Source organism: Phragmites australis, chromosome 5, assembly GCF_958298935.1.
Source record: "Phragmites australis chromosome 5, lpPhrAust1.1, whole genome shotgun sequence".
In the NCBI taxonomy this organism is placed as follows: Eukaryota; Viridiplantae; Streptophyta; class Magnoliopsida; order Poales; family Poaceae; genus Phragmites; species Phragmites australis.
In genome coordinates this window covers 42459701-42520648 of record NC_084925.1, presented here as the reverse complement: position 1 = coordinate 42520648, position 60948 = coordinate 42459701, and the positions used below count along the sequence as shown (strand labels likewise).

The 60948-nt window shown below is 45.9% G+C and overlaps 3 protein-coding genes across 4 annotated transcripts; 1 reads left to right on the top strand and 2 right to left on the bottom strand.

The window, feature by feature from the left end:
- Positions 1-21500: 21500 nt before the first annotated feature.
- On the top strand, positions 21501-25179 carry LOC133919795 (AP2-like ethylene-responsive transcription factor AIL1). Of its 2 annotated transcripts, XM_062364301.1 has the most exons (9): positions 21501-21917; positions 22050-22689; positions 22836-22918; positions 23917-23925; positions 24009-24097; positions 24183-24256; positions 24330-24380; positions 24491-24567; positions 24658-25179. In XM_062364301.1, exons 2-9 carry the CDS (start codon positions 22118-22120, stop codon positions 24813-24815), a joined length of 1113 nt encoding a protein of 370 aa, XP_062220285.1. In that variant the 5' UTR covers positions 21501-21917; positions 22050-22117; the 3' UTR covers positions 24816-25179. The 2 variants fall into 2 exon arrangements, with proteins under 2 accessions (XP_062220285.1, XP_062220286.1); XM_062364302.1 differs by lacking the exon at positions 23917-23925.
- A 912-nt stretch (positions 25180-26091) lies between these two features.
- On the bottom strand, positions 26092-29254 carry LOC133919796 (HVA22-like protein a). Its single transcript, XM_062364303.1, has 6 exons — positions 29012-29254; positions 28169-28195; positions 27947-28069; positions 27423-27663; positions 26472-26623; positions 26092-26338 (listed from the first exon to the last, which is right to left on the bottom strand). The coding sequence occupies exons 1-5, from the start codon at positions 29071-29073 to the stop codon at positions 26498-26500; spliced, it is 579 nt and encodes a 192-aa protein (XP_062220287.1). The 5' UTR covers positions 29074-29254; the 3' UTR covers positions 26092-26338; positions 26472-26497.
- A 7322-nt stretch (positions 29255-36576) lies between these two features.
- LOC133919794 (transcription factor TCP14-like) lies at positions 36577-38769 on the bottom strand. The gene has a single exon (XM_062364300.1). The coding sequence runs from the start codon at positions 38154-38156 to the stop codon at positions 36975-36977; it is 1182 nt and encodes a 393-aa protein (XP_062220284.1). The 5' UTR covers positions 38157-38769; the 3' UTR covers positions 36577-36974.
- Positions 38770-60948: the final 22179 nt, after the last annotated feature.

Below are 60948 nucleotides of genomic sequence, written 5' to 3'. Positions count from 1 at the left end.
CGAAGGCCAACGGCAAGCTCCGCATGTGCGTGGACTACACCGACCTAAATAAGGCTTGCCCTAAAGATCCTTTCCCCTTACCTCGCATTGATCAAATTATACATTCAACTGCGGGATGCGATCTTTTATGCTTTCTAGATGCAAACTCTGGGTATCACAGATTCGCATGGCTGTAGGGGACGAGGAAAAAACTGCTTTTACCACCCCGGTGGGGACTTATTGCTACATGTCAATGCCTTTCGGCCTGCGCAACGCTGGATCATCCTTCCAGCACGCTATTCGTATTACTCTTGACTCGCAGGTTGGCCGCAACGTCAAGGCTTACATCGACGATCTTGTGGTCAAAACCCGAGACCGCGCCACCCTGCTCGAGGACCTTGCCGAGACTTTCAACAGTCTCCGTTCTACCCGCCTCAAGCTCAACCCGGAGAAGTGTGTCTTCGGGGTGCCGGCGGGCAAGCTCCTTGGTTTCTTGGTCTCTGGCCGAGGGATCGAGGTCAATCCAGAGAAGATTCGGGCCATCGAGCAGATGCGACCCCCGGTTCAACTCAAAGAGGTCCAGCGCCTCGCCGGCTGCATGGCAGCCCTCGGGCGCTTCATCTCCAAGCTCGGGGAGCGAGGGCTCCCCCTCTTCAAGCTTCTGAAGAAATCCGGTCATTTTGACTGGACGCCGGAGGCCGAGCAGGCCTTCCGCGACTTAAAGAAGTACCTTACTTCGCCACCCGTGTTGGTGGCTCCCTCTCAAGGTGAGCCCCTACTCGGCCATTCCTCAGGTCGTGAGCATAGTGCTGGTGGTAGAGCGCGACGAGTGTTTGGGGCCGGGTGCTGGGTCCCAGCTCCCAGAGGCCCCCGACCACTCACTTGTCCTCGCGGCTCCCCCTGGGCAAGGGGTCGAGCCCGAGCACACTGCTCTTCCCAACCAAGGAGTCGAGCCCGAGTGCCCGGCCAGCCCCGACCGTGCCGCCAACCCCGGGGGCTGCAGTAGCCCCCCGGGTGGAGCCGCCGTCCTAGGTCGCCGGGTACAGCGACCGGTGTACTTCGTCAGCGAAGTCCTCCGGGAAGCCAAGACAAGGTATCCCCAGGCGCAGAAGCTACTCTATGCCGTGCTCGTTGCCTCCCGGAAGCTGCACCATTACTTCCAGGCGCACAAGGTCTCTGTGGTTACCACTTATCCACTGGGACCCATTCTCCGGAACCGGGAAGGCACCGGGCGCGTTGTCAAATGGGCAGTAGAGCTGGAGGATTTCGACCTACACTTCGTCAGTCGCCAGGCAATCAAAAGCCAGGTGCTCTCTGACTTCTTGGCAGAGTGGACGCCCGTCCCCTGCGTCATCCCAGAAGAGATCTCTGCCTATCCCGGGCACGACGCGCCCGGGTACTGGGTCATGCACTTCGACGGCTCCCTCTCGCTGAAAGGCGCAGGGGCCGGAGTGGTTCTCACCTCCCCAACAGGTGAAGAGCTCCGGTACGTCGTGCAGTTGCAGTTCCGCGCATCCAACAACATGGCGGAGTATGAAGGTCTCATCGCCGGCCTCCGGGCTGCGGTGGGGCTCGGGATTCGTCGCCTCATGGTCAAAGGGGACTCCCAACTGGTCGTTAACCAGGTATCCAAGGAGTACCAGTGCACAGATCCTCAAATGGCGGCGTACGTGGCTGCAGTCAGGAAGCTCGAGAGACGCTTCGACGGCCTCGAATTGCGGCATATCCCTCGCCGCGACAACGCTCTGGCCGACGAGCTCTCCCGCCTGGCCTCCTCACGTGCACGCGTCCCTACCGGAGTCTTTGAAGAAAGACTCACACGGCCTTCCGTCCTGCCTGCCGAACAGGATGAAGGGGAAACCTCGAACTCAATTCAGGGGACCCCGGCGATGCCCTCAGTGGGAAGCCCCGTCAGGGCGCCGCCGTCCGACGAGTGCGCTGTGCTCGCCGAATGTTCTCAAGATGCCTCGTGGATGTCTGACATCCGAGGGTACTTGAAAGAAAAGTTCTTACCCGGGGATGAAGCGTCTGCCGAAAGAGTTGCTCGGCAGTCCAGATACTATGCTATAGTAGATGGGGATCTCTACCGGCGTAGCGCAGGAGGTGTCCTCCTGAAATGCATCTCCCGGGCAGAAGGCGGCGATCTTCTCGCTGAGATCCATGAGGGCGAGTGCGGTGGCCATTCATAGTTCCGCACGCTGGTCGGAAAGGCCTTCCGGCAAGGTTTCTACTGGCCTACAGCTCTGCAAGATGCTTCCGAGCTGGTTCGGCGCTGCAGGGCGTGCCAGTTCCATGCAAAGCAGATTCACCAGCCAGCTCAGGCTCTTCATACCATTCCCCTGTCATGGCCTTTTGTGGTCTGGGGTTTGGACATTCTGGGTCCATTCCCCCGAGCAATCGGGGGCTATGCATACCTATATGTCGCTATCGACAAGTTCACCAAGTGGCCGGAGGCGGTCCCAGTCATCAAGGTGAGCAAAAACACGGCGCTCCAGTTTATCCGCGGCATCACCAGCCGCTTTGGCGTCCCGAACCGGATCATCACCGACAATGGCACCCAGTTCACAAGTGCCTTGTTCGGGGACTATTGCGAAGACCTCGGCATCAAGCTCTGCTTCGCTTCCGTCGCTCATCCTCGGAGTAACGGACAGGTCGAGCGCGCCAACGCGGAGATACTGAAGGGCCTCAAAACCCGGACCTATAACGTGCTCGCTAAGCACGGGAAGGGATGGGTGGACGAGCTGCCAGCCATACTGTAGGCTAATCGGACTACGCCAAGCTGCGCCACCGGGGAGACTCCGTTCTTCCTCGTCTATGGCGCCGAAGCAGTCCTCCCCTCCGAGCTCACTCTGGGCTCCCCTCGAGTGCATGCATACTCTGAGGGTGAGCAGGAACGGCAAAGACGCGACGACGTGGACTACCTGGAAGAGCGCCGGCGGCGTGTCGCTGTCCGGGCGGCTCGGTACCAGCAGAGTCTACGGCGTTATCATCTGCGTCATGTCCGGGCCCGGTCTCTCGAGGTGGGAGACCTAGTTCTCCGACGCGTCCAGTCGCGCGAAGGAATGAATAAGCTATCCCCTGTGTGGGAAGGTCCCTTCACCGTGATCGCGGTCCCCCGGGCAGGTTCTTTCAGGTTAGCGACGGAAGAAGGACAGCCACTCCCAAATCCGTGGAATATCGAGCATCTCCGACGCTTCTACCCGTAGATGGTCGTGCTCGCAGCTCAGGTCGGCAAGGCCGGGGGCTTCTCCCCGTCCAAGTAGTCCAAGGGCTCCGACCCCTTGGGTAAGTCGCTATCACCCAACCTTGTAAATATTGTACATTCGGTATTTCAATAAGCAATCGATGTGTCGAAATATTTTTTCTGGATTCCGTATGTTTAATCTGTCTGGTGAGGTGCTCGGTTGTGCGAGAAAAAGTTCGCTCTCTCATTTTCCCCGCTGATAAAAGAATCCCAATCGGTATGCATGCGAGCAGTCGCCGCTGACTTACGTCCGGCATGGTAGGCTGTGGTGTTCGGTGTCGTGACAGGCTCCCGGGCACTACCAAGTTTCAGGGTGCTCTGGGTAATCCCATCGCTCGAGCTGCTCGAGTAGTCCGGAGCTCGGGCCCCCGGAGCGGGCTGTCGGTGCTCGGTCTGGTCTGTCATACCCGGGCGCCACCGAACCATAGGACCTCTGGGTTATGCCTCTGTCCGCTCTTGTCCGCCGGTTTGGGTATTCGAGAGGTCTCGGGTCGAAAACGAGAGCAGTCTATAGCAAGTACCGCACTAACAGAGCGCACCAGACAAAAAATTCTATATTCTCTCTTAAGTCACAGACTGGCAATCACGAACAGTTCGGCCGCGAGGGCTTCAATGCCCCGGTCTCTGGTCGGCCCCAAGGGTCCTCGGGTGGTCCTACCACTTAGGCATGGGTGGTCGAGATCACCCAATCCTAGGAGCCTCGTATGCCTCTGGGCACTCGGGCGCTCCGTTGAAAGAATCAAGTCCCCGGGCACCCGAGCTCGGAAGCACAACCCTCCTGGATCGGTTGGCCGGAAGACCGACAGCTGTCCGGTGAGTGGTTATATTCAGACAAGTCTGCTTTAAGTAAATTTATGTCCCCGAGTCGTTCTCGGGGGCTCTCGCGCTTTAATCTGTTTGGCGAGGTGGTCTCGTCGCACGCAAAAACCCTGCCGCGTGTCTACTTTTTCCCAGAGCTACAGAGCGGTTTGTAGAAAGGAGTAGCGCGCGTGCGGTAATGTCTGACCGAAGCCCTTCGTGGTGGTCGTGGTGTTCGGTCCGTTTTTAAGGACTCTGAGCACTACCGAGTCCTCGGGTACCCTGGGTAATCCTATCGCTCGAGCTACTCGGGTAGTCCGGAGCTCAGGTCTCGGGGGCGGGCTGTCAGTGCTCGGTCCGGCCCGTTTTAAGCCCGGGCACCACCGGACCACGAGGACTCTTGGTCACATTCTCGCCCGCACGCGTCTCCCTTCTACTAACTGAGTGGTCGCAAAGTGAAAAAGTGTTCACTAGGCACGACGTGTTTCGAGCGGGATCGATCTATCTCCCGAGCAAGGAAGTCTGTGTCTTTGTTTCTTAACTTAGGCAATGCGGACTCGCGAGAGCTCGAAGGCCGACTGCGCCAGCAATAGCGATCAGGACCACTTCATCCTCGGGGACGGGAAGGTCGGGAACGGCCCGACTCAGTACTCCCCGGGACTTCAAAGTAAAACACCAGAAGAAACATCAAACACTCAGAAAAACTGGAGTTGCGAGCCCAAGGAAAAACTGCCATTCATATTCACAGGATATATACAAGGCTTTTCTAAGGGTTCACTCCTACATCTACATTCATAAAGACAACAGAAGAAAAAAGACTACAAAAGATCTAGTCGGCAGCAGAGGCGTCGGCTGAATCCTCTGAGTCGTCCCCAGGGGCTGGCGGCGGCGGCACCTCTCGCCTGAAGCCGGCTACCACCACGGCGGCGGTACTCCGGACCGCTACCCGGGCGGCCTCTCCCTCAGCCTCGACCACTCCCTCCCGCGCCGGCTCCAGCGGGAAGTTTGGGTCCCTGCTTCGGTAGCAGGCCAGAACGTGCTCGGCTACTGCATGTGTCAAGCCACGTCCGTCCCGGGCGGCGAGTTCCTGGACTGCCCAAGGCAGGGCCTCGAGGCGCTCGCAGACCTGCTGCAGCCCCAACACTTGTCGTGCGGGGCCGTCGCCCTTCTCGCCTTCAACGAGCCGTCCGAGACCACCCTTCTCTACGGCCCGCCGCATCCGCCGGAGTACGTCTTCCAGCATATGCTCGAGGTTGACCCGCGAGACAAAGGCGGTCTCGAGCTTCTCCTTGGCGGCCCGCAGCTGTGCCTCAAGTCCCTGGTCCCCGACCGGACCGGAAGAACCGCCAACTGCTGCGGGGGCGGCAGCCTGCTTCGCCTTGGCCACCATCTCGGATAAAGCACGTTCACGGGCGGTCAGTTCCGCCTCGTGCTTCGCGTTCTGCTCCGCCCTGGTCGCCATGGCCGCCGTCGCCGCGTCAGCCTCGCCCTCTCGACGACTCAGTTCGCCTTCTCGGCGACTCAGCTCGCCCTCCCGTCGGGCCAGCACATCCTCCTGCTGAGTCACTAAATCCTCCCGAACATCGAGCTCCAACGCTAATAGTTCGTTGTTCACCTCCCGCAAGGAAACGTCCTCCTCCCAACGGTGGATCTCTTCCCTGATCTTCCGAAGGTCGTCTTCCCTGCGCTGGAGGTCGGCGCCCGTCTTCTCGGCCGCGCCCTCCCGGCGGGTCAGCTCAGCTTGCCGCTCCTCCGCTGCCTGCTCCCGGGCTGCGACTGCTACCTCCCTCTCCTGCGCCTGCCCCATCCTGGCAAGGGCCTCGGCAGCTCGCTGCCTCGACGCCTCAGCCAGGCGGGCGGCGTCTTCTCGCTCCCGCGCGGCTTCTGCCCGCGCGGTCTTCAAAACTTCTTGTTCCCGCGCGGCTTCCGCGCGAATATCTTCTAGGAGCTTCTGCTCCCGCGCGGCCGCCGCGCGGGCCTCCTCCTGGGCGCCCGCCAGCTGCGCCTTCTCCAACGCCAGGCGGGCGCGCTCGGCTTCAAGCTCCCCCTCCTTGGTGTTCACCGCCGCGCCCAGCCGCCCAACCGCTACTTGGATGCCTTCGATGGCGGCCAGGAAAGGGTCAGCGGGCTGGCCGGGCGCCGGTGGGGCCCAGGCTTCTCCGCGTTGTGCCTCCAGGGGGGCCGAGCTCTCTGCAGGGCCCTGCACTGTTATTCGCCCCGGGCTCTGCCTGCCCGGGGTAGACTCCGCCGGCGCCGAAGACTCGGACAGCGGCCGCATTCCCGCATCGGCCACCCTGTCCGCCGGCCCCGGCAAGGCATCCACCTCCACCATCATCCGCCCCGGGCTCTCCGCGCCTGGGGTAGGTTCCGCCGGCGCCAAGGATCCGGACGGCTACTCCGTCCTCCTCTCGGCCGTCGCCTCCGCCTCTCTCCCGCTGGCCGCCACGACGATTGGCGCCTCCGCCGTTCCGGTGCCCGCCTCCGTCGGAGCTGCAGACGGGCTCGGTTCTGGTCTCGGCGCCCGCGCCTCCTCCGTCGCAGTAGTGCCTGCGGTCGGCCTATGGGAGACAGATGAAAAACGCCAAAGTTTAGTGCGGGCCAAAAATATACAAAAAAAAAACACTCACCGATACCGCCATTTGGCCGCTGGGAGCCTGATGTCCGGGTCCGGCGCCGTCGGTCCGGACTCCTCCCGCCGCCTTTTCCGCTGGGGGCTCGGCTGAACCGCTGCGCGGGCCTCGGGCGCCACCGTGCGGGTCTCGGGTGCCGCCGCGCGGGTCCCGATTTCCGCCATGCGGGTCGCGGGCACCGGCGCAGGCCCCATCCGCACCAGCCGCGGCGCCAGCACCGGGAATGCCGCCGCTGCCGTTGGCGACGGCGGAGAGTCTGGCACTAGGATCAAGGCCCGGGGACGTTTTCCCCGATCTCCCGGCGCCACCTCTTCGACGACTTCAGTCGCGCCCTCCTCCCTGGCACGGCGGCTGCTGCCTGCGGCAACCCCTTCGCCAGCCCGTGCCGAGCTGCCAGCGACCTCCTCGCCAAGTAGCTCCTCCAGCTCGGGGAGTTCGGAGGCCTCGGGACTCCGGCTTCTTGGCCGGTCCACAGGCCCCTGGACGTCGAACTCCGGCAGCCCCGCCATAATGGCCACCCGGTTGGGGTTGGCGCAGAGCGCCATCTCCGGCCACGGGAGCTCCGTCCGGCCCATGTCCTCTGTTCCGGTGATCACCCTTGTCATCCCCCGCAGTTCCGCCTTCCCCAGATCCCAGCTCGCGCCGATCTGGGTCCTGGTGATGTCCTCCGGCCCGGTATAGAACCAACTCGGCCATGCCCGCTCTCGCAAAGGCGCCAGCCGACGGTGCAGGAAGTCCACGACCACCATGACGGAGGTCAGCCCGGACTCGCGCAGCTCCAGGATGCGCTCCAGCACCGGCTTCAGCCTCGCATCTTCTGGTGGTGGCGCCTCCCACGTCGATCGCCGAGGTTCCGCCGCCACCTCCGGCAGCTCGAGGCGCTCGTGGGGGTCGACGTCGACGAAGAACCAGTCCCGTCGCCACTCCTCCCACTTGCTGTGCAGCACCTGGGGAATGTAATGATCCCCCAGGCCATCCCGGAGCTGAAGGTTGCAGCACCCCGCGACGTCCGCCGTGGAGTGCCCCCTCTTCTTCCCCACCGCCCGAAGGACGAAGAAATGGCGAAGCAGCGTCGCCGACGGCATCACCCCCACAAACATTTCACAGAAATGCACGAAAGTCGCCAGCGCCACCACAGAGTTGGGGCTTAGGTGCACCAACTGAATGCCGTATGTCTCCAACACTTGCAAGAAGAAGGTGGAGAACGGCGGCACCAACCCCGCTGCCACAAAAGAAGTGAAGAGGACGATCCGCCCAGGGACGGTCGTCGCCGGTGTTAGAGTCACCGGCCTCACCACCACAGCACCTTCTTGCCCCTCCGGCACCAGCAGCTTCCTGATTTTGTCCGCCGCCTCCTCGTTCCTCAGACGAGACTCCGGCAAGATGCTGACCGAAGCCTTGTCCCGGCGTCCTCCTCCAACCCTCGTCATCTCGGCAAGGCTGGAAGGTATTTTGGTGGTGGAAAGAGAGAGAGAAGGAAGAATGCTCCGGTCGCCTGAGAATTTCCTAAGGGCTTCGGAGCACAAAAAAGCCAAGAGCACAAGTGCAAGAGAGCGTAAAGAGGGGAACGGACCGATCCATTCCCCCTTTTATATCTCAAAGTTCAAAAACTGACCACCCAAACGTTTCGCTCGGTGAGGCGTCGCCTCGATCGACGCAACTGCCAGGCGAATCTCCCGCCGATCGCGCGATGTCAGCGGCTGCCTGGCGCATTTTCCTCGATCTTCGCGGCGATCGCGCGTGCCTCCCGTATGGTCAATACCCTTCGGAAGTTGTGTGGACACGCGTCCACTCATTTTCCCGTTGGGGCGTACTTGAGGTCTGGGTCCGCAAGGGCCACCTCTCGAAAGTTTGCCACATGACGTCTGCACCAGCCTCGACCTTGGCCGCGACGAAGGGCCCATTCGCAGTCTCCGTCCCGTCGCCTACCAATGGACCCGGGGGCTACTGTCGGTGTATTAGGAACCAGGGGTCCCTGAGTCCCGAGACCGGACCGGCCATCCGCCACATGTCACCATCCCGCGGGGTCCACCCTGCCGGGTAAGAAGAAACTAAGTCCCGGGGGAAGGTGCTCGGGGCCGTAGCCTCTAAGATTCCTGAGCACCCCAGTTCCCCGATGATCCGCAGAGTCCAAGTACCGGGAAGGAAGTGCTCGGAAGGGTTCTCACTTACCCCCGAGTACTGTAGTCCCCCGATGATCCAAACACCGAAGTGCTCGGGAGAGAGTGCTCGGGGCTGCACGTGGCAGCCCCCGAGGACTCGGTTCCCCGAAGGTCTCACCGAAGTGCTCGGGAGAGAGTGCTCGGGGCTGCACGTGGCAGCCCCCGAGGACTCGGTTCCCCGAAGGTCTCACCGAAGTGCTCGGGAGAGAGTGCTCGGGGCTGCACGTGGTAGCCCCCGAGGACTCGGTTCCCCGAAGGTCTCACCGAAGTGCTCGGGAGAGAGTGCTCGGGGCTGCGCGTGGCGGCCCCCGAGGACTCGGTTCCCCGAAGGTTCGCGCAAGATCATTCGACGACCCGAAAGGTCCCATCGTCGGGGTGTCAGCCAGTCAAAGGCCCAATGCCGCATTTAATAGGTACGCGCGGCCTGACATCCTGACATCCTGACATTTTCGGCTGCCCACGCCCCAGTGTCAGACCCTGCCATGCCCTGGCAGGGGGGCGTGGGTCCATTAAATGCACGGGTCCCGTCCCGTTTCATCCAAGTGCCTCGGGATAACGTTGCCAGAATCGAAGCGCTCCGCCCGCCACCCTACCCTGGCAGAAAGACAAGACAGGGTGGGCGCACCGGGCACCTCTGAGGCTACCCGGTGGGCCCCCTTTATGGCGCCCGAGGGCTTCCACAGTGGCGGGTGGTCGGATGCGCGCCGCATTTCTCCACCGCCCCTGTCACTTCGCCAAGACGAAATGATGACGCCTTTCTCCGTGGCACCTTGGCACTCGCACCCCCTCTTTCCCATTCAGGATATGTCGAGGTCGGCGCGCCTATAAAAGGAAAGGATGAAGAACACGTAAGAAAAAGAAGAAGCTCTCGGGAGACAGACCGAAAGTGTGTGGAAAAAGAAAGAGGACGCAGACGCTCGAACCCATTCAAGCCAAGCTAGAACACGAGAGCCTCAAGCTCTCTGTAAGCTGCTCTCTCTTGTAACCAGATACATCCTTGAAGAATTCCCTTCGAGGATAGATATAGCACTCACACAGGAGTAGGGTGTTACGCCCCCGTGCGGCCCGAACCTGTCTAAACCCCGGTGCACCCATCTTTCTCGCACTAGGACGATCATCTCCCACCAGCCACCGCATTTATTTCCGTTTCCCGCTTATTTCCCAAACAAGCTCGCTCAGGATCATCCCCCCGGCCGAATCTCTAAAAAGGGGGTCTCTCGGGATCCCTGCGACAGGAGTTCATCCTCCGACAAACATCCTTGCTTTGCGTGTGGTGAGATTGGACACTGGGCCAAGAACTGCAAGAATCGCAAAGGCAGGACATGATTCTAAATATGTCAACAAGGACAAGATTCTAAAATGGCACTTGAATGCGTAACTAAGAACCCTAGCCGGAGTACAACTCAGAGGATCCGGACAACTACCAGAACCCGAAGTCTCCGGGTCAACCCGGAGTATCCAGGTGAAACACTTAGGCCCTAACAGACCACTGGCTCAGAACTAAACCTGGAGACTTCGACGACCACGGAGTATCCATGTGAGCCCAGAGTGTCCAAGTTCAGCACAGCTGACCATCTGAAAACAACAATAGCTTTTGATCGCAAAGTCCGATTTTGACGTTTTTGGACTCTAGGAAGAGCTTATTCAGAGGGCTACACATCCCAACTGAATTCATAATCTCAAACATATTGGATCAAACTAGGAACACTCTGAAACCCAATTCGGGCACTTTCACACTTTCCGCACCGGATTCCTAAAGCGAACTCTCACTTTGGGTTGATTAGAAACTCTTGAGCACTGAGACACGACAAATAGCCCATGTTGCATCCCTCTTAATAATGCGGTATACCTATACTCAAATTCAAATGTAAAACTCGTTTGAACCAATTTGAGCATTTGAATACCATCATGTACCGCTTCTTTCATTCAAACCTTGAGGGTTGCCAACTTCTATATCATATTCACTCTATCTCTTCTTGATTCTTCATGTGATTGATATGAATCACCTATAGCTTCCCATGGCCTCATACGGTATTAGCGCAAACCCTTGACTTGCTCTTCACCACCACCTTGGTCCTTTAGTGCTAAGCCATTCGCTTGCCCTTCACCACCGATGGTCCATCGCAGTCGAGTCTTGCTTGCCCTTCACCGTCTTGTCATAGAAAACCATTTTGTATCCGACATCTTCAATAAATTTACTTTATCATATATGGAGTCTAATCTTGTTCTTCACTCCTGGCATATTGGATTTCAATTCAACTTTTGCCTTCTTATGTATTCTAACCCCAACTCACTCTTAAGCATAAAGCACACTGGTTAGTTCATAAAACTCTATTGATAATGGCACACATTTAGTTACTTGATCTCCACAAGTAACTTAGCATTCACGCTTATCACCAATCTTATATGGGATTTTCTTTCTTCTTATGAGCATCACTAAGATCTAATTCATCTTGATGCATATGTCTCCTCCATACATCACCTATGGAACAACTTACTAAAAAACTCAATAACATTGTTAGTCTATAGATATTGTCATTAATTATCAAAACCACACATAAAGACTATGATGCAATATTGAAACTTGTGTAGATTGCATAGATTTAGAGTAAGTTACTTGACCTTGGTGACTTGTTCATCTCGGTAACTTGTCCAATTGAAGTTGAAGAAGATGATCTTTTTTATAAATATCAATTGAAATAGTGACCTTCTTCATGAAAATCCAATTAAAATGATCTTCTATTTGGAAGAACCTTCATTATGATTAACCCAAGATTCCAATGCATCTCCATTATACATAAAACTCATTTAAGTACGATTTGGTCCTAAAATTCATTGGGTCCAAAAAGGTGAGCAAAACTGACCATATAGAGTAAACTTTTCAAATAACGGTGCATATGAAATAGATACCAATTGAAGATACATACCAAACGAAGGATTAAAAGCATATATCCCAATTGAAAGTCAAGTGAAACTCTATGCAACTTTTATCCAATAAAAGCTCTTGAGAGGGGCTTACTCTATATGTTGGATCAAAGAAAGCAAACATGCTATAGATTTTAACATTTAAGTCAAACATGCATGCTCGTTATTTTCAAGATCCAAAAAGATATAATTTGAACAAAATATCATATAAGACTTGAAGATATCAAATAAAAGACAAAATATCAATAATGATATCAAAATTACATCTAAGATCAAAAGATAAACAAATGATTATTCACAAAGTTCAACAAATTAACTAAGTGAAAAGTTAGCATATAGAGACATGAAGAAGTTCTAAACATTCTAAAAACTTATCTCAAGCAAGTATATGGTTAATAATTCAAGCATTGAGATAGCAAACTTTCAAAAACTCTAAAAGAAAATTTTCTTTGAAGAAACCAATATTCCTAGCATAGGAGTTAAATGAAATATTTCACAAAGAAAGATATCACTTGAAAGTGAAAATTGAAACAAAAATGATCAATAAAGGTTACCACTTGTATTACTACCGATTGTAAGAAAATAAACAAGGTATAGATCAACTTTCTTTCAAAAAGCATGAGGAGAAGTATTTTAGAAATTAAACATCATACTTCAAAAATATTCTTCACAAAATCAACTATTACAAGTAAACACATAAAATTCACTGTTAATTTGATCTGAATGCGAGAAAGATTTAAATTAAAATATTGAGATTAAGAGATCACTAGAGAAGTACCAAGAATCTTAAGTTTCAATTTAAGATCAAATATGGATTAATTAATGTATTCTTGCAAAATTGAGCTTTATATGAGCTTGACATACCACATATATAGTAGATAAGCAATGATATCAATTTTAACTAGTATTTCTCAAATATTTACCCTTTATGGGTATTTAAGATGTGCAAAACATAATACTCCCCCATAATATAATATTCCATTAATTTCTCCAAAAGAGCCAAAATAGAATTCAATAAGACGGATAAAATCAAATAAAGCTCTAAAACCACACGATCAATAGATGAGTGTGCAATGCAGCCTACACATCCTAGTTATATGACTTACACATACTAGTCAATAAGAGAAGCTAGAAGCGCCACAAACAAATTATAGCACATTTAGCAATCAATCAAGACATGTATATATATGAAATATAGACATGACAAGATTGCAATCATGTTTACACATGCTAGAATAAGCATAAACTCTAAAACAAATATAGATACAAAACCTACATATGCAAAGAGCTAGAAACTTCAAAATCCAATTTTTGGATACAACCTGGAACTTCTGAGTTCTAGTGCACTCGGATATTCCAGCTTGACACGAAACCTCTGAGTTCTGGAACTTTCCAGAAATATGTGTAGAACAAAATCTAACACAATGAATAAGAATATGACATTGAATAGATAATAAATATATTACCATATAACTCAACTCTTTAAACAATTAGATAGCTCTTCAAATAAATAGTCAAGTATCCAATGCCAATTCTCATTGATATCCTTGAGGATATTCATTTAACAAAGAGACTAAACATAAATTTTACTTGAAGAAATATTAGTCTCAAAGCACAAACATAGGATGAACTCCACCTAAATATGTGCATCCAAGTGCTTGAATTACTTGTAACATACACATAGTTCATTCAAGAATCGAGATGAGTTTAACCTATATTTTGATTTAAGGCATAAAATTAATTTATAAACGAAATACTTGTGCCAAGAATGATCTTACAACCATGAGATCATGTAGATTAAGTTCATCTTTCATAGGAATCACCAAGTCCAAATCCTCTAGTACTTCTTTTACCTTATATAGTTCACAAAGACACAAAAGGTAAAATATACTGGAAGATGTCCCCATATGGCAATACAAAAAGAAAGGGAGAGATGAGAGATATGACAGTTAGGGTCTACCTGTCGGTGGCACAAGAGAGTGAAGAGACTCTAGTATATTGAAATGTAGGGAATGGGATACTGGAAGTATGCTGGAGACGAAGAAGATTTAGAGAGTGAATTTTATTAAGAAGGCTCCCTATATGGTGATATTGAGAGTGGGTTTTTTGGCGTCTCTTGGAGAAGCTCTAATAGTCGTAACCATCACCATAGTCGTAGCATGAGTCGTCATAGTAGTATACCTCGGTGTCTATGGCATGACCACCATCGTCGTTGTCATGCACCATGGCAACAACGGCTTCCCCGCGGTTAACATGGATATTGGTGTCATGCACCAAGGTCGCCACTGCTTTGGCGGAGCAAGCGCCGTCGAAAACAACATCACCACCATCATCCTTTGGGGTGTCTTTGCCTGCGGTGTGCTACAGTATATACTCCCAGTTATTTTCAACCTCCGTTGAGCCACAATAGGAGCGTGCTTCATCATCCATCATCGCGCCGGCCTCGTCTGTGCCGTTGATGTATGATGGGTACCAACGGGAGCCCTGGCCATCGTAGCACTCCTCAGCGCCACCATTCAAGATGCCAGAGGACTTCTCCTCTCTTGCGGTGGTGACCCCTGTCTCCTCCGCCTCCACGAAGGCGTAGCTAGATAGCATCGTAACCGATACTAGGCTTCCTCCACTGTCAGGTTCAACGACTTCTTCCATCATCTCCCCAGCGTCGCCATCGTCTTTGTCGTCCGCTGCACTACCCTTGTGGTCAAGTTATACCCACTCGTTGTCAAAACCCATGCCGCGCGCTGCCTTTCTGGTTCTCTTATGTAAATCGATGTCCAAATCGATTTTCTTTTGGATGAGTTTTGGCCTTTGATCGTGTGGTGCACACATATCTTTATAGATTGGGAGGAGTCGTGGAGACGGAAGGCGGTGTTGAAGTTGGTATCATGACAGTCAACCACGAATCCGATCATGTGAGCTCTTGTTTGTTTGGAAGGTGTCGGTGTATCAGGAACCGGGGGTCCCTGAGTCCCGAGGCCAGGCCAGCCGTCCGCCACGTGTCACCATCCCGCGAGGTCCCTCCCGCGGGATGAGGAAAATCTAAGTTCCGGGAGAGGGTTCTTGGGGCCACAACCTCTGGTCCCCGAGCACCCCAGTTCCCCGATGACCCGCCGAGTCCAAGTTCCGGGAAGAAAGTGCTCGGGGAGGTGCCCAGTCACCCCCGAGCACCCTAGTCCCCCGACGATCAGAAGAGCTGAGTTCCGGGAAAGAGTGCTCGGGAGGGGGGGGGGGGCGCGTGCGGCAGCCCCCGAGCACCCGGTTCCCCGAGGGTTAGTACAAAAGTGTTCGGGAGAGAGTGCTCGGGGTTGCACGTGGCAGCCCCCGAGCACTCGGTTCCCCGAAGGTTCGTACGAGAGTGCTCGGGGAGGTAAACGGTACCCCTGAGCACTCGGTGCCCCGACGACCCAGAAGGGCCCCTGAGGGGCCCGCTGACGAGGTGTCAACCAGTCAGAGGTCCGAGGCCGCATTTAATGGGCGTGCGCGGCCTGACATCCTGATATCCCCAACTGCTCCCGCCGCAGTGTCAGTCCCTGTCATGCTTTGGCAGAGAGGCGTGTGACCATTAATTGCACGGGTCCCGTCCCGTATCATCCGGTGTATCTCGGGATAACGTTGCCAGGATCAAGGCGTTCCACCTGCCATCCTGCCGTGGCAGAGGAACAAGACAGGGTGGGCGCACCGGGTGCCTCTGTGGCTGCTCGGTGGGCCCTTCCAACGGCGCCCGGCGCCAGGGCGTCCACAGTGACGAGTGACCGGACGTGCGCCGCGTTTTTCCACCGCCCCTGTTACTTCGCCCAGAGGAAATAATGACGTCTTTCTCAGTCGTGGCGTCTTGGAACTTGTGCCCCTTCTTTCCCGTTCGGGGTATGTCGTGGCCGGCGAGTGCATAAAAGGGTGGGCATACAGAAAGAGGAAAAGGGAGACATCATCGAAAAAAGATCGACTCGAAGCATCTAAAGAGAGAACAAGCCCAAGCAATCGACCGTGCCACACTTAGACGAAGAACACTGCAAGCAAGCCTGAGCAGAGCTAGAACAAGGAGCCTCAAGCTCTTAGTTAGACAATATACTCTTGTAACCAGACATATTCCTGGAGGGATCCCCCTCAGAGAAAGTTATTGCATCTATACAGGAGTAGGGTATTACGCCCCTGTGCGGCCCGAACCTGTCTAAACTCTGGTGCATTTACTTCCCTTTGCACTAGGTCGATCGTCCCCCCCCCCCCCACCGGCCGTTGCATTTATTTCCACTTCCATTTATTTCTCCGACGAACTTAGTCAGGATCATCCCCCCGGCCGAATCTCTAAAAAGGGGTCTCTCGGGATCCCTGCGACAGGAGTTCACCCTCCGACAGAAGGTGTAATACGTCTTGTTGCAAGAGAAATGGGAACCTGTGGTTACGTAAAAGGCTCGTGAAGGCAGAATTTTATCCTTTGCTCTCTTAATGATAGCATATCTATCGATTCGGACTAGCCAATCACAAATCACTCCCTCAGTTTTCGTCTAAATCACGCAGGCGGGCTTGGTCCTCTTCTTCCCCTGGTGCAGCAGCCATGGCCTCAAACGGGAGCAGCACGGTGAGTTATTCTTCTCTTCTTCCTCGATCCAGCCAGTCGTGGAGCTGTCCTATCAAATTCCTTTTGTTTCGATCTGATGTGAATGTGGAATCTGACCAAGTTTGGATTTCTCGTGCTTGGTTGGAATATGATCAGTCCAACCAAGTAATGTGGCTAAACGTATTATAATCAAGTAAATTGGACCTAAACTAATCTAGGGTCAAAGTTGTCGTAGGTCTTGGTGTAGCTTGCCTCAAGATGCCCTAGATTAGCCCTCTTTTTCTCCTTTTTGAGGATATGAGTCCCCGCCTTATATGGGAGCGAGATATTGCCTTGGTTCCAACGTAGTCGATAGGGAGTTCTTCAACTTGTCAGCCAAGGCAAAGCAGGTGAATCCGACCTAAATAGTAGTCGTACTCAAGTCAGGTAACCGTTTGAGGCAAGCTACACCAAGACCTAAATAGTAGTCCTAGTATATGCCTTCTAAATGTGTGGGTGTATTAGGATCCGTTGATTCAGTTCCGTAATATTCAGAGTAGTTGAATATAGGTACAATTTACCTTGTCTAAATAAGGTGTACTCCTTATACGTATATACTCTATAGTTATATAGTCGACAGAACTGATCTTTTCGCGTTTCCTAACAAATCTGTATCATATTTGATTTACACGAGGATTAACATGCTATCAAATTAACCTTTTTTCCAAAGGATGTTGTAGATTAACCTTACGAGTCTGAAGACATCAAAGCACAACAATTGCTGTAGGCTTCGCTGCAGCTAAAGATGTCCAAATGGGCCATGCCTACTAAGCTAGTCTGAGACACGGGACTGTAGGCACAGCCCAGATTCGGCATGAGGCCACGAGCCGTGTCTAGGCCGAGCGCGTGGCACGACACGACTTAGCTATTTTGAGCCAGCACGGGCACGACACGCCCGAGCATGGCACAACCCGATATGCCTCGGCTCGACATGGTCAGCATGTGTTGGCATGGCACAGAAGCGGCTCGGTTCGTCCTCTTGGGCACACAGGGGCACAATTAGCCCAACACGGCATGACCCGGCCAGCACGCCTGGGTCGATCAGAAGCCGTTGCGTGTAGGGTTAGCATGAGAAGGCAAACGGGGCATGTGTGGCATGGCCGGCAGGGAAGGCACACAGGGGCACACCGGGTTAACGGGTTAAACAGGCCCCATTTAACCCGTGGTAACCCATTATTTTTTATTTTCTAGCTATTTTGTGACGTTTGGTCTTCAGAAATTCGAAAAAATTACAAAAAAATAACCATTTTCACCTATAAATAGAGAAGCACCATGTCATTCCATTCCACACCAGCAACACCATTTGCTCTCATTTTCTCCTCCCATTCTTGTCTCAAAGTTCTTGAGAATTTACGATAATTTGGCAAAATTAGTTTGAATTGTTGCCAAAAATCTGAGCAATTTAAAAAATGTCATCCTGCTGTCTTGAAGAAACCTTGATGATTTTTTGCATCCTTGTTCATTCTTGTTTTATTATTTGATTATTTCTAACTCTGAATATTTGAATTTTTTTAGTGTCATTCAACATTGATCACGGATGCTGGTGATCATGATCATAATACATCCATCGATCATGATTTTTTTCTCCAAGAACTCACAGGGAACTACGGCTCCTTTGATAACAGTGCTACAGGTGATGATGGACCCGATAGTGAACCTCCGATTGGTTTACATGTAGGTAATGCAGAAGCACCTCCATCGTCAAGCTCTATAAGTGCACATACATCAGTAAGCATCGGCTCTAAAAGATCAAGAGGTAGTACTTCTAAAGTTTGGTAAGACTTTGAAAGGTTCTATAGAGAGGAAGATGGGGTAAATGTCAGGTATGCTAAGTGTTATATTTGTAAATATGAATTATCTGCAAAGCCCTCAGGTCGAATAGGACATTTGAAGAGGCACACCACAACTTGCAAGCGAAAGAGTGGCGCAGCCATGAAGCAAATGGTGCTACAGTACAACCCCGGCGACTATATTCGTCATTAGGAGTATGACTCTGCCAATACTCAAAAAGCACTATACCGCTTCATTCCAAGAGCGGATCTACCACTCAACATCAATGAGTCTGCTGCATTTAAATATTACATTAAGAAAGCTCATAATCCTAGGTTCACGTATGTTTTTAGACAGACAACTAGTAGGGGTATAGTAAAATACTAATGCGTGTCATAGCAAGCTTAAAAAAAAATATTGCAAACATGTACATTTTCAGTTGCTTTAACCTCGGACATGTGGGCAAGTAAGACTAGAGAGGATTATCTTAGTGTGGTTGCTCATTTTGTTAATAATGATTGAGAATTATAAAAGAGAATAATAGGTTTCCAGTTGATTGACATTGCACATAATGGTGAAAATATTTATAGAAAAAAAATCTCAAGTAACTGAAGACTTTGGTCTCACAAATAAAATATTTTCTATCACTTTAGATAATGCTGGTGCAAACTCTAGAGCAATTGATATTCTTACTCTGTTGTTTAGTACATATGATGAATCTTTATTGTTACATCAACGTTGTGCTCGTCATATTATCAATCTTATAGTAAAATCTGGTTTGAATAGTTTACCGCAATACTTAGACAATTTTTATACTATAATATCTCTTGTAAACTCCTTTAACCAACAAATTACAACATATAAATAGTAATATGTTGCAATAGGTGTGCATCCACGTAAGTTTATTGTGGACATACCGGTAAAATAGAAATATACTTTCTTGATGCTCAAAAATCTTATACCATATAAGAGCATATTTGATTTGCTTATTCATGCACACTATTATTATCATGGGGTCAAACTTTACTCACAGAAGCGCATTAGTATGTTGTTGAAAGGATACAAGAGTTTCTTAAAAAAAATTATGATTAAACTATGAGCTTATCAAGAGTTTATTATTCAATATCTTATTTAGTAGCGCATAATATTGTTGAAATTACTACTCATTTAAATAGTTATGAAAATGACAATTTTCTAAGAGACTGTATAGTTCCTATGAAATCTAAATTTTTAAAATATTAGAAGTAAATTCCTTTGTGGTATGTATTTGTCTTTATTTTAGATTCTAGAGCTAAAATCACAGTTTTTTAGAGTTCCCATAATTCTATGTGATACTCTTGACCATGATTATTTTACTTATTGTACTAATGTTCGTTCTAAGTTATTAGATATTTATAGTAAATATGAAATAAAGTATGCCAAAGTTCACCTGCAATAACCTCCGCTAGCACTCACAACAAGTAAGAAGACGACAATGTAGGGAAAAATATTTGATGGAGGTTCTTTATCAAGAAGTTCAGACTCTTCATCACGATTGTCTACAAATACGAGCGCTAAAATTCCACATCCGGAGGGGAGCTATCGACAACGATGTTATCAGCCATGAACAAGAAAATTTTAACATACTGCAATGGTGGCATGATTATAAGACGAATTGTCCAATGCTTTTACTGTAATCAAAAGATTTGTTAATAATTCCCGTATCTACGGTTTCTTCTAAGACTACATTCAGTTTTACTGGAAAGATAATAGAAGAGAGGAGAACAAATCTCACTAGTAAAATGGTGGAAATACTCACTATAGTAAAAGATCGGGAACAAGTTGAAGCGTGAATGCAACACACTGCAGAGAACACTGAGCTTCAAGCTTCATTCAAAAATTTGTATCTAAATGTTAATGAGAACGTGTAGTTTTCAATTTTATGAGTTAGGTTGTACTCTTTCTTTCATTGTAGAAAGATTTTTAATGAAGCAACATACCAATAAAACCTATTATTAAAATTAATTATGTCTCTGTATTATTTTTTATGATTTTTTTCGAAATCAACCCGAGACCCACCACCCACATCTCATCTTGGCTTATAAATAGCCATCATTCGTCCATGCCAAACTCCAACTGATCCCAATATCTCATTCCCATTTGATCACTCATATCTCTTTTTCTACTTGCTAGTCAAAGTCACTTGCCCACTTAAAAATATCAATTCTATATTTCTATTCATGATCAAGACACCGAGAACTCGTATGTATGGTCATGGGTGTGAGAGTATTTTGAAAAGGATTTTATAGAAATTAACGAGAAACGAATAAGATTTGCTAAGTGTAATATATATAGTCATGAATTAGTTACCAGGTCTACAAATAAAACACGATACTTGAGCAAACATATTAAATATTATAAACAAAATTCTAGAGTTTCTAACGAAACTATATAATTTTTTAGTATGGTCATATGTTATATTTTTTTTAAGTCGAAAGGTTTTTAAAGGAGATTAATAAAACTCATATTTTTATTTTTATTTGATTTTTTGAAATTTATAGCTGTTATTTTTTATTTATTTTATTTTTAAAGTGCTGTCGGGCCGTACCTCTACTGTGCCCGCTGACCCTCCACCATGCCCGCTAGGCCCCCACTATATCGCAAGCGGTGGCAGCCGCAGGATCGTGGCCCCCTCGAGACGTCCGCCGCTCTGAGCCGTCCAAACAGCCCACGCGTGACGCGCCCGTGCCACGCCTCGAGATCGGCTCCCGTCTTGTCGCCTAGAACGTTCCAATTCGCCGTCAGCGTCCCGTCATGACGCAGAGGTGCAGAACGAACGGCGCAGATCGGCGGCGGGAACCGCAAACGACATCTGAACCGTCCACGTTCCCACGGCGTTGTGCGGTTCCTCTGCACAGCAGTCCCATTGCACGGGCTGCCCCTCCACAGCCTGGCACACATCACGAGGGCGTCGCGCACGAAGCAATCCCTCTAGTTTTCCACGGTATAAAACACAAGTGGATTCGAGCCTCATTCATCTATATTCTCTCCCTATTTAATAAAAACACATAAAATTTAAATAATTTATTTATTTTTATTATTTATCTTCATCCTTCAGTATTCTCATCTTATTACGACGGATATGAGATCTCTTTTATTAATAAAAGTAAATAAAAATTAAAAACTTGGTGATAATCTTTTATTGAATCTAAAATCAAACTACAGTATATTTTCGATATATTTGTTTGACGATGTTCTTATAACATATCTATATTTTAATATAGTAGTATTGATCTTATGTTTTTTCAAAAAAAATTATATATTAAAATTGCTAAAGTGAAAAACTAGTAACAAATAAACAAAACGAAATACTATTTATCTTTTAGTTGCAAAGAACGTACTCTTAGCTAGGCACCAGTAAACCCCAGCACCGAATTACTACACACGCCTTAATTACCTATTCCCTTGCGTCCTCAACAGCAGCGACGGTACTGCAGGTGCGCTTAGCAATCCGACTGTACCCTGCCGCGTTGATCAGATAAATCCACCAGAGCAAGAGGAGATTATCTTGCGATTTTTCTCTCTGTCTCGGTTCGCCCAAGAAATTTTGTTGTTTCTCGCATCGCTCTCCACGAAGCCGCCTCCCCCCGCTGGTGCTCGTCGCTGCCTGCCCAATTCGCCGCCATTCGCCCGTATTAATTTCCTGCCTCGATAGTCGATGGCCGATTGCCTCGTGAAATTTCCAATTTTGTTGCCTCACGGGTGTTAAATACCCACGCTGCTAGGGTTGAATCGTTCGGAGGCGTCCCGGCAATCCCTGCGGGTGGCGGCTTAAGGTTCGTTCATGGTTTGTTCATGCTTTCTCCGATTCTTGCAGATTTAGGTGACTTCATAGTTTGTTCTATGGTCTTTGGATCGGACTCTGTGATATTTTTGTTTGTAATGTTTTTTCACCCACTTTCTTGCAGATAGTTTGTGAATAGGGAGGTAGATAGATAGTTAGGGTTCTGGGAGTAGTTTTTGGTTCCCGTATTAGATGGGGGAATCGGAGGTAGGGGTTAACCTTGGGAAGCAAATGGTGGGTTCTCTGTGGGAGGAGGAGGCTGCGGGAGAATCGGGGGATGAGGGGAAGATGGGGAGGAGCCATTCTATCAATCTGAATACGGTGCCAGCAGTTGCTGTGGAGGTGATTAGCACTCAGGAAAATGGTGAGACGCACGGTGCAGTGGTGTCAGGAACCAGGGATTTAAGCACCGGGAAGGCAGAGGAGTCCAGTGGCGCTCATCAGAAGAAGTTGCCGAAGCGTGAGCAAGTCGACTACGAAGGTGAAGTTGAAAGCCGTGCAGATGCTGAGAACCCTGTCGGGAGGGCTGCTTTGGTTACTCTGGTGGGAAATGAAGGGCGTGCTGATTGTGGTGATGAGGACGAGAGAGTTCAAGTCCTCAGCATTGTTAAGAAGGATGAACCTGCAGATGAAGTTGGTGACTCTATTAATCCTGTGACAGTTGCAGGGTATAGAGAAGAGAAGGGTGCCGTTGGTGCTTCTGCTGGAATGACTGCGGTGCGATCTGCTGGCTCCCGATCATCGAGTTTCCATGGTGTGACCAGGTGAGCTTGATGGGGGTGTCCTTGTAATATGTAGCAGCTAAGTGCAAAAATGTGATTCATTTGTCGCCTTGATATCTTAACTAAATGTATCTTTTCTGCTTGAAGCCTACTGGGACAGACTTGCTAAAATACGTTAACTTGTGCAGGCATAGATGGAGTGGGAAGTATGAAGCTCATTTGTGGGACAGTTCTTGCAGAGTAGAAGGACGGAGAAGAAAAGGGAAACAAGGTATGCATTTATTTTTAACTGTCTAATGGGTAGTACGAGACGTTTAAGCTCGAACTGTTACCACTTTTGTTACTGAAAATTAATTTTACGACATTAGCAGTTACAGAAACATGGCCATGAAAAGACAATATGTTTCCGTGTGAGATAGATATTTGGCACGATATGTCTTCTATCGTATATCCATCATTGTGCGAGTGTCTGAGTAAATATGGACCATGGCAGTGAGAGAATACAGCTAGAATTATTTCTAGCTCTAGAAGAGGCACAGATTTTGTATAGCACATTCCAGGCCACTTTTCATCAAGCACGAACTATGCTCTTCCAAAAGGGTACTGATAAATGTTTGTTTCACTGTCAGTCAGCAATGAAGTTATTCTTTCTTTGTATCATATAACTCTATTATTTGTCCAAGCTCCCTATTTGCACTTTGAGGTGTTTCTGTTCCCTGTCTGGTTGGTTCACTTACTTTGAGACGGCGTATGTTTACTTGCAAGTGGCAAAAATTATGTGATGCGCCTAGTTGATCTCACATTTTGTCACCCTTTGAACATCAGTTAATCCCAGTTTCTAACTGTATACTCTTAATATATATTGTCCTTTAGTAGAAGTAACCAATGAGTCGGAACGACAAAATTAGTTGCATCCTTTATTACATTCCTAGTTGTTCATATGACATGAGGTAAAAGCATTATGCATTGAGCGCTTTTCATTTGACATATAATTTTGGATTTTGACCTTCCGTAAGGCCTAGGAGGGAAGCTTTCCTACATGTATTATATAAATGTTGCTTAGGACCTTTCTTTATTTTTCTTTTTCAAAATGATCATGTGTGTTTCATAATTTCACTTAAGGTGGCTTAACCTATCTCATAGTAACTCTTTGTATTTGTGGTCCTATAGCTTTGTTATCATTCCTTTCTGTAGTGATGTGTATTTATTTGTTTGTGACTTGTTACTAATAATTTCTTGCAATGGTGTTCTCATGTGGCGGTGCTTCAGTTTATCTAGGTAACTATTGCTAATTCACCTCTCTTCTTCTTAGTTCTTGTGTTTAAAGTTTGATTATTTCCCCCAAATTTCCTACCTTGCAGGAAGTTATGATACAGAGGAAAAAGCTGCCAGGGCTTATGATGTTGCAGCTCTAAAATACTGGGGTCAAAACACTAAATTGAACTTTCCGGCAAGTTCTTTCCCTTTGTCTTTGTTTTCAGTGTGATACTATGTTCAATTACATGATGATCTTATATGTATCAGCATTATTCCAGGTTTCAGTATATGAAAAGGAACTGGAGGACATAAGGGACTTGTCTCGAGAGGAATGTGTGACATATTTGAGAAGGTATGCCATCAATATTACCATTTGTATCATTGATTAGAGAAATGGCTACTGCAATAATTTGTTTATTTTGCAGGAGAAGTAGTTGTTTTTCAAGAGGGGCTTCTATTTATAGAGGAGTGACAAGGTTACCTCTCTTTTTTTTCTGTTTTGTTCAGCTTTTTGAAACTTCAAAGGGTTACCTTTTTTTTCATCAATAGAATTATTGGACTAAGTTAAAATGTTGTCCTATGATAGAAGGCAGAAAGATGGGAGATGGCAAGCGCGCATAGGACTGGTTGCTGGAACTAGAGACATTTACCTTGGAACATTCAGTATGCTACACATGAATTTTGCTTTATACATACTTTTGAAAAACTATTTGAATTCAGTTTACTGATGATTTTTCTCTTGTTTTGAACTAGAAACTGAGGAAGAAGCTGCAGAAGCTTATGATATTGCTGCCATTGAGATACGTGGCAAAAATGCTGTGACCAACTTTGACCGAAGCAACTATATGGACAAGGGTATGCATTGTATAGAAGGGGAAGGCTTGAGGCTGCTCGCATCGAAGCCAGAATAATAACTTGGACTTTGATGAAGTGGCGGTGTCTATTGAGCAGATTTGGCCAGGCATATTTGGAGCTTAGTGGTACATACAGACAGAAGAACTGGATGCAGTTTGTCAATAGTTCCTGCTTTGTAAGTGTTAAGATGACAGTGATTCGACAGAGAGGACTAAAACCAACTAGCAAAAAATCGCATCAACAAGATTTTGAGCATGTATCATAGGGTTTGTAGGATAGATTTTACTGGAAACGTTACCAAGTCAATGTTCATTTATATTCTGTTTAATACCTTCATTTTGTCAGATTGAACGTTCCCAGGTCTCATCGTTGAGTTGGCTCGAAGTATGATTTGAGGGAATGCATTTTACCTTTGGTATCCATGCTTGCTACTACTTGGTTCTCAAGCAATTTATAGCTGCATTTACATCCGTTCTGTATTTATGTTTACTGCCCTTCAGCGGCTGTTGACACTTCAACAGGCACATCATGAAAAGTTTCTTCCGGATCTGGATGCGCCGACAAGTACCATTTCCCAGAACAGAAGCGTATCCCAGAATCAGATTCTTGTACAGAAGTACAGGACGCCTCTCCCGATCCTGGATGTCATGTCAGGAGCAATCACTATTCTCGAACTGCAACTCATCTTCTGTTCAGTGCAGCAGGTGAGGCTTCTCCGTTCCAGTCTCGGAAATACTAGTACTGAAACACTGATATCTGCAGCAGCCAATGAGTTCTAATCCTGGCAGCACACATAACTTGTGCTTACGAAAAACCAGGATGGCACGCTGCACGAAGTACTTGTGCCGGTGGGCGTTGGGGTTGTTGACAAGCGCGGCCGCTGTGCGTGCGCACGGCAAAGCAGCAGCAGCAGCGGCGGCGGCGGTGGCATTCTGCGTACGCGCGGCCGTGGACTCGGGAGCGTCCTAGGACGTCGGCAAAAGCGCGTGGCAACGGCTGTTGCGGACCACCGGCAAGATGGGATCGGGCGAAGCGTGGTCCGTGTGAAGGGAGGGGAGCGCCGCCTGTAATGTCCTGCGTACGAAGTAGGCACCGAACCGGAGCTCGCAGGCACGAGATCACGGATTGAGTGACGCGACGTCGTGGCCTCATGTGAACTTCTGGCATGTTTCGTTTGGTAGACTTGAGTCACTTGTCAGTGTTGGAAATATACAACATTGGATCCTGACTGATCACTTATGCTCTGCACAATGCGCTCACTTGTGGCCTCAAACCACTCTGATTTTTTGTCAACCTTACACGGCACATGATTTGCACGTATATCGGACGAGGGAGTCGAATAAAAACCAACCTTTTCAGTTTTTCCTAGATCATAAACAAACCTACATGCGACCACGAAACACGATCTACAGTTCAGCAGCATAGATACTTAATCTTCAGTAACATGAAAGATCCATGACATGAACAGGAGTTTCAAACCTAGACATTTACAAACAATTCATTGTTGTGCAGCTACATAATATTACTGATTCAGCAGGTGCAATATGCAATCCTAAAGTTGACATCTTCCCTCAAGTTCCTGCATTGAGTTCCCAATAATCATAACCAGAAAAAGGCGGTTAGTGTTTATTTTGCAAAGGCCCCAACTAATATAGTACACTGAAAGAAACGGCAATAATGCAGGTGGGCATACAATTTGTGGCTATGCTCACCTGGAGAGTGAAAACGAAAGGGTTGCCTAGTGTCGGAAATCTTGATTGAAGAAAGGATTCACGTCCCTTGCTTCAGATTCTCGTTCAGCCCTGGCTCTCCTTTCAACTTCTACCTCCTCCAGTATTGAGCGTCTTGTGTTTGAACTCTTAAACTGCACGGGTGAAAAAGTGTGCATAGGATCCCTTAATTTGGATCTCTCTTTTTATCAGAATTAAATGGAGAATGCAGGATCTGTCGTTGAAAGAAAGTATTCCTTGGAGTAAAACAAGAAAAAAGGACGCTAGCTGCAAAACAGAAAAGAAACTAAGGCAACACGCTGTATGTCATACAATTTTTGCGATAGAAATGAGACTAGAATGTGCGATAGCCTTGTGATTCTAAAGAAGGCAATGTGATGTTTCCACTTTTTGGGTAACGGGATAAAAGAATGTCTGCTAAGGGCTTGTGTCCCTTTGATTTTCATAAGCCAACTTATTCAGTTTTGTGTTAGGTTCAACAAGCCAACTTACTGTATGATGCCTAAAAGATGTGTGGGTGAACCTAGCTCATAAGAGCACCAGAAGTTTGTCAAACTCTAACAGTCACCCCCACTTTGGCCTCACCTTTGCTGTATAGAACTCTTAAGAGAGTTTCTGCAAGAAAAAGCGTAGAAGCAATCTAGCTTAGTCCTGTCTTAAAGCTTACTTTGATAATAGGCCTTTTATTAAGGTATAAAGGCCCTAACAATGTGGGAAATCACTAATGCCATCTTTTATACAAGAAATTGACACTTGGAAATTGAAACTCTGTGGTCTGCATAACAGAAATCACACTGCATTATCATTAATCAGTGACGCGGCATCACTGTAGAGGCACTTTGCTGTGGTTCTCAATGCACAAACGAACTGTTGGCAAGTGGTCACCATTTTCACAAACAAGAGTAGTAAACTTTACGAGGAAATAGGTAATACCTTGTTAACAAGATTCTCAAATGCTTTTGATCCATTTTGCTCAATGTATCTCTGTGCAGCTGAAATTACATCATCAGGCCTACCTGAATCATCCTTCTTTGGAATATACCAGATGTTTACAACTTGCTGATTCACAATCATTGGCCTGACAAAGTTCTCATACACATGTGCAGCGCCATTGAATTGTGGCAATACCAACCAGCAATTGAAAAACAGTTTTGCATAAGACCAGAAAGGGAGCCTGCAAACATGAGCCTGTAGTAAGCATATCCATTCATCTTATCTGCCAAATCATGAGATGACAACGAATCAAGAAGTGCAGGGCTAAACCAGAGAAGGTTAATAGCAAAGAAATTCATTAGGTATAACATGGTACTATTGTTTATAGACATTTTACGAATGCTCTAAAAAATCACAATAAATATTTCACAGCTGAACACCATAGTTCCAATATCTAATCACACTAGACTAAAGGTAAGATGAAAAAAATGAACAAAGTTTTGAAAAACTGAAGTGTCTTTTACCATTCGAGTATTGGAGCAAAGGTGAGCTCAAATAGAGTGATAAATGAGTACAACACCCAGTATGTGAGCCATTGCTGATCGTCTACAGCAGATTTTGTTTCGATTGCTCTAACAGAGGCATATCTGTGAAAATGTCCAATCAGGAAAGACAAAAATAGTTACCATGAAATGGATGGATGTTAGCGTCTAATTGTTTTCTAAAAAGCAAACGCATTAACTTACAGAGGATAAGCAAGTGAAACTACAGGCCTGCAAAGAAAAACATATAGAGGATTAAAATTTCTTCAAATTGCAGCAGAAGCATTTAGCAACGTACAGCACCATCATTACGCCTAAGTGTCACTACTAACAGAAAGAAAGCTAACCGCAGTTAAAAGGCTATCAAATACAACAACCACCAGTTAGCCAAATTCTCTGGATATCATATGGTTATGTATTATCATGTTCTATAAGGAGAAGCTATCCTGATTATGATACTGATATGCAATTGAAGATACCAGTAAGTTCAGTAAAAGTTGTAAAATCGTAAGAGCTTTTTTAGACAATGTAAAATCATAAGATCTAATAGCTTAAAAACCCATAATCGTGGCTAGGTAAGCCATCAACAAAGATCCCCAATCTAAAAGGAAACAAACATCAGCATAGCTAACTTGATGTCAGCATCATATGGTTGATCCTTTTGTCAAATCTTACGCGCCCCTCCAACTTTTCACAGAATCATGTTCAAGGATGGACATAATTAACCTTTTTTCCGAAAAATTAACACTCGCCCTCCAAGACCAAATGCAGGTCTTTTGGTAGCTTCACTCGCCGCATGGGACATTTACTAATACTACTGGAATGAACGATCTCTGCTGGACGAAAAACCCTGAACCCAACCATTCCTAGCACCGCAGCCCACAAATCACGCAATGTTTTAAGCAAGCTTCGTCTAGGTCACTTAACAGAACACCATGAACGCCGCACCTCGAATGAAATAGCAGCACAACACACGAATCGTACCAGAAACGCAGAGATAAGCAGGCCATGAACATTCGAGAGAGGAATCAGATCAGGAAGGCATACCCGACAAGAACATCCAAGTTATTCACCAAGACCTTGAGGAAAGATCCGGATCCGCCCCCCATTCCGCACTCCGCTCAACAAAACCGCAAATCCGAGGAGAAATGCGAGAGCCAACTTGAGCTGATCCGCTCAACACAACCGCAAACCTGCGAAGCCGCCTTTTGTTTTCTTCACACTTTCGCCAACCCACTCATTGTCTTCGTTTGCTTCGTGGACCTGACGTGACGACTGACGAGTGTTTCGATGAGTGTTTTCTCTTTCCTCTCTCAGCCGACGCGTGGGCCAGGGTCCCGGGCCCGGTGTCAGAGCGTGGCTTACTGTTCTGGGGGCTCACAATGGTACTAGACCGATGGGTGGCCCGGCCCATGAAGAGTATGGGATTGGTATCCGCGAAACAACCCCTTCGGCGTCCCTCTGACCTTTTTTTATTTATATATTTTTAATTTAAAAATTTATAAAACTATACGATCATTTTAGAAATTTATAAAAAATAGGCTCCTCCCGCCTGTTCCGTGTGCACAAAGAACTTCCAGCCCATTCAAGGGGCGAAGGGTAAAAAACATAAAAGTATCGCGTTTCAATACTCTCAACCTTCAAAACACAATTAAAATAATTATAGAAATTTCTAAAATAAATTTATGGTGCAGATGATGTTACCATCTAGCGCTCAACAAATTTTCGGACCAAACTATGACCAGTAAGATGAGAAGAAAAGACAAGTAATTTATCTTTTTTCTCATTATGTAAGTAATTGTTTAAATTGAAATTTATCCTTTTTCTTATTTTACATGTTCATATTTTTGTCCGAAATCTTGTACACGGTACGAGGGACTAGAATCCTTTGGAAGAAAAGAAGAAAAAAATAGATAGCAAAAGAATAAAAAAAAATGAGAGAGGTTCATTCGCACGAATTGACACGACGCCTCTTGTATCACAACAAGGTCGCCCGCAAAGGACACATCCATAATCAGACAAGAACAAGAAGTTGGGAAACTACAAGAAGCCGTAATAGCGCAATGCACCATCCCAAGAAAACATCCAACCATAAATCTCACACTAAAAGAAGAAACATAAAAGGTGAGGAGCATCCGGACAAGGAAAACAACACTCAAGCTACAAATAGGCTGACCATTCAGACAAAGAGGCAAGTACACTAAACAAGCGAAAGCAGCACACACAAAGAGCCAAGCAGCAAGAAACAAAATAGACAAGTGCATGATACATAAGAGGAAACCAACCAAAGAGGAAAACATAGACACAACAATTAGCATCCTAAGCATGAAACGCAGGGAGGCACGTAGAGGAACGCTACAAGAGTCGCTACAGACGTACATGAAGCCTCACAAAAATAGAAGCATCCAGAGAGCAAATGAGATCGAGCGACAGGAGGACAGAGCCAATGAGCGAGATGAACCTGGAAACCCATGAAGAAGGAGGAAGAGGGACACAGGGCTTATGCGAGAAGGCCCAAATGAAACAAGAGTTAAGGCAAATTAGCTTGAACTGAATTTACACTGAGCGCAACTCGTCGGCCTCATCCGGTAACAACGGAGGTGGGTTCAGTCGCGGATGGTGACGCGACAACAACGAGTGGATGGTTATGGTGACTTCCGTCGCTCCTCCTCCACGGCGTGCCCTGTGTATGAATGTGACAGGTATTTGTTACTCACGCTCCCGAACGATGCGTGTAGGTGTCCCTCCCCACCCTAGATCTTGTGGCGTACTCGATTCTCATATTTGATTCATTTTTGGATACGTATATAAGTAAACAAATAAAGTCGTGCGTGAAGGTGCATCAAAGAGAGCAAGCAACACCATACGTGTGGTGACTCCTATTCAATAGTCAAGATGCAGATTTGCCATCAAGAGTGTGGCGAGGCGTTCGGTGTGGAGGCAGAGAGGGACTTTAAGGTATTTCGTAGTGGCTCCACTCCGCCCACCATTGAGGACACTGGCGGTAGCTTCTTTCCATGATGACAAGTAGTGAGGTGATCGACCGAATGCTTGGGTGATGGTATGATTGAGCCGAGTGGATGCCTAGAGCCCCCTCCCACGTCGGCGACCGAGGTTCGAGCTTGACGCACTGGAATGAATCTATGTTCTCCTTCTATTTGAAAAAAAAATGTATCATTGACATGCTATTGCCATAGTGACCAAAAGTTATACTTTATTTATTAAAAAAATATAAACTACACGATCTCCTGGCCCAACACGTTGACCCGGCACCAGCGACGGCCAGTTTTTCCCAACGTCATCGAACAAAAGGGGATTCGCAGGATCGATCCAGCGAAAGCCACCGGCCCCCGCGGGCCGCAACAAAAGCGGGGTTTCTCACGGGAGCTCGCTGAGGCCCAACAACTCGTCCCCCGGCCGGGCACGTACGAAGCGCGCGGTGGATCGGTCGGACGAACTCCGAGGCGGGCCGGACACGAACGATGGCCGAGTCCCAATCCCCAGGTAGCAGCAGCGCGGACGGAATGATGCGCGCATGCGTGCCGGGCGGGAGGAGATCTAGAGGACAAGCGCGCGAGCACGGCAGCGCAGGGCGGTCCTCCCGTCCGTGAACCGTTCGCCAGATCTGCCGATGGCCTCATGCTTCGCGCCAGGCCCCAGTCCCCAGCTGCCCTGTCGCTGTTGGCCTTCGCCGTGACCATGATGCGTGCATGCCGCCTAGCTATAAGGCTAAGCTCCCTGGTTGGATCGATCGCGACGTCTCTGGCTAACCTCCCTCCCGTGGTTGTATGCGTGATCTCGATCGATGTGACTGAGTGACGCCTATACTATGCACGTAGATTATGTATGCTGATCGTGACCCGTGCATCCGTCCATCGGCCCGTGCTTAATTAAATCGCAAACATACTGTATGGATTGATCGACAGGTATGCCTATCCAACACCTCCCAACGCCTGCCTTTCTTTCCTAAGTTTTTTTTTTTGGTCTTTCGCAACATGGTTGAGCAAAAAAATGCATACGACAGGTAAACCACGGTCAACCTGTGGGGTGGGGGTAGGTGCATGGATGTAAGGAACGGCCTCTCCTCGGCCGTGCATGCATACCAGCTGGTAGCTAGCTCGATCGATCGAGATCGATTTGATTGATCGCGCGCGCGCGCCAGGGCGGCACAAACCATGCATCCGTCTTTTGCTTTCCTCGCTCATCATCGTGTTCCAAACTCAGCAAAGGGGCGCGGGGTAATCATGCCGCTTTTGTTAAGTCCGCGCGCGACGTGCGTACGACCCAGCACGACCGATCAAGCTTTTCCGTCTTAATTTGTGACCGCTTGACCCATGCTGTAGTATCGTTCATGCTGCATAGTTGCGTTAATTTACTGGCACTATATCTAAAGTTTTATGTATATGTTGATGCATGTATATATTGATGCAATATACTAAAATTGGCGTATGCATGCGCCTACTTTTCAATATATATATGGCTTCCTGTATGTATGTATGTATGTATGTGCAAGAGGCCAATATAATTCATAAAGGACTGATTAAGCTGGGGTGTTAGCAAAAAGGTTACGTCCACTTATTGTTGATCCAGCTGGATTAGCTAGCCCTGTTTTCTTCTTTTAAAAAGTGGATTAAGGACATTGATGACCTGGGGGGTAATGATTCATTTTCATGGAAAGGGAAGCTTTAGTTCGAGCCATTATCTTCACAATTGAAAAACATCTGGTTCACTTGGCTCAGATTTAGTACTTGTTTTTACTGAATTCAACTGCCTTGTACAAAACTTGCAGTTTTTTCCCTTTCTTTTCGAGAGAGAAATCAAATCAAAGCGCGCATTCAGTTCAAGAAAGAACGACTTCGACCGATGGACTTAATTTGGTTGTAGAAAGGAAGTGTACTGCTTCTCAAAGTAAGAATTAAAGGTACTGCGGTTGTTCTTTTACATGGGTTAGTTATATTAATAATTTTACCTACATATATTTAGCAACCATATTCTATCTACCGCATGATTTTGAACGAACATCTTCTGCATGGTCATCAGTTGCAAATGGCAAATATATATATTCTCTCCAGCAGGGGTCAAAGATTCTTTTCGCTGGGTATGAGTGCATGCGTCCTAATATTCTTCACGTAATTTAAGCCTCTATTTGTATAGTATCAACCGCACTAAACGTCAAAGCAGCATGGACCACTGAAACCTGATTTAAAACCGTTAGAGCCTTCTAATCTCATTATAATGACCTAGAGGAAGACAAACCCGTCTAGGAATGTTAGAATGAAGCCAGCATCCAGCATGGACAAGAGTTACAGTCTAATTTAAAGTACACCTAACTACTGCATATAAGAATCCCTGATTCCATCCTTTTTGGCACCATTATTAATATTGCAATTTTTTTTTTGAAGAACGACGGCAAGCAATATTGCAAATTTTCATTATTCATTAAACATTTAGTTATCCGTCATATGTGCCAGCATTCTTTCACATACAAAGTCTGAAACAAAATGGGACTGAAATGATGGGTTGAAGTAGAATTCTGCAATGACCATTGAGCAGCAAACCATCGATCATCGGTCCATCAAACGTAAATCATGGTGCAGTCGATCTCGAGGAGCAGAAAAGAGATCGAGGGCAGCAGCGCGACTGGCGAGGATGAAAGTTGAGACATAAAAACCTTTCTGAAAAAGGACTAGAGTCAGGGAGGGGAGCAAAAGAATTATAAGCATGCACTGCGAAAAGGCAAGTAATATGCATCACACACACTACGGTATGCTCAAAATCTGATCACGCAAAAGCTGCTGTTTTGAGGTCGAAGACTGCTTCCAGCCATAAAGTGATAAAGAGAGGAGGAGGTCCTCCAGTTACAAGCCATGGCAGCAGCAGAGCAGATTCCTCCTGCGAAGAAATTATGCAAGAGATGGGGAAAAAAGAGGGGGTCTAGCAGCTAGTGAAGAAACCGATGCAATGCGATGAATTAGTGCACTACTTTTACACTGATCATGATCCCTATGAATTCCTTGTAATTTTGCTGCCACCTCGACATGCACGCATACAACTATCTTTTTAAAAGAAAATTGCTCGCAGCCCTGACAAAAGCGAAGTCAAAATGAGAACTCGCTTCAAAAGCTTAGCCCTCATCAATAAGCTAAACTATTCATACTGTATCTACTTGCTAAATTACATGTAGGCAGTATATAGTAGATTGCAGTAAAATGACGAGGTGATGAGGTAAGCAGGTTCCACTGATGGCGCATGCATGCACTACTAAATGTTTTCGCATGCCCCTATTAATCATGAACAACTGAACAGTTATACAGAAGATGACTAATTTGTGCATAAACTTTTCTCCTTTTTTATTCATCGCCTTGTTTACCTTATACTTTTGAAGTGGGCAACAGAGTGATAAAGCCAGCAGACCGGCCGGAGACAACTAGATACACACGGGAAGGAGTTTGAACTTTGAAATGACTTGCATTGGCTTTGCGTCCACCAAAAACATATGTTTCCCTACTTGTGAACCGGCCTGCAGTACTGCTCTCTCTCTCTCTCTCTCTCTCTCTCTCTCTCTCTCTCTCTCTCTCTCTCTCTCTCTCGTAAGGTAGACAAGGCTAATAGGAAAAGAACAGTGGTGCATGATCAGAGAGCTCGCCGCAAGGAAAAGAACAGTGGTGCATGATCAGAGAGCTCGAAGCAAAGTCCAAACAGGACAAGTGCACATGCGTTTAGGGTCGGAGCTGCTGCTGTTACTCAATGCACCCAATCAGCTCAACATGTGACGGCTCCAATAAGGCACAGAGAACAACCGACAGCTCCTCCAGCACGGTGCTGGCTTCATCCTCCTCCCCGGCCCTCATCTTTTCCTACTGTACTCGGCAGCTGGACGCTGTGCTGACCGCAGTCTGGCTAGCTACCTTATCATGCCTCACCACTCAGTGACACGCGTGACCAGAGCAGTAACACAGCCCACTCACGTGTGGCGCCACTTAGCAGCGGCCAAACCTGCTGCTTAGAGAGAGGTTATTCAAAAACCGCTCTGATCTAGTTAAAAGTAAGCGCGACAGGGTCCTATGCAGCTATAGCTAATCGTGCCTCACATCACTGACGCATGAGCCCAGAACGTTAATCAACACTGCACACTTACGTGCAGTTAGTACACCCCACTTAATTGCCAGTAACACGACGGTCTTATCAGACGCTCAGAGGCCGTCGTCCGCTCCAAGCCGCAGATCATCGCGACAAGGTCATATGCAGCTACAGCTCATCTGTCAGCGATCGATCGGGCGCACACGCAGCTCTACATGCCGTGAGGTGCACCAACAGCTATACAAACGGGACGAGGCACACCGCACACACCGGCCACCCATCCATCCGAAGAACCCGTCCTCGAGAACCCAGAATTTTCAGATCACACGACGTGCGCAGGTAGGCACAGACATCCATCCATAGCGGCATATATAGTGGCAACCACCAACCAGCTACGTAGCCCCCGGCAGCAGCAGCAAGAGCAGGAGGAAAAACAAGCACGACACATCGATATGGAAAGGGCAGGCACATGCAATTAAAAACCACGTCCAAGCATCATCGGCCAAGACGGCAACCCTGAGAGCGCAGGACCATGTACACGCGCGACCCTGCCCCTGCCCCTGCCTTCCTGGCCTCCTTTATATGGATGAGTAGATTGGCTGGTCGTCGTGGTCGACCTTACTGACAGCGCGCGCATGCAAAGCAGGGGATGGGTTGAGTCGAGATGAGGCCAGGGACTGAAAGGGCTGGGCGCGCCGACGTGGGAGCGAGACGGCGACATGGCCAGCCATCAATGCCCCGCCTGCTCGTCTCGGTGCCTTGTGTTCGCTGCCGCTGTAGCCGCACAAGGCTCCGTGCCGTTGAGCCTGGCGTTGCATGGCGCGGTTGGTGCGAGCGGGCCGGAGAGACGCGCGCGCGCGCGTGTGAAATCATTCACGGATCCAATAAAAAAATACAGTGCGCACGCAGCGGTCGGGCGTCCGGCGTCGTCTCGTCCGCACTGTTGACGGAAATAAATTATATACATCTTCGTGCAGTCTCACTAGATGACCCTCGCTTATCTTTAACGTGAATCTCACAGCCGTGGACTCGACTCGCGCGGGCCGGTCTCTGCGCGCTTGCCATGCTACGACTCGATCTACTGTCTCGCAGTCTCGCTGCTACTCGCGCCCTCTTTCTTTATCGGTTTCTCCGTCTGTGGTTGTGGTCCTCGCTACCGGTTGGTTGGTTGCTAGCTTGGCTGCCCTGCAGATTGTTCGCTCATCAGATGACAAAAACCTACGCCCGCGCTGCTGGACTGGACTTGACTGCCTCGTCGCCTATACCCATTTTCTGCATCGATAGTCTACCGTCCTCATGGCTAATGGCTAGTTTTGGGACATGTTTAGTTTGTATACGCACCCAACAACCTCTGTTACACATTTTTATTTCATGATCAGACTGATTTAAGATGGCATGGGATCGAGAAAACGGATAGACAAAACCTAGCAGTAGTTGATGAAACACTCCATGTTTGTTACTAGTAAAAAATGACAGATTAATCAAGGAACTCAAGTATGCAAAATGGAATGCTCGAGTAGAGTTGAACTAGAACATGGGAGCTAGAACTAACTGGCACTTGGTTGAAAAAAAATGAACCATCACGGCATATGATTGCCATGCTTGATAAAAAATCTCTTCTGCTCGCATTTGATCAAACCCTAAAACTAAAGAACAAAATGAACAATCTCTCTGCTGCTGCGTTTCCCTCCTCTTCCCATGACATCCCTCTTCTTCCCATGACATGCCTCGCTCTCTCACTCACAAGCACACAGCTTGCGTAGGATGACCGATCCTATCGCATGCCATGGAATGCAGCTACGTGCAATCCTTGCAAGAGTGTCTAGCTAGGAGGAGAGGAAGGAAACCACAAAAAAGTAAAAAATGAAACCAAAACAAAGAACAGATCAAAGCCACACCAGTCCATGCATGCGATCCTCGGAGACCCGTCCTACGAGTCGCTGGTGCTCATGCTCTCATGCCGCTCGCCGCGCCCGCCACCGTGTTGCTGCTGGCCAGACCCTCCTCCACCACCTCCGCCCTGACCTGCCCCGGAATCCGTCGCCGCATGTAGCCGGTACGCATTGAGGGCGGCGAGGATCCCCATGTGCCCTTCGCCTCCTACACCTCCGCCGCCGCCGCCGCCGCCGCCGCTTCCCACGGGGCCGAGCCCCAGCTGCTGCCCCGGAAGCAGCGCCATCGGTGCAGGGAAGTTCATAAAATGTAGCCCGCTCGGCACGCTCCCCCGGTACACAGCAGCCGCGGCTGCGGCGCTGCCCATCTGCGGGAACGTCCAAATAGACTCGCCACTGCCAACGCCGCTGCCACCGCCGGAAGGCACCCCACCCTGCGTGTTGTTGCTCGGCACCATCCACACAGTGGTCGGCATTTGGCTCTGCGTGTACCCCGCCATCTGCTGCTGATATTGCTGTTGTTGTTGTTGCTGCATCTCTTGTTCCCACCGCCGCTTCCTTGAGATGTCGGCGGCCGCCGCGGCAGCAGACGGAGACGGCTGCACGTCAAGACCGACACTGCCCGAGTGGAAGTTAAGCAACAATGGGGACGGCGACGACGACGACGACGCGAGGCCCTCCGAAGGGAACCCAAGGCCGACAACCCGGTCCCACGCGTCAGCACGGCCGAACCGAGCGGCTGCGGCGGGGTTGGGCAAGGCGGCGCGGAGGTGAGCTGGGGCGGAGAACGAGGAGCCCGAGGAGCGGAGGGAGATGTTGAGGGAGGTGAAGTTGGCCGGGATGGTGCCGGTGCCAGTGGCCGCGATCACCGCCGGCTCGGCCTGCTGCAGCAGCCACTCGATGGTCTCGCCGTCCGTCTTGTGCCCCAGCTCTCGCGTCAGCTGGAACACCCGCGCCGCACACAGCGCCGGCATCCGGATGCGCCGCCCCCTGCCTTCCACTTTGGTGTGCCGGTCCTTGGTTGAGCTCCGCTTGGGCGCCGCCTTCCGCACCTGCACCTCGCCTCCGGCCCCGCCGCCCTCCCCCGATCCATTCCCGTTGCCGCCCGTTGAGGCGCCCACCGCAGCCGAGCTGGAGCACGGCTGCTCCTCCTTCTTCTCAAGGAGCTGCAAGGGGAAGTTGGGGCGGCGGCCGCCTCCGCCGTCTCCGGCGACGTCCATGGTCAATTAGGCCATGGTATATATACACAGATATAAGTATATATCTTGTTGTGTATATTTTTTGGCTGGGTAAATGAAGTGGTTGTTTGGAAGAGAGTGGAATGGATTTGATGACTCCAAAACCTCTTCTTCCTGTGGGTCTAGCTCGAGAAGGTTAGGTGTGATGTAGCGGTGGTGCTAGAGAGAGAGAGAGAGAGAGAGCGAGAGCGAGAGAGAGAGAGAGAGAAAGAGAGAGAAAGAGAGAGAGAACTGGCAATCAGGGAAAGATTTTGCAGGTTGGAAAGAATCCTTCCTCATATGATATGATGAGAGAGAAGAGATGGATGATGGAAGGTGGGTGGCGAGCTTGTGTTTGTGCGTGCGTGTGGGAGATCACACACTATTTTATGGCCTATTTGGTATGGTTCATCTGTGATTTTAGAGAGAGAAGAGGAGCACGAGCAGATGACCCTAGCTAGGAAGCCAGGGGAGAGAGGGGGGAGGCGGAAGAGGATGGTGTACTTTGTAGGGCTTGAGGAGAGAGATGGACGGATTAAATGGATTCTTGGTGCTCGGAGAGAGGAGAGGAGAGAGAGAATCTGGAGAAAGAGAGAGAAAGTGACCACTAGTAGTCTGCTACACGAGGGTACACGGAAGGAGACTGATGAGCCAGAGGATGAAAGGGCAGCTTCAATGATTATATGTTAACTTTAACTATTAAAGTATATTTCTTAAAATTTATATAAATTATATTATTTTTAATTTTAGTATGGTGTTGAGGTAGAATCTACTTCGTATTTAGAGCTATCTTTTAATAAAAAAAGATCTTCAAGATTTTATTTTCACATCTATAAAATAAAAACTAACCGCTAGTTCTTATCTATACTCTACCCACTTTTTCTTATCTTCGTATTTATAAAATAAAAACTAACAGTTAACTTAACTATTGAAATTGTCCCGAGACGCGAGCCCGCCCGGTCGCGAGCTAATCACATGCACAGTGTGCATCAGTACTGTGGCAGAACGTAACGTGGTATGTTCTCCTGATGCTAACAGACGAATCTCTCACTTAACCAGCAAAAGAATAGCACAACACTATAGCGCGCTCTCTCTCTCATGGAGCAGGGTTATGCTGTGTGGATTAACTCCACTAGTATCTGGTGGGATGGAAAGCAATGCTGCCTTTGTGGATTGGCTGCTTTTGAGAACACCCCAATCTCCCTAATTTTTTCCTCCCTTTGCTGTTTGAAATGTGTTTCTTTTCTTTTTCTGCTCCGATCTGTTTTTTGGGCATAAGGAAAATCTTTAAGCTGTGAAGAGGCAGTCAGTGGCTCAGACTCCACGTGCGGTGCTCTTTATCATTCAATTCTCAAAGAATGCACTTCACTGCACGCTGTACACAAGGAAGAATTGCTACCAACATGGTTATTCTTTTCTTGATCCTGGAAACCTTTTGTGTCCCAGTAGCCGTCATGTTGTTCCATTTTTATATTTAGTGATTTGGGGTATCTGTTTCAGTATGTTGTGCTTAAATAAATTGTGTACTCAGAGTACTATATATCTTCTATAAAAATGAACGTTGATCATCAAAGAATATGTTTAGGAAAATCATGGGAACAACAACAGCAAACAAAGAGATAACAAAGTAGGGCCAGCTCAACACAACAAGTAATCATTGTATTGCCTTTTGTAATAGCTTTTGCTCCCTCCTTTGTTTGCCAGCCTTAGAATTCGAGGTGCCCTAGTTTCTGCTGCCATGGACCTGGTGCACACAAGCATCCCCTATTGCCTTGCATATGTCATATACTCGGATTGGGATCCTCTACATTAATGGATTAGTGTAGATGATCACTGGTCGCACAGTAAAACGAGCTTGATGCTACAATAAACTGCATTAAGCAATCATTAATTACTGTTGCTACAACATTTTGATGAACTTTGCGGAGGGTTTTGTACAAAGCATTTTACTGTAGCAATTGATTGCCGATCGGAGAGCCGAGATTTGCCGCTACTGTAGATCCTCTATAGTGACTCCTTTACTGCAGAGGATCCTATTTTCGTATACTCTACTTAGACTAGGAGTTGGATAAACTGAAACAGTACTACATAAAAGGCAATAATAAAAAGCATGTATGTAAAGCTATGGTTCTTGATATTGTGGTAATATATTTTTAATCCAAAATTCGCATCAAGCCCAGATCGTCGTATGTAGTGATGGATCCAGCATAGAGTTTTAGTGGGGCTAGCTTGGGCTCAACAAGCTAAGCAAATATTCGTATAGTTCAAACTTCAAAACAATGCTTTACATAAGCATAGTGGTAAAAATACAAAACACATCAAGAAAAGAGCATACCACTAATTGCGCCTAATATTCTTGAATCTTCATGAGGGGAGAGATCTGTACGCAAACACTGTAAAATAACGATATAAAAATTTCTTTCTAGTTTCAAATGATGATGAATATTAGAAGAGAAAAGTTTATGGCGCTGCTATACATTTAAGCTTTGGGAATGCCTATAAGAACAGTGACTTATTTCTCTTTTGTAAGCATAAGTTTCAAATTATTATCTATTGGATTGACATCCAATCAAGGCATCAAACAACAAGTCAATTTCTATACACTGATATAGTGATACACTCATACACACATCCAACCAAGCAAGCAAGTCAAGCTCCCAGCCGGTCGCCGCTCTACTAATTAGAGCTGCCAAGCGCTGAAGCCCGAACTCCCCACGACCCCCACACGCGCTGCCACCCGCCGACGAGCTTCCGGCTTCTTCTTCTTCGACGATCCGAGGCACAGGTCCCAGCTTCCATTGCAGCTGCGCAGGGGTGCCCCACGCCCGTCGGCCGAGCTGCATAGTAGGGGGGCTCAAGACCCCCCCCCCCCCGGTGCGGAATATCTGCCACTGGTTGTATGTACAAGGGTTCTACGAATGTATATACTATACAGCTTTAATGCTTTCGTTCTCACTTCAGGTTAAATTGAAAATGCAACAATTTGGCGTAACATGTATGATATATTGCATAGCTAATTGTGGATTAGAAGTGTGGTACTAAATGTTCATGTTGTATTACATCTATGATCTATATCGCTTTTGCTATAACCGGTTTGCTTCAAAATTTTATAGATCGATCTCATCCAAATTTCCACTCCTTTGAATGACGATGAGGTTTGTGCGTGCTCCACCTTGTCCTCTCACGCTATCATCCTGCCACACACCGGATTAAGGCTCATGTTAGGATATCCGTTCAGATTTTAGGGTCAGATTTCATCAGGTCCTTGACATAAAGGAAGGTACATATGGTGGAGGAACGACAATAGGCAGATATGTAGTGACCGCTGAACGGAAGGAAATTATATAAGACCCAACTTTTTGAAAGGCCTGCTCTTCTTGTGTGACACGTGTCTCTTGTTCTCTCTCTTGCACACGCGTCAGCCATTGGATCAGAGGAGGCATGGCGTGGATCAAAGTCTCATGAGAGTCTTTCGCGCGAGGGTCTTATAAAATTTTCTTCCCCGATGAGGTGGTGCTCAGCGGTGGCACCACTGTGCTAGATTGATGGAGGATACTGAGTGAGGACTAGCATACGTGCGAGACAGTGACCGGTTCAATGAGGAAGGCGACATGTACTGTGGATTTGGTGGTAGTATGTTAGAGATGGGGAAGAAATATTGTTTGCGGCGAGGCGTGGAGAGAGGAAAATGATGGAGGCTATTGCGGCTATGGCACTATCTTGCACATCATGAGTCACATTGATCTGTGGCATACCTCACTAACAGTGAGAATGTGATAGGATGAAGCACATGGAGAGGAGCGGAGGGTGGTGGGAGAGGGATGTTGGTGGTGAGAAGGGAGGAGAGTTTAGAGTTTGGAGGTGATAAGAGATCTTGTTCCAACAATTGAGAAAGAATATGTTTTCAGACAACTAAATTTTAGATGTATCCCATTTGTATATACACATTTGTGTCACTAAATGATAGTTATGCTCGCGAGATCGAAAGATTGTTAGCACTTGAATATTATTTTAATTTATCTGTCTGATGAAATCATGGAAACTCACTATAAGAAAAATAAGCTTTTGCCACGAAACATATAACAACAACATTGACTTGTGGCAATATATTGCTGATATTGCCACGATTAGAAATTTCATGGCAATAAGTTGACTAAATTGTTATGAATTTCTAGTGTTGCCATATTTTCAATTTTCGCTGCAAGAGTTTGCTATATATTGCAACAGAAAAATATATCGTTGCATTAAGTTGATTATTTTGCCACAATTTAAAATTGTTGTGATAGTTTTTGTTTTGTGGCAATATATCATTTTTATTGCCACACTTTATTTTGTTGTGGTAATAAGAACTTTTATAAAGCAACGATTTATTAATATGGCATACTTCATGAATTGGTTGCAATATAGATTTGTTATTGCCATGAGTGAAGAATTGTTGCAATATAAAAGTACCATTGCCACAATTTAACTATAGCCACATTTTCTATGCATTCCCACTTTTAAGAGAGGTCAAAATAATATTATCTGCATTCTATACATAAATAATTGCTTTGGTGCGGTAAAGCATTTCGTGCACAACTACAAGGTCTCAGATTTGACTCCTGTTCATAGCGACAAAACCAACCATAAAATTGTCATAATTTTAATTTACAATGATTTTATTGCCACAAACTAATATCATTGCAATAGTGACTTTATTGCCATGATTTTATTTTTATTGCCACGATAATAGACATTGTAAATGCAGCCTATTGCCATGTTGATTTTATAGTAACATAAGCAATTATTACAACAAAACAAAAAATGTTACAAAAACTTTAGAGCAAGCTACTACTTGCAACGGCTGGCAATGATTTTGAAGCTGTTGTGATATGTATATTGCAACGATTTTAACCCTATTGCAATGATTTTTTGCCATGGCAAAAGCTCAATTTCCTTGTAGTGACTGACTTATTTATATTGACTGGACATGCAGCAAGTGACTCCTGATAAGTCCTTGTCCATTTCCAAATTAAACCATTATGTGCATTTGGACAAACCCAAATCCAGTTCATCAAGAGTGTTTTATCATATAATTTTAATGCTTAATTTGGGTAATTAGTCCAATCTTTAGTTCGATAAATTAAGGCCTCTATGTGTTCCCTTCTGTCTTCCTTGTTGCAAATGATTTAAGTACCTCTCTGACCAACTTCCAGCAACATCATACCGTTTAATGACATAAAACAATTGCAACTTCTTTTTTTTTTTACTTCCCTTAGGGCCCTAACCAAGAGCCCTGCTAAATCCCCATCTTTTTCCTCCGACCAGTCTCTTGAGTGGGCCTAATTCTCCACTCACCTTCCTATCAACACTATTTATTCCAACAATATACATCACAAGATCACAAGATCAGTGATGGGAAGATGGATGGACACTATCTCAGAATGAGTTATCACAGGCGGTTATTAAACCTTATTATAGACGGGTTTTATTTCTATCCGTGTGAAAGTGTCTGTGTTTTCAGGTTTATCACAGACGAGTATCACTCCATCTGTAATATAGGTACAAACAAACAGGTCTGATTAACAACTGCGTTTGTAATATCACAAACGAATTTACTGTAGTAAATGTCTATGTGTGTATACATAGATTGGTTTTTTTTTTTAGAAACGTCTGTGTCTTTGAGATAGTTTCAGATGGGGATTACAGACGTCTATGTCTGGCTTATGGTTTGAGATGGAGTTCGTAAATAATTTTTCTGTGTCATATGACACAGACTACCTTTCAGGTCAAATTTCACAAACGTATTACTTTAAGAACCGTTTGTATGTAAATATTTCAGACATATTGGTGTAAAAACCGTCTGTGTGTTCCTAAACCCTCCCAGCACCAGTTTTACTCCTAGGCAGCCATCTGGGCATATTACAATCTCAGAACATTATGAACCACATATATAGGCAATTAATATAGTAGATATATATGACAATCACATAGCACAAAATTAAACAGAATTTATTATCAAAGTTACACAATGTATAACACTTTTCCACACATATACATAACTCATTAACAAATTAATTCCACAATGTAGCATACACATCAAATATATCACCAATCTGAATGAAACTCCCCTTTTGTGTTTATTACTCGAGAAATTAAGAAAAGAGCGAACCATCGTCGGATTTCAACAAGTGTTGCAGTTGACAGTGTAGTTGTTGACAATCTGAAAGTTTATCAATAGGGAAAATATGTAAATAATGAGCATGTTTAGATCAAGATTGACCTAAAAGTGATGATGTATGACCTTGGGATCTTCATGACTGCTTATGTCAATAATGTGTTGTATGTGGTGGGCAGCGTAGAAACCATATGTGTTGCCCAGTAGTTGATGGTAGTACTAAAAAGTATAGAAATATATTTGTGTAAAGTTAGTAGGACACATAGTAACAATAAAACATATTTAAAAGATTTTACTATACCAGGTATTTGAAGGAATGGTTCGGTTTGGTTGCTTCTTTTGGCTATGGATCTCGTTTGAGATGGATGTATGCATCGAAAACTCTATATACATGCAAGAACAATATAAATTTAAGTGATACAAGAGGAAAAGAATCTCAAATGAATTAATTATAATCTAAGAGAACTTACGCATCGATAAGATTTCACAGTGCAGCATACACTACTACAGAAAATATCATCACTGCCAGTTTAAACCTTGAACCGACAGTGATAACCCTACTATTACTGCCGGTTCAAGGCATGAAGCAGCAATGATAATCTTTTCAGATGTGCAAAAAATAATCTACCATAAACTCTTCAGCATGAGGATCTGTCTTAGGTTTGATGTTAAACTTAAAGACAAACACCCCATACCGAAATGTTCAAGGTATAGTATTTTATACCTAATTCTAAAAATAGAAACAGATGTTGGGAAGCTGCTGTACCAAGAGCTCTTCAGACATTTCCATGTCAAAGAGCTCCCGATATAGTAGTACTACCCCATCCGTTATACATCTTGCGCGCTCTTCAGACATTCTAACTGAATTTAATATATGAGAGTGATAATAGTAAGTCTAAACGAATGGCAAAAACACAATCTTTAGCACTCAAACTTAGCTTGAAGCGACTGTGCCTTTTCCCGTTCCTTTAGATCTATCTATTACCACACCTATCTTCACACAACATTCGCATAGTGGAGACATGGAGAGATGAGATGAGGAGACGGAGAAGGCACGGCTCGGGAGATGGCGGGCTTAGCAAACATACGTTGGGTGGTTACTAGCTCGGAGGACCGTGAGAAGAGATGAGGACATGGTGAGAGGAGACTGTGGGGAGAGGAATGAGGAGATAGGGAAGGCACGCGTTGGCTCGGGAGATGGCAGGCACGGCAGACGTCGACCTCGGTGAACAGTGGCTACGGTGAGAAAATTGTTTGAGTGGTGTTGAAGCCGGGTATGAGGAGTAGAGGCGGCCATAGTGGAGATGGCCAGGGACCACCGCTCCACTTAGACCGCCACTACCCCTTGAGAGCGGTTTCTGGGAGAGTGAGAAATGAGAGATGGGTGCAGTTGAGGGAGGCAGGCTAAATACAGAAAAAATATCACTTCTTTGCTTCATACGTAGATGTGGCTAGCAGATTCCTGTTGGGAAGTAATGCTACTAACAACCATAACAAGGTAGTGAAACTCTTATTAGACTACACATTTCTTGCCTTCAATTTCAAAAGTAGGAGCACTACATGCAGCAACGCGTATTGCTCCTCACAGCCTGGGTATAAAGGTTCCTTTAGCTGCCACACAAATTATTGAAATCTAGCAAACTCTCTATCATTGTATTCATCATTGCCCTTGGCATTGCGGACCATCTGCTCCAGATTTTCAAGAATATAATCACCTTGGTCCGTAAAGTCATCAACAATCTCATCGACGTTCCTCTGTCTAATAACTTCATACACATCACACTCAGGCACTCCTTCATGCATATCGCCATCAGGGTCATTCACAGCTTCTTTTGCATGCTTGGTCCAACATGTATAGTTTAGTGTGAATCCACGCATAATCAAATGTGCATGTATATTTCGTGCCTCTGAAACTTTCTCTCATTTCTATAACCAATGCATAGACAGGACACAAATTTTCCATTCTTGTTCAAGATATCTGCCTCGTCAACATGCATGAACCTAGATATACCATCAAGGACCTCATCACAAGTACGGTTCTTTAGATACATACAACTTCGGTCGACCATATGCAATTTCCAAAAGTTAACCGTTATTGAATTTTTAACCTAAAGAACTGTTTTAAGTGCAAATTTTAGAGACAATATAATGGTCTTGAACAAGAAAAGGACAAGAGATGTATTTTTAACATAAGCTTGAATACAAGCTCAAATATTTTAAAGTTATGGTTCTGTCGAGCTAAAGAAAGTAAATTCTAACCTCTATGAATTCCAACAGAGGAAGCTCGTGCTGCAGAGGAAGTTCCAAGCAAATCACCCTGCAGAGGAAGCTCGCGCTGCAGAGTTGAATAGAAGCTCAAATATTTGGATGCAATGGTTCTATGAATCATGCTACCAATTTGGAGCTAAAGAAGGAAAATACCAACCTCTAGTTATTCCAACAGAGGAAGCTTGTGCGCTCATAGATAGCTCCAAAGAATTTGCCTTGTAGGGGAAGCTTAACACACTATCTGAAGACTCACGTGTACCCCTATCTGAAAAACTCGTGCCAGAGGGTTAAGACCAATAATTCAGGGGCATAGACAATTATTACAATGAACCTTCTATATGTTCACCATCATAAAGACGACCATTAAGTCCAAACGATTTGTCATTTTCAATCGTCTGTGACTACCACAAAGACACAAATGGGTTTTAAAAGGAACCATCTGTAACAAAGTTACATACGGTTTTTCTTAAAACTCATCTGTAGTTATCCGAGAGACACATACAGATTTGTAAAATCTGTCTGTGGATGTTGGCACACCCAGACGGTAGGGATGTTATCAACTCATCTGTCCTAGCAACCGTCTGTGGCTATTTTGTTACTGGCGGTTCCTAATAAAACGTTTGTGGCACTCTGTTTGCTTTAACTGTTTCTGTGATAGTGGGTAGAGATGTAGCCATGGGTAGATAAAAACCACCAAAAGAATCGGCACCTTTGCATTGAAAATGTTTCTCTCTCCTTTTTTTAGTCTATATTGAATCATTAAAAATACCAAATATGACCAGCTGGTGATTCTGTTGGGGGCTTATTTGCATATTTGCCCTAACTTTGATTTTTAATTGCTTGTTTTCCCTAGTTTTTTTTTTCACTTTGCAGTATTGCCTCTATTTTTTTTCAGATTGAGTACTCTCATTGTCCATACTATGTGAAAAACGGTTATCGATGTTAAGTCAGAGATTTTCAGCGCGCAAAAGGCATTTATGACCTCACATGTACTTGGCATTAATGACCCTGAAATTATATGAGACCTGCTGAAATCCAAGTTAGCACATATTGGATTAGGTTAACTTTGTTTCTCAAAACATGAAATCCAATTAATACAGCTTTAATTCTATTTGTATTTTGCAAACCCTGCCACGCACACCCCACCCACGTGGCTCATGCCCGCTCGCATCACACATTGCATGCACAGTTGTCCAAGAGCCACCCGCCGCCCTGCCTCTCCATGTGCGTGCCGCCTAGGAACAACGCAGGAGCCTTCCGCCGCCCCCGCCTCTCCAAGACGCACGACACCTAGGAGCAGTGCCAGAGCCGTGCTTCATCCCTAGCACCACGTATGCGCTGCCTTGCCTCTCCAAGTCAACACCGTGCACCCCTCGATTTAGGGTTAGGGAGGAAGAGGAATGAGGATTTGATCCCAAGGGGATGCAACATAAGGCATGAAGGGTATTTTAGTCATTTCCTCAGCTCTCTCTATTTCCCAACGAATTATTGTATTATTTTAATTTGGTAAATGTGGTAGGACCACACAACGGCAAAAGAAGAGGGATATTCGGTGCCTTCAGTTCCTCAAAGTGTGGGTATTCATGTAAGTTGAAAAGGTGAGGGTAACTCGCGAAGTAGAGACACATGAGCAATTGTCCCATTCTTTTATAAGCAGGCCAATAATACAAAGTTGTCTTCCAACTTTCTGTTTTGCTTCCTTCCTTCCTTACTTCTTCTTCTTCTTTTTCTATTGGAATATTATTTCAAATAGATACTCCAAACTTCGTTCCGTATGTTAATCATTAAATACACATAGACATTAGTTTATATACACTGGAAGTTATATTTGTTTCTGTGATCAAACATTCCTCTGTATATGAAAGATGGCAAAATTGATTCTGTGACATCAAAAGATCACGGTTTTAGAAATTTACCATAAAATTGACTCAGTGCACTTTAATATCACCGAAAGATCCCTTGGTTTAGAAATTTACCACTCCATCCAAATTAACCATTAACAAAAGAAACTCTGACCGTTTTGCCCTTGTCCCTTCCATATGAATCAAGAGGCACTGTGCTCAACCGTTTGCAAGAAAATCCCCTTCTCCGCCCAACCCTAGAGTAGCTCCCTGGTGCCAAAATCCTGCTGCTGGTCGCACTACATCAGAATGCATGCATGCTTGTGTCCAATACATCCATTTCAGTGAGGAGAGCTAAGATCCACAGGGGCATTGCTTACATCAAATGTATTTGATCTAAACAAAAACCTAGGGTTAGATGCTAGGGGATTGCAGAAGGGGCTGCAAACTTTCAGAATCGAGGGAGGGAGCAGATTGGGAGTCTAACCAGATTGGTGAGCACCGATTTGGAGCAGTGGCGGACAGACTTGGTGCTCCTATACGGTGCGATGGTGGCAGCATGAGGAAGAGCGGTAGCAAAAAGAGGAGGGTTCACTCTGGTCAATTGGGATTAGGAACGGACCTGAGCAAATGACTACATCAGAAACCCCAAGGCTAAAGATGACATTTCACTTTATGCATTCCGCAAAGAAAAATAAAAAAATGAGAAAACTATAACAGAATTGGACTGAGTGGTTAATTTCTAAACAGAGAGATCTTTCAGTGGTATTAAAGTGTACCGAATCGTTTCGATGGTAAATTTCTAAAACCGTGATCTTTCGATGTCACAGCCAATTTTGCCATGAAAGATACATGCTTACTCAAACATACATGCCATCAACAGTGCTCATACCCATTTTGCATCCAGAAGATTTTCGTATAATTAATTCAGTTGGTGGTCGTAATGAATTTTCAAACCTTGTTGCATTAGGTTTTTCAGTTTTAAAAAAGCAACGTATGAAATGTTTCTTAAAGATCATTGCTAAAGTGCTGATGGGTTGGTGCTTCGTGACATGGTACACGAATATAGATATTTTCTTTTTAAAAAAACCAGCAATATGTTTATATGCACGTACGAACCGATTGTAATTAAATAAAAAATCGCAACGGCCTACAAGAAACCTCTTGAATGACACCTTTTGGTAGGGGAGATTTGGTTAAGGTGGATGTGACTGATTAAAAAAACATCCTTATGGAACAAGCACTCAATGTTTCTTTTCTATGTACACATATAGTTTTTATGGTTTGCTGTAGTTTGAGTGCAGCTTCCCCATACTCTATTGTTACCCCCATTTAGTTTTTAGAAATGCTTGAGTACGATGGTGGGCAAAACTCTTGAATCAAATTCACGGGGAAGGAACAGATGGATAGTAGCTTGTTAAATTGCACAAGCAATATTTGAATGGGCAACTGCCTATTTATGATGGAAGAAAGAGCATTTTCATAGCTGGTCCACTGTAAAAAAAATTCCTAATTTGCCACTCTTAACAAATGCTAATTGCCCGCTGAGGCAGATATGTATGCTAGCCCAAGTCTATGCAACTGGGCCTGGGTGACAAATTGGTTGTCACTCCATGTTAAAAGTGGCAAATCTGCAAATCTCTCGGTCCACTACCATTCAAAGAGAAACAGTTTGTTCTCAAACTAACAAATCCCGAGAGAGCAAACTAGGGGTACAATGTTTTTTTGCAGTTCATGCATGTTTCTTTTTGTATCTTATGTGCTTATGCTGCATTGATTGAGTCCTACAGGGAGAAAGAGTACAAGGTGACTAGCAAGGAAGCTACAAAAATAGATCTGTACAACCTTAAGCAGTTCTTGGCTGGCAGGCAAAGGGAACTGCCACATGACACGATCCAAGCTCTTGATATCGCTCTGAGGGAATGCCCAAGTGCTAGGTAATGCATCCATGCACTCAAGCACATGTTCAAAAATGTGACAGTGATAGTTGTATTAGCGTATATATATCTATTTGATCATAGTTTTCTTGCTTTCTAAATCCCAAGTACTCTATTTGATAAGAGTTGCCGAAGTAATCACTAATCTTCTTGAGTTGATTTATGATAGATCCATTTTCCTCTCGGATTGAACAAAGCATTGTCATGCAAAGAAAGTATTCTATTTTAGAAGAGGACAACCCAATGAGTGTTTCTTATCTCGACCTAGGAGTGCATATCACATGTACATTTTTTATGAAACTACGTCATTATGTTGCATTTGATAAATTATCTGAAGTATCATTCCTTCCCCTCTAAATCTTTCATGTGAAGTCTCATGACACTTTTTTTCTCCTTTCAGTAGATTTCTTTAGGGTTGTGCCACTGCTTTTATGCAGGTTTGGCCCCTTGATACAGATATGAAGTTCCTAGAGCCTTTTGGACGGGAGTTACATTCCATGAAAAAGGTAATGCTTCAGCTTAGGACTTTCCATATGTTTTTTTGTGATGCATTATTTGTTTTAGTTATCAAATATTTGACAATAAACTTCGAGTCTCTGCTAATGCAATTTTCTTCACAACATAACCTTCTAGTCTGCCAACAATCATCAGAAGGGATTTTAGTTCAGTGTTTCCCCTGCAGTTGTTACAAGATTCATAAATATGTGGCCAACTAGCTGTAAGACCCCAAGTTACCGGGATCTCCTGTGCCCCCAGTATCAGTCCCTGGATTACGTAGCTGATACGCACAGTATAATAGTTGTGGTATTACAGTCAAACTTTGTACATTATAGAGAGGTTCAGAATTCAAAAGGGTACGACCCGTATTGCATATTACAAGCTTGGCCTAGCGGCCATCAAAATACACAGCGGAACAAAAGCCTAAGCCACAAGCAGCGAGGGTGCGAACGCGACCTTAGAGACTACTCTACCTCCTCGGCTTCACCTTCGGCGAAGTCAGCATCGGCTTCTTCACCTGAAAGATAGCAAGAGTGAGTACGGAAGATACTCAGTAAGCCATATACTAATTCAAAGTGTTGATAGATGCATAAAGGGGTATTTCAAGGGTGAGGCTTTATGGTTTTAGTTTTAGCGCAAAGCTATTTTATGCAGGTGGTTAGTGGTATCATCATCTAATGACTTTTAAAATAGTTTAAGCAATTCACAAACCAGTAATAAGTTGTATCTGGGGTTTCTCGGTCCTGGGAGGGGCTACACCTCACTCCGCAGTCCCTTTTATCACCTTTGGCATACCTCTAGTACAACACAGCTTCTGACGGATTGAGCCAGACGCCACATCACATGGACATCTAGTCCACATACTCACTCATCAAGACACACGCACCCTGAGTCTATTCAAGCATTACCATGCCTTCGCACGTGCATGACCATGGACACGGCTATTCGAATAGGTTTTACACTCTACAGAGGTTGTACAGTTTTACCCATGCGATATGCTCAGCCTCCAACCGTAGCTAGCGGAGGAGCAAATCATACCGAGACTCTCCAAACACTTTTCCTGCTGGGCTTTTCCACGAGACACGTCAAGTCCCAGAGCTCCACGTTCGGAAGGCCAGCATCCCTTTTTAAGCCTAAGCCGGTCCCTGAAACCTCCAAACAGAGGGACAGATGGACCCTTGATTGCTCGTAGCTCTCATCCTCCTGGTATGATGCCCAACTCAATCCAGTAAAAGAAAAGTCAAGTCCTGCCCATACAAGGCGCATGGTTGCACAGGGGTGTCTAAGCATGATGGCGTAAGACTCGATTCTTAAGCGGCTAGGCTAGGCATCTTCATGGGCAATGAATATCATCATGTAACTCAAGCCCCCAAGAGCATCCTCGCTGGAGGACCACTCTACCTGCCCGTGCCAAAACAGTTTTCACCCATTTTTTACACATCACCATCCATATCTCACATAACATCAAGGATTTCACAACCATCACAGAATTCACAACCATCAAGGATTCATGGTATATGAGTTGTCATTGATAACAGTAATTCTTGTCTCCGAGGAGAGGTGTTTTAAAAGTGACATCTCTGAGGAGACGTATTCAATCCTAAGCATGCTAGATATCATGGCGTCGTCCGACATTAATATAGATAGCGATAGGTAATCCTAGGGTGATATGTATTACGGATGATAATATTCAATACATGGCATGTGTTTGGTAGGATTAGCTATTACAAGTAGTTTGTAAAAGCATAATACATAGCACATGCGATAATAAGTCCGGTTTTAGTTGATCATGTATATTATTTGAAAACATAGGATCAATATGATCAAGGAGTTAGGACTTGCCTTCTCCAGAGTTTTCTTCGAAGTCTTGATTGTAATCAGGGTCCTCCTCGCTCCTGATGCTCCCTGCGCAACACTCGTAGAACACTGGTTGCTCTGCAATTGCGACTACGATCAATAACGGCTACACTAGAGAAGAATCAATTAACACCAAAATGGAAAGAAAAATGAGCTCTGATGGATATCATAATATGACAGATGAGTAGATCTCGATTTTAGAGGAATTTCGGTGAAAGAATCATCGAAATTAGAGCAAGAACGGAGAAGCTATGGCTCCCGAAAGATTTAATCAGAAATTAAATTAGAAAATTACGAAATGATACTATTCATAGGTGGGGCCCACTGGTGGGAATAGTAATCTACCCCCACATGAACAGTGATCAATGGGACCCACATGAACAGGATGTGCTTGGGCCAAATGGGCTTGGATGAGCCGGATTCGGGCCTAGATGGGTCTGGGTCGGGTTTGGTATACACAGTACTGGGCTGCACAGTACTAGCCCACTCGGGTCTTGGGCTGGTGGTTAATGGGCTAAAAAGTTGGGCCGATCCACAGCCACACGGCCTTTGGCAGCCGGGCCCCCCTGGTAGGCCAACCGGCCACTAGGCCAAGTCGTGGCCCAATCGGCCAGGCTGAGCCACGGCCCGAGGCCACGCTAAACGTGCGCACGCTGGCGCTAGGCAAGCAGCGGAGGGGAGGGGAGAATCAGCTAGCGGCGAGAAATCGACGGTGGCACGCATTGGAAGGCTCGCCGAAGAAGCATTCCGACTACGCACTACAGCGGACTCGGCTGGGCGCTCGCTGATGGCGACTGGCGGCGAGAACGTCACCAAATCATGGCCGGAGAGGAGACAGCCGCGCGACGCAACTGGACAGCACCTCCCCTGCACTGGGAGGTGCCAACCTGCAAGAAAAAGGAACCACTAGATCCCTCGACGACAACACAGGGCAAGGACACACCGGCGGTGACAGCTACACGGCGACGGAGAGCAGAGCTCATGGCGGCACACGACATCTAGCTAAGAGAGAGCACGGGGACGCCTACACACTATCTAGGAGGGGGTGCTAGGGGCTTGGGGTGCTCACCGTGCTCAAGAACGATGAGAAGCGGGATGGCGGCCGGCGATTCGTCGAAGAGGTGGCGGTAGTGCTGCTCGGCTATTGGCGCGGACGGGCTCCCGTCAGGCTTCCAGTGAACGAACAGCGGCACAGAGGCGGTGGCAAGGTCCTGAGGCTCCTTGACAGTACGTGGTCGGAGAATCGACGGGTGTGAGCTGCGGTGGCGTGTAATGGCGACAACGGTGGTGGAATGGGGGGGAAAGGAGAGAAGAGAGGCCAGGGCTACGCTATTTATAGCAGGAGAGGGAGCACCGAGAGGCGGTGCGCACGTGACGTCGGCGGGCAGCGCGGCGGTGAGGTGGCGGAGCGGCGCCCACCATTTTTCCCGCGGTGTGGGCGCTTTGCGTCGTCCACGCGCGGGCAGGGCGCGAAAGTCACGCGGCGTCAGGCCCTCAGGCTGCGGGAGAGAGAGCGCAGAGGGAGAGAAAGAGCGGGAGAGCACTGCGGTACGGGAGAGGGGGAGCAAGGGGGTCGCCGGCCGTCGCGGTGGTGAGAGCCAGCGAGGCGCGGTGACACGCTGGAGGAGGAAGGGGAGAGCGCAACGGGGAATCGGCCTGATGCGCGACACATGGACGGTGCAGCGAGGGCGAGGCGTGGGCGAGCACTGGCTCGCGCGTGGGCGAGATGGGCCGGCAACGCGGGAGAAGAGGGAGAAAAGGGAAAAGGAACATGCCGGCTCGGTGGGCTGTACAGAGAGGGAAAAAGAGAGATTCGGCCCAGGGAGAAGGAAAAAGGAAAAATGGTTATGGGATTTAAATTCAAATGAGAGATTTGAATTTGACTTTGGATTAGGATCAATTTAAATGGAAATATTTGAATTATGATACAAAGGTAAAGCTCCAAGATTTGGGAATATGATTTGAATCAAAAAGGATTTAAATTCGATTCGGATCTGAGTGGAAAAGAATCTAAGTAAAGATTTAAATTGAGAGACATTCAATTCAAATCACCACTCAAAGAAGCACAAAAGCCATAAACCAATTGCATATGAATCAACTTAAGGCAGGAATTACCTAAAAATAAATTTGGCGTATTTTGGTATACTTAGCCAATTAACAATACTATATATATATTCACATACCTATTTTCTTAGTCTTAGTTGGCTTAATAAATCCTAAAAAGTTTTAATTTGAAGTGAATTTTGTAATTAATTAGCATGCTCAAACTCAGGATGTTACACTAGCGATATTCAAACTTGTTTGCAGTGACATCCTAAGAAAGATAAGTAGTTAAGTCATCAAAGCATGTCATGTAGTTGCACATTAAACATTGCGTGTATCATGCACTTTTTGTGTCTACTGGTGTTTGTCACCATCCTGTATAGAGGTTCCTCCAAAATGTGGTGGATAGGGGATTAGGCTTCTTATATCACTTGTTGGGTATTGGGCTCTTCCACTATTTAGAGGATATTGTGTAACACTCTTGGTTCTAGGAACTGAATTTAAGACATCTCAGATGTCAAGAGACGAACATATCACTTTTAGATGATGCTTAAGCACTTTTGTTAATAACTTTGCCATAATTATCTTTCTTGGATCATATATGCTCTCACGCCCTGCTCAAATTCAGACCATAGGAGACAGTTGCAATCTGAGAGTATTGTTACCGTAGCCATATTTGTTTGTAAATTAGCATCTGCAGCTCCAATAGAATGGTGGTTTCTCTATATTTTTGTGAAGATTGGATCTTGATTTTCACCTCCTGATTATTGCGAATCTCAAGAAGTTACATTCATATCCATGATCCAGTTTCTATCTATTCATGATTCCTATCTTAATATTGTTCTTCTGCACTTTCGCAGTTCATGGACAAGTCATGCAGGGTTATGGACTCATCTCTAGCAAATAAGTAGGCACCTGGCAGATTGGTACCGTCCAAAACCAGCTTTTGTTGTATCCGCCTGCTTGCTGAAGTTACGAGGCCCGAAAGATAGAAAACAGATAATAGACAGTGTGTATGCTAATATATTGTATAACTGAGAGTTATTACATGGAAAGTTTATTTGATGTCTTTTGGTAATTCTATTTGATGCCTTTTGATGATTAATCTATTGAGAGAGTTGTTAGTTATTACAATGTGTACGATTCTATGGCGAAAATGAAATAGCCATGTCAGATCTAGCTTGGCATCCATGTCATTTGCCATGTCAGATCTAGCTTGACATCCATACTATTTACCACATCAGATATATCCAACTCGGCATCCATATCATTTATCATGTCATACTAGCTAGCTATAGACAGATGTGGCGGCATCGTAACCACTTCTTTATGGTGATAATTGGTTAAATCATGACTATAATTTTTGTCATAAGTTAATGACAAAGTGGGATAGTCATAGAAAACTATGACAAAAATAATGATTTTCGTCACCGATTGCAATCAGAGATGCGCAATCAGTGATGGGTCGTATTTTTGTCACTGATCGTCATAGACACTGATTTGTGATAAAAAATCATGTCACTGTAAGATTTATAGAATGTCACATAATAATAGATTTCTTATAGTGGTAACAGGAGCTAACATGGATGAATGATAAAAGCAAAGTTGTTGGTTGTTACAGGTAAGACGGATAAGAATGCTCCAAGTACTCATCCTTTCCTTTCATGCATCTCACTTCTTTTCAGTGCAGCTCAGCCACACACACAACCTTTTATATGCATGCATACAGTTCTATCAAAATATATCATATTAATTTAGAGCAATGCAAAGCCAGCAAGATTGCACGCATGGAGTATATATCTACTTGAAGACGTCACTTTTGGCACTAATAGACAGCATCGATCCCATCGTATTTGGTACACATAGCAATAATCTACTTTCCCTTCTGTTTAAAGTTGCAAGACACCAGTTGCCAAAGGCCTAAAGCGTTGAATTTGGGATCATTATGTGAAGAAAAAAGGGGTGGAAAAGAGTGGAGGGGCTGTCCATTTCTTAACTTTTTGAGATCTAGCAACAAGCCAACAAGGTGGGTGGGTGTGGGTAGTACTATAAGGCTGAGTGACTTGGGTCAAGCACCTCCCAGAAAGGAAACAAGAAAATGTGCAAATGGACATGTTAGGATGCATTAAGCAGGAGCAGGAGCCTGAAATTGTGGACTAGTGGAGGATCTTTGGCATGCATGCATAATGTAGCACTACTATAAAACAAAATCTATCAAAGGGCATACCCAAAGGGCATCTTGCAGTGTGGGTCTCGCTCTCACAGTCACATAAACACGTTCATAGTTCAAAAACAACGTGATCATATACCCAAAACAAGATTAATTAAGCAGAACAAGGTGTTCTTTTATTAAGGAGAAAGGCACCAAATTTAGGTTGAACAGTATTTGAACTAGTTAGGATGGTGGTGATGTAGACTCACCTCCCACCAAGCTGGGTAAGTTTATCTTTATGACCATATATTAGTATCTATTGCATTAGCTATGTTTCGCGAGCTAGATCTAAGTAAAAAAAAAACATATATACATGAAATTGATATAAGAGAGTGACTGTTGGCTGTTCGTATATATAGAGTCCTCATGAGGAACATCTTCGGCTCACATATGACCATACCTATGTATACAAGAACGGATCAAAGGTGCACGCATTCTGTATTAGAATTGTTTTTTATATATTTGATCAAAGGGTGTTGCATCATGAGTTGTGTATGTTCTTATTTTCAGAAGTGTTGGCATGGATTAAGATAAAGGAAGATGGGCGTGTGTGGCATGCATAGAGGATAAATGAAGTTGATTGGGGACTGAGTCTGAACATATTTTGGAGTATAATTTGTCTTCCTAGGACAGTGCTGATTTCAAACGGCAGTAACTTTTGCATACGAGCTCCACTTTGGAAGTTCTTGGACTTCATGGAAAGCTTGTCTCATTATCTTTCCAACAGATCTAGCCACACCTTGAAATTCATCCTAAGTTGTCTGGAATTAAACAAACAAGGTGTTGCGTTACCTATAATGGGTTTTGGACCTTGTAACTTCATTTGGGACCCCGGCCCAAGTGGGACCCAAGGTGTGTGCGCCCCAACTTGGTGGAGGATGACCTAGGGTTTCCCTTGGCCATCATCTCACCCTCATAAATAGCTAGGTATCTCCCTAGGCTCCTCGGGTTTTCTTCTGTTTAGTTTAGCCATTGTGCAAACTCCCTGTTCTTCAGTTGTGCCGGACGACCACATATCAAGACAGTCATTTGAGAACCCTAACTTTGGCGTCAACAATTTGAGATCTTCAATTCTATTTGCAATTTCAAATTGTCATTTCTTATTCTTGCTAGTTATTCGATTGCTCGCAGGAATTGAACATTGTGTTCAGGTTGATCGTACTATCTAGCAAGGTCAATAACCATTTGGAGTTGGTTCTATGATTGATAAGACGCTCACGAACTATATGTTTGCAGTTAGATCGCAAGAGTCAAATCCACCAGATCGATATTTATCATCTCATCGAAAGATCAGGACACCTCAACTATATCAAGTGGTATCAGATTTCAGGTTGCTCGGTGTTGGCGCCTAAATCCCGAACAAGGAAGGCCTTCGCCTAGAGGGAAAGCCAAAGGCTCCTGAGTGTGACACGTGTTTAGAGGGTGAATAATCTTTTTTTCTCTGTCATCTCAGGTACAGTATGACCCTATTTATAGCCCGTACTCAACCACTCTATGCTAGAATTTACAGTTTCACTCCCTCAACTGCCACATTCTCGACATATTCGGGGGTATTATGGTACTATCAAGTATATTTGCATAATTACAATTGTACCCTGAACGACTATGTGGGCTTCGACGTCCACTGGGCGTCTTTAGCCAATCTCGTGATTGCGTCGCAGGTCTCTCTTCAACCTCCAACCGAAGGTTCGCCACAACCTTCGCTCCTCCCGCTCTCCGGCGCCGCAGGTCGACTCCTCCTGCTCTCTGGCGCTGCGAGTCGACCTTCGACCTCCGACCGAAAGCCCACCATAGCCTTCGCCTACACGGGCGGGTGAAGTCGCAGATCAATCTTCAATCTCCTATCGAAGGCCCGCCATAGTCTTTGCCTGCATTTCCTGAAACACAACTGCAACATCCATCAGTGCTCAGCCACCGGCGGACTTCGACTTGCCATCCGAAGGGGTACGGGAGATCATCCTCCAACACTCGGTGAGACTTTATTGCTTTCCTAGTAAAAAAAAGCCAAAAATATATTTTGCTTTGACCTCAACTTCAAGACTGTTGTGCCATCGCTTCTTTCATTTAGTTATCTTGCTTTGTTGAGTTTGTGTTCTTGGTTGTGTCTGTTGCTAGTTTCCTTGCTATACATACACCTTCCAACCATAGAAAAGGCAAGCCACAAATAGATTGTTTGGTTCCAGATCCTTTCCCTTTTCCCTCATTCATTTCCAACTAGAGAAAGGAAAAACTTAGTGTAACACAAATTTCATTTTCAAGTCAAAAGGAAACCAACGCCACAAAAAAAAGGCAAGAGGGTGCAAAAAAATAAAGAAAGGAAAAGTCGTACCTTGTTAAAAAAGACAAAGAAGTAAAATAGAAGGAAAGTGCCAATCAATTTTACATGATGTGTTCTCTTGGTTCAGAGAGGGGGACAGAGAGTCTCCAAAAAGGAAAAAAAAATTTGTGACCCATCTCATACCATAACCTAGAAAAGGCAGCAGAAGAGTGTTCAATTAGTTTTGAGTTCGCAAAAAAAAAAAAATGGTTTCATTGTTTGAGACTAGCTGTTGGATACTACTCAAGCTAGGAGTTGTTGGCATTGCACTTCTTTTCAGTATGCACGTGACCCACATCGTGTAAACTCTTCTGTCCCCTTAACATCAGCTTTGAGTAGTCAGTTAGTGTCTCTCCTAATACTTGGTGTGAGATTTTTTTTCGTTGCATGCATTAAGTCACATTGTTCTTTCTTTTGGTGGAATATTAGCAATAGACCTGACATGTGGGATGAATGCAAAAGAATGATGAGAGCTATATTTATTCGTTCTTATTATACTCATGCTCTACTTGAGAAACTACAACATTTGAAACAAGGTAGTAGAACTGTGAAGGAATACTACCATGGATTTAAAATTTGTATATTGTATGGTGCTTTAAAAGAAAGCAGAGAAGATTGTGCAATCAATGAGTAGGTTCTTGAGAGGACATCACCGGCTCACATATGACCATGCCTATTGATATACAAGAATGGATCAAAGGTGCATGCATTATGTATTAGAATTGCTTTTTATAAATTTGAGCAAATGGTGTTGCACTATGAGTTTTGTATGTTTTTATTTTCAAAAGTGTTGGCATGGATTAAGATAAAGGAAGAAGGACGTGTGTGGCATGAATAGAGGATAGATGAAGTTGATTGAGGACCGAGTCTGAATATATTCTGGAGTATAATTCGACTTGCCAAGACAGCGTTGACTTCAAACGGCCATAACTATTACATACGAGCTCTGTTTTGGATGTTCTTGGACTTCATGGAAAACTTGTCTCATTATCTTTCCAACGGATCAAGCCACACCTTGAAATTCATCCTGAGTTGTCTAGAATTAAAGAAAAAAAGTATTGCATCACCTATAATGGGCTTTGGGCCTTGTAACTTTGTTTGGGACCCCGACCCAAGTGGGGCCCAAGGTGTGTGCATCCTAACCTGATGTAGGATAACCTAGGATTTCCCTTGGCCATCATATCACCCTCATAAATAGCTAGGCATCTCTCTAGGCTTCTTGGGTTTCTTGTGTTTAGTTTAGCCATTGTGCAAAATCTCTGTTCTTAAGTTGTGTCGGATGACCACTTGTCAAGACAGTCATTTGAGAGCTCCAACTCTTGCATCAACAACTGAGATCTTCAATTCTATTTGCAATTTCATATTGTCATTTCTTATTCTTGCTAGTTTTTCGATTGCTCGCAGGAATTGAACTATGTGTAGGTTGATCGTGCTATCCAACAAGGTCAATAACCATTTAGAGTTGGTTCTGCGATTGCTAAGGCGCTCACGAACTGTTCATTTGTAGTCGGATCGTGAGAGTCAAATCCACCAGATCGATATTTATCATCTCATTTAAATATTGGGACACCTCGACTATATCAAGTCCTTCACACCATCATGATTCGTGACTAAAACAGGTAATCTGAAGAAAAAAAATCCAAAATATTTTTAAAAAGAAACAAC

What these genes read in the sequence shown, in the direction of transcription:
- LOC133919796 (XM_062364303.1), bottom strand. Translation starts at nt 29,073, where the DNA reads ATGGGGGGCGGATCCGGATCTTTCCTCAAGGTCTTGGTGAATAACTTG. An exon ending in GTTTCACTTGCTTATCCTCT is followed by an intron (nt 28,070 to 28,168) that starts GTAAGTTAATGC and finishes ACATTTTCACAG; the next exon opens with ATATGCCTCTGTTAGAGCAA. An exon ending in TTGAGAATCTTGTTAACAAG is followed by an intron (nt 26,624 to 27,422) that starts GTATTACCTATT and finishes TCACCCGTGCAG; the next exon opens with TTTAAGAGTTCAAACACAAG.
- LOC133919795 (XM_062364301.1), top strand. Translation starts at nt 22,118, where the DNA reads ATGGGGGAATCGGAGGTAGGGGTTAACCTTGGGAAGCAAATGGTGGGT. An exon ending in AGTTTCCATGGTGTGACCAG is followed by an intron (nt 22,690 to 22,835) that starts GTGAGCTTGATG and finishes TAACTTGTGCAG; the next exon opens with GCATAGATGGAGTGGGAAGT. An exon ending in ATTTATAGAGGAGTGACAAG is followed by an intron (nt 24,381 to 24,490) that starts GTTACCTCTCTT and finishes GTCCTATGATAG; the next exon opens with AAGGCAGAAAGATGGGAGAT.
- LOC133919794 (XM_062364300.1), bottom strand. Translation starts at nt 38,156, where the DNA reads ATGGACGTCGCCGGAGACGGCGGAGGCGGCCGCCGCCCCAACTTCCCC.